A 59,267-nucleotide genomic window follows, 5' to 3' on the forward strand; every position below is an offset into this window, starting at 1 on the left:
AGAGGATCAGGAGGCTAAAAGCGGTTTCTAATTCATCAGCTAAAGTGTCACCGCTACTGACTTTCGACCTGGTTCCAGATTTTGGAACCGGAACTAGGATATTGCGCTCCTGATTTTGTTGCTGATGCACTAAGTTGTCCAAAAAACAACGATTATTTATTACATGAATTAAAACTCACATCACAAATTATAATTTACAGCTTTTAATATTATTAACTATTAACATAATCCCTTTTTTATGCGATAAAATCTATAAAAAACCCATAAAATAAAGTCAACGGGAACCTGGCGGTGTGTCTTTAAAGATACATTCAAAATTGAAAGTAAATTATTACGTATCTGACAATGTGCATTTCGAGATACATTCGGACAATCCGCATCGTACAGAATAATTATACAAGTTTTGGGTTGAAAAAACAGCACTATCATCAAGAAGCATTTATTTACTATCCATATTACTAGATATAATCACCAATATTCTTTAAAAAAACACCGAAAATAATTAAAATTATCAGCCGGTGCTTAGACGCCTGTCAACGGTCTGACATTTTGAATATTACTGTTAAATCTGTGCAGCCTGTAGCGATTCTATACTGTGTAACACAATCTGTAGTATTTGGGCTAATGTTATATTTAAAAAACATTTGAAAAAAGTATTTGGTTTCTCCTCCATATTTTTGTTTTGGTCAACGTATCTTTAAATGCACAATGCCAAGAAAAGGGTTAAATAAATAAAAGAGAACAAAGCTGGTTGTTAGAAAAGCGCATAGTTCAGGCAGGAGTAGAAAAGAACCACTCTTCTTATGAATGTCGTACAAAGTAGAAGGGAAAGGGAGAAATAAGTATGTATGTGTATATCTGGCCTCCACAACCCAACACGTCTGTCCAACGTGGATAGTGTAGTAGGCAACAATCCTCCATTTGCCTCTGGCAAAATAGGGAGCGTCGTGCTTCTTCAGTGGATACTTAATGACCTGATGATGATTACGAATAGTTAAGTCACTTAACTACACTTAACTTAAGTGAATGAAACAAAAGAGAATATTGAGGCGGATCTCGAGTTACATTAGGAATGGGCGACGCGCTTGCAGTTTAGTAAAACTTGTCGCCACTTTGGAAATGCTTGCTTGGCTTTACCCGAAAAGCAGAATTGAAGTCGACAACAAACCTACACAGTGTCAGCCCACTACACTCCGCTACAAAAGTGGCGTTGTCTTGTCAGTAGCCTTAATCCTGCGTGCAGTTGATTGGGCACGCAGGGCACGACATCATGTGCTTTATCGACTGGGGAACAAAACCACACTTGGACTCCAAGTTTGAGCCATCCAAGAATAGGTTTTGATTTTATTTAACAGGAACCCAGTATAGGTTTCATTACTGATTATTTGAAGGTTCTATTCTCTAGAGAGACAAATGTATCAGACATTACCACTACTTTCGTTAGCACAAACACTGCTGGTTTGAAAGTTTCAAAGGCCTGAAAATGTTTTTCAGAGGGTGTAATATGTTTACGCCATCGATTCTATTGAGCATTAAGCCACCTTAATTACTAGTCTTTTCAAGTTCGTGGTCTAAAAGACACCGATAGGCCGCAATGGGTTAATGAAATTTATCAAACAGGCTTTTTTAAACATTAACGAAATGTTATGACATTAACGCAATATTTATTTACAGATAAAATATATTTTTATAATTATGTGAAAGTGTGATAAAAACAGTTACGCAATGGCAAAAGATAAAAATAAAAGCTCTACCACTAAAGATAATAATACATTTGGTATAAAATTTTCATACGAATTCAAGTAGGTAATATAATTTGATATGTTGTAATAGGTACGTTATGTGAAAAAAGGGTAAGAGGTAGGTATAGTCATAGTGGATTAAAATTTCATTTTCAAGATTTTTAAGCTACGAGTGAAAAAGGGCTTCATCAAAGCTCTCATCTTTACTTTTCAGACGACATATAGCCTATATTACAAAATAATAATGTGCTGTAATATTATTTTCGTAACGTAAGTAATTTATAAACTGTATGCATACTCCAATATCTTTATTTCATTCATAAAATAACTCTACATATTCTTTTATCTTGTTTATGTGCTTCAGCATTGATTTATTTAGGTATTCTGTGAACTACACTCGGTGTCAAAAAATCGCACCTCACGCGACAAGCACTTTCAAGCGTATGCATCCCCACTTCCCACCGATATTGGTTCCATTTGAAAGCCTTGTTCCAAACTTCCTTTCATTAAAGGAAAGGTTTTTACACCAAAAATGTGTCTTTAGAAGGATCCAGTGTCTCGTCTTATAGCGAAAGGAGCACCATGAGTGTGTCAAAAGAAAATGTTATTGTCGTGGGATGGGAGGTGCGATTTCTTAGACGCCGCGGGGTGTGTATTTTCATTATGTTCAGAGATAAAATTAATGATCTTAGGATTTAAAAAAAAATCTGGAGTGTGGGCAGCACTTTCTGACTTCACAGCATAGGGCCATATAGTAAAGAAATCTTTACTCATGTCGCCATAGGAATAGGACGATAGCGCTTAGTGGTTTTTTGGACTTTAATAGAATGTGAGTCTCCAAAACTTCTGATACATTTGTTTTAGAGGTTCATTTAGTTTTTTTATTTAAGTTTTGCGCACGTGACATTGACTGAGATAGAAAATACATTGCCATAAGGCAGAAGAAGAAGTAGTTTTGTTGATATGGCTGAGTCAACTAGAATCCCGCGTTGGCAACTGGTTGTTTAGCGATGAGTGCACACGCACCGGCCGGTGCACATGCACTCATGCGAGTGCAAGGGTCTAAGCGCGCACGTAATACTCATCTCGTGGACATGCGCCATGCGCCCTAGCGAATAGGGGTACCTAGATACAGTAGGCTCAAAGATGCACGAGTGCGATGGTGAGGGACCTCCTCGTGGTGCACCCTGGGCAACGTCCGCGTGGTCTGTTCACGCGGGCGGCTAACTTCTCACCTGCGCGGCAGGTCTCGTCAACTCGGCGGAGCTGCGGACGAATGTCCAACTAGGACAATAACTCGCGGCTCCGTTTCTTTGGGTTCTGGTGGAAACCGTCGGGTTTTAGTGGGTAGGCGGGGAGAGTCCCACATAGCCCACTGGCGGTCCCCTCGACCAGTAAGTATGCGCAAAGCATTTCCCGACGTTTAAAAAAAAAAGTATTATTGTTGCAAAATAGCATAGCACCTATTTTAAGTAGGTACATACGATGCCACAGTCATAGCTTGATGTGCTCTCCGTCTCTCAACTTTTGCGCTGATTACACCTTGCAGTAGGAGCAAGCCTACTTGTTAGCTCTTGACTGTGGTGTCAGTTCATTCATCGTTTTTCATGACCTCTGTGGTGGCAGATATGAGAAATCTGCTTATTTGTCACAACTTGGCTTAGATTTTAGATTAAGGTAGGTTTATAATAATGATCCAATACATAATATCAGACATCAGAACTATGATTCCTGTTAGTTTTAACAGGTTTAGGGATCATCTGTTAAAACTTGTCTAAAAAGCTAAATTAGCGTTAAAAGCTCTATCACTCTTTTTTGACGCTATTCCTTTTCACTATTACAAAATTAAACCCACAACCTATATAACTACGACTCTACATTTTACTGAAAATAAAAGTAATCTAACATGGAAATCAATGAATATAAAGAAAATTAAGCAATAAATGATTATGATTATGATTATAAGTTCCACTATAATAGCTAAGTCCACTACGAACTGTCCTTAGCAGCGCAGCGTACGCAACTAAGCACGCAAAATGCGCGTACGCAGTCACAGATGCAAACATGACGTGGCACACTCCGCTACACGCGACCTAGCCTAAGGGCAAGGGAGACCGATGACCTAAGCCTAGGAAATCATTATCAGATAAGAAATATGCAGAAAATTCAAACACTAAATTGAGTAATTTATCGAAAACCATATTAATTATCATCACCGTCATTAGAGTTTTTAAATATCGCTTCCTTAACCGTTAAATTGGTATTTTGCTAGTCAGTGACGTAATTGAGTCTTATGGGATTTTTAACAACCTTAGATAACTTTTGGCCTTGGCAATAGATTTGTTATAACGGTTTTACCATACGTTTAAGGTAGAGACAATGACAGAAGGGTTTCCTTTGGTATTTTATGATTTTACTCGAATGGAACTCGATTCTATGAATTTTCGTTTGATACATTAGTGTTTCTGTAGAGACATTGGTTCTCTTTTAGGAACGAATAATACTGAATGAATACTGAATGTTTGACGTTGTAAGTCAAGATCATTCAACGATTTTATGATACTCAAATAAGTAACTCTTTTGTTTCCTATTAAGTAAAATATTAAGACGTCTGAAAGATTGTTCAGTAGATAGGGATATTGAGTTTAGTTAGGTCATCAGCTCATCACATAATGATCTTACGCAGAGGAAAAACGATACATGGAATATTTCTGACAATGGCTGAATGAAACAGGTCATTGGTAATCACTGCACAACAAAACAGGGCACTGACGTGTGCTGCTATGATGTAGTAGATACAGTCCTCTCAACTTAAGCTGAGAATTGCATTTGTGTGAGTGCACACCGATAGTTTAGAGTGGCAATCGGCTTGAAGCGCGGCGCGTCCCGCGCATGGTTTATTATAGCAAGCGGCCTGAAGCGCGGCGCGTCCGCCACGCACCGCTTCCTTGTCGCTCACATACTTCACTTCACCCCCGGTACTGGTAGCAGATACGTGTAATTTTATGTAATTGTGTTCCAAATATTAGTGAAATGGCTCCTACTGTAAGTGAATTTCCTGTACGAAATCCATTAAGCAGCCAAGTGAAAGAAATTTTATGCAAATTGAATACGTATTTTAAAGGTGTGAACGAAAAGTTTTTAGTCTGTTTTTATTTTGTAATTTTATAAAGTTTGTCTTTTTGTTGTATTTTGTAAGGCTGGCTGGACGCCCTCTCTATAAACGGTGCTCGCAGAATATCAGCGTCGAGGTACTTCGTGCCTTGGCATATGCTGAGCGAGGACCTGTTTTTATTTATTTATTTATTTAAAAGGATGTGTCAAGTGTCGTTACATCGGCCCAATTGGTAGCAAGTGTTTTATAGACTTCCTTTTAATAAAACATTAATTTTATTTGTATGTGTTTTACTAACGGTACTTTTGGCGATCACTCACACAAATGCAATTCTCAGCTTAAGTTGATAGGACTGTAATAGCCATTAAATTGATTGTAGTTATGGAACTTTCGCTGGGATGAACGCAGATAAGGTAAACGGCTACTGGTTCGTGATAGTACGTAAGTTCGTAAGTTTTTTTTCTAGCTCAAATAATAAGCAAATGGAATATTATTTATAAAAATTCTTCATTACTACAAAAACTCTATTATTTAAGCTATCTAAAAAACCAAGTACCAACATTGTGGCGCCAAAAATGAGAGCAATATGAAGCTTCAAACTCTCAGAGAGCCAAAAACATTCTTGCGGCTTGCAAAGGTTGCTCTCACCGTAAGGTTAGCGCTCCAACTTCTTAAGCTTATAAAAAGGCGAAGGAACGTCCATTTAAATAAAACTTGTAATAGTGGTTTCATGTGTTCCTTGACAATTGATTTGGCTTAGAAAAAAGTTATATGAAAACGTAGAATTCCTTTAAAATTGCGATTAATTGACTCACGAAATAGCGTACATATTATTTTTCGGGTGTCCCCTATTTCGTGACACTACCGATTCAAGGATATTATGGATAACATTTTGATGCTTGGTTTTTAAATAATTATTTATGATAATTTAAATGTAAGTTATGAAACAAATAATGCATTTATTTAAGTTTCTCATGACCTAAATTCGGTATATGTTTCGTTCACTAGAATTTATATGACACGAGTCTGAAGTTCACATAAATGACCAATTTTAAGATAAATTAGCATAAGTAGTACCAGCATAATTTTGGTTTTATTTCGATTTATTTTATTTATCTTTGTTTATTTGTATTGTATATGGGATAGATAATAGTTAATTGACACATTTTGACAATAATCCATGAATTTTACTTGGGAAATTTGGAATAATCAGTATCACCAAACAAGGAACCGTATTATTGTTACTTTTTTCCAAGTTCGTGATATATAAATGTATGGTGCTAGGTACTTTTATGACACATACCATCAAAGAAATCGACATATTTTTTAGTATTTAATACTTACCTACCTAAGAAATTAATTAATTACTTACTTTTTATTATGAGTCATTGGCGTATCTGGGGTTATTTTCAGGGGGGGGGGGGGGCTACCCTCACTTGAAACAGCTCCAGGGGAGGGATTATGGGGAGAAGGGGGGGGGGATTAGTCCCCCCCTCCCCATAATCCCACCCCTGGAATCTAATGGCAATCATTATAAATATTTTCACATACTTATCGTTACAAATAACAAATCAAAATTTCACGGGTACGAAGAGGGGGGGGGGGGTTTAAGTCCCCCCACATTTCTAATGGTTAAATAAATATTTACACATATCGCTAGAAATAAAAAATCTAAATTTTATGGGTACGAAGGGGGGAGGGGTTAAGTTTCCCCCCCCCCCCCCTCCCCTACATTTCTAAATAATATAAATATTTTCACATATTGTTAGAATTAACAAATCAAAATATTATACGTAGGTACGTACCTACCTAGCTAGACTCACATTATTTCTTATGAATATTTCAGGTGAGTAATATCGATTTATTTTATTCTAAATTTATATTATCGTTTTTAAATTTATTAAACCCTTAATCATTATTAAAATATCCTAACTGGATGCATAAAACCTTATCCCGAAATAGGGGACATGAGTTCACGAACTTAGAAACAGAGCAAAATTTTGTCACGAAACAGGATCCAAACAAGAGGTCTGCAGAACAATTAATATAAAAAAAAGTTCAAACTATACAACTATAAATTATGTATTAACTTACTGTCAAAAGACCAAAGTTTAGCATAAAAAAGGTTTCATACTGATATCATGCTTGGTTATTTTTAAATAAAATGTTAAAGTCGTAAGAGCCTTAATATACCGAAGTAGGGGGCACTTACCTTAATTATCTTATTATTAAATTATAATTTACGCGTTCAGTTACAATTGCGGCATTGTTTTGTAAATAATGTAGAGCAATAAAGATATTGACATAGCGCGTGGGCTATGACTTGCCCATTGGGTTTCTACTGATTTATTCATTGTGCTTATTTATCAAGTTATCATAATTTATCTTAATAGACATAATATCTAGAAGCTTACTTATGTTGTATCAGATATTTTTAACAACTTTAGAGTCGGCCCGGCTTGATACAATATCATAGTGATATTTGTACCAGAAATATAATATCTTTTTAGTTAACGCTCTGGCTTCGGGACTACTATTACCATCTTTCGTTCCCACCGCTGCAACTCCTGTGTAGCCAGAATCTACAGCTTGACCGCCAATAAAATCCCAACTAATTGAGGTAAAGTTTGTCCTGGGGACAAGTTAAACTGTCATTGACCCGTAACGAAATTAATCTGAAGAACATAGCGTAGTTAGAAGTTAGGGTTCGGCAAGCGCATGACAGGTGACAAAACAAAGGTAAATCTTTAACGCTCCAGCTTGCTAAAACCACCAGATTTAAATCGCTGATAGATCAGATACGTTTAGATAGAAGATTTGAGTCTGCGTATCTCTGAATCCCCTAATACCAAGTAGCTTTATTCAGTAATAGTAGTTCAAAATACCTGATTTTGTCATTCCGCCTTTTATGACCAAAATATGATATACTACGGTAGTAGTATTACTACCTAATAGAAACATTATGGCAAACTACAATCAGACCATTAATAAAGCGTTTAATAAACAGAGTTTAATATCATTACAATCAACATTATTTTACACTTCAATACGACTGTCACAATTACACAAAAACAACGGAACAACGATTAACTGAAGCCACACACCGTTAATTAGTTTTAAATTGTTTACAAAACGCAATAAAAATAATATTTACAAAAACCGGCCCTCATGTGCAGTAAAAACAGGAGATAACATTTATATTTTGAGTGCAATCTTTTTGTGATAGCTTGTTTTATTTTTTAAAGATTTTATATTTTTGTTGAGTTATCGCGACTTTTGTTTAGTCAGAAGAGCACTAAAAGATTCAAAATACATTATTTAAACACTTATTAGTATAAAAAACCTCGTTAAGTTACGTGAGTTTACCTAATTACAACTCAAGTCGTGTGACCATCTCTACATATTGAACTTGAGACGACGAGGCCTTGATGCGCTTCTCCGAGTTCATGCATGTACGATCTAAAACACAAGACATTGACGTTTGAGCAAGTTTATTCATCAAGATCAAGACTAATGGCGCATAATTTTGATTTTGAATAACCACATTACGTCAAAACGTTTGGGGAATTTTTGGTGGCCTTGCTAATTCGCCATTTTCAATCAACTCAAAAATGCGTAGGATTAGTGGCTATTACGCATTACACATTAATATCAAGCGTATTACGAAACGGAGCGGAAACGAAAACAATTTTTAAGGAAAATCCATGGAAAATCCTAATAGGTACAATATTTTAAAAGGGTCTGAAAAAAGCATAGAGACGAAAAAAGGTTTATGATTGTGCTCACAAACCTCAAATAAGTACTCAATACTCAATTCTTATTAAGTACAGTCAAACATGATTATTTCACTACTCCGACATGATCGTGTTCTACAGCTGGGTTTCTGAAACTCAAGCCCGCCTTGTCACGCTCTGTTCACAATCACCGGCGACTGGCGACCAATGGGATTCATGTGCCCCAGTTTCAAGTCCTGTTCCAGCGTGTAAAAAAGGTAAGGGACAGTAGGTGGCGTACAATCTCCGGGTTGAGGGAAGGTATCAGCTGATCTTTGGGTACGCCCATACCGCGCCAACTGTCATAGGTCGCGTGACCTGTCATTGGCCTTTGATCGCACCGGCGATGGCGATCTGCACGCGTTGGTGTAGTCGAAGCTAATGCTAATACTAATATGTAAGTAAGAGTTATTCTCACCACACTCAGCCGTCACCTGGCGTCCTTGGGCGGGCCGCATAGCAGCAGCTGGTCGAACCTCTTCATCTGGCGAGCGGCCACTTCCACCTCCACGTCCGTCAGGTAGAACGCCTCGAAGTTGGCCAGCGGCCGCAGCATCGAGTACAGCCGCTCGGCGTACTTTCTGCGTAAATAAATACGTTGGTTGAATGAGGAGATCCGCAGGAGAACCAAAGTGACCGACATAGCTCGCAGAATTGCTAAAATCAAGTGGCAGTGGGCGGGGCACATAGCTCGTAGAGACGATCGCAGTTGGGGCACAGAATAATAATAAGTACCACGTACAGAAGATTTTCTTCGCGAAGGTATTTAAAAAAATGTATGCTCAATGTCGTTAACAATTTGGTGTAATTTAGCTTGTCTCAAGAATCGAGCACCATTTTGTTGACAAACGTCAGATATCGGTACTACGCCGAAGCGATAGGGCTGACTTCGGTAAAGTGGTAAAATGATGTGTGACGTGAGGTGCCAAACTGCGGAAAATGGCGGAGGAAATACATGAATAAGCATGAATTATATTTTGTGTTTCTATTATTATTCAGGCAGTTAAAAAATACTGCACAGTATTAATTACACCGCCGTTTTTACATATAGTTTATTGTCTTTACAATGCAAATGGGTGACGAATACACGTGCGTGCGTCAATACTCGCTCGTGATTGTCCTGTCGAATAAGTGTCTCACGTCGTCGTTTGTTTTCGATGCAAACTCGCGGAGATGAACAGGCCTGGTTGGGGCAGAAAAGTTCTCGAGTGGCGACCACGGGCTGGAAGACGTAGCGTGGGCAGGCCTCCTATTAAGTGGACCGACGATCTGGTAAAGGTCGCGGGAAGAGCCTGGATGCGGGCAGCGCAGGACCGTCCTTTGCTTTGGGGGAGGCCTTTGTCCAGCAGTGGACATCATTTGGGTGAAACGAAATACGTTGAAAGAAAGAACAAAATAGTTCAAAACGAAACCAGACGGCCAGATGAGCCCGGAATAAACACGTTGAAATAAAGAACAAAACAGTTTTAACGTTGTTGTAAATCTGAGGGCGCGGCAAACGTGCCTGATTTTCTTCTTTTTTTTGGAAGGCTTTTTTTATGTTATTTTTATGGCTTTCGGAAACCACGATATCATCAAACCGTAGCAACAATTAGTGTGACACTGTGATGTACCTACTTAATATTAATGATGGAGGGTAGTTGACACAAAAGTATTTTTTTAAAAGGACAATCTCGTTGAATCGGCACGCAGTGATTCCGCCAATGTCAGGTGACGCAAATAGCTATAGTCAATTGACATCCTTTTAAAATCTGTCAGCGGTTCTCCCATATACTTTGTACCTATAAAAGGACGTTTAGTGCGTATTTGAATATTTATTGTCCTTGGCATTCGGATCTTATAGCACTTTATTGCCTCTGTAGATACTCCGAAAGCGTATGCATTTTTATGCACAAAGTGATAGAAACATTTGTAAGTACCTACGTAAAAATCTTACGCTTAATCTTAATCTTTCAATTCATTCGTCGGCCGTTTGGTGTAGTGGTTCAGAACGGACTACTATGCCGAGAGGTCCCGGGTTCGATTCCCGGCCGGGCAGAAATTGAAATGATGAATTTTAATTTCTGTGACGGGTCTGGGTGTGACTATGTATAATATTTATGTATTTAAAAAAAAAAAGTATATAAGTAGTATATCCGTTAAGCTAGCACCCATAACACAAGCATTAAGTTGCTTACTTTGGGGCTAGCTGGCGCTGTGTGAAATTGTCCAAAGATTAAAGATTATTTATTGTATGAAATTGAATGACACGCTGTTGCTCTGGACTGTAGGTGAACGTATTAAAGATTAACCAATAAGTGACTGTAGTAGTTTATTTATCAGTTTGCAGTACTTATTCATGATTATTTAACAGCCAGTTATCTGACACTTAGGTTTTATGAATGTAAACGCATGAAAAATGTATTTCACGACCGTGGACATGAAGAAACACGCGCTTGTATCTAAACATTGATAGCGTGAATCATGAATGTTAAATGTGCTACAGGTGAACTTTCATTAGGTACCTACATAATGTTAAATTATGTATTAGCAAAAGGCGCGTAATTAAGTTTGCTGTAACAACAGATAGATAGGTTGTTATCTCTTCTAGATGAAAGCCTTCGTATTATGAACTGAATTTTCATAGTAGGTACACCAATAAATTGTACGACCTAATAATCTAAATCTAACCTACTTAGCATATAGTTATAATAAATTGCTATTGACTTCTTTCACGTTCTGTTAAAAGTTGCCCAATGCCCACACAACCTTATAGGCTTGTGGCGTCACACTTTCACAGTCTATTGAAGACCGACTGGCTGATGACATTCTATCCAATGAGGGCTATCGTTTTAGCGCTCACCAGTTAGCGCCACTGTAGAGTAAGGTCCTGTCACTTGTTAGTAGCGAAGACAGTGACACCAACTGGTGAGCGCTAGAGTGGTAGGAGGACTATCGCATTTGCACTCATAAAGATGGCGCCACTGTAGAGTAAGGTCCTGTCAATCGCCAGGGGTGCCAACTGTTAAGTATAAAAACGATAGCCCTCATTACTTATTAAAAATAAAAATAATAACAGCTAGGGAGTGGAATTCGCTGCCTGCTGCTGTTTTCAAGGCGAAAGTGAATAGGTTTTTAAATGGCAGATATGTACCATCCTAGACTGCATCCCACACAGATATTGGCATCCCACTTAACACACCTGCCTTGTTATATATATAAAAAAAAACAAATTTGGAACTAATGAACGTCATAATAAAAAGGTTTGATACCTGGTATCAGTGCTCTTGTCCTCTAGAAGAGCGGCGAGCGCCCTCAGCGCATGCCTCCGTGCGCAAACCGCGCTAGGGGGCCGCGTGCGCAGCAAGTCTCTTCCACCACCCGCCAGGGCGCAGCACACGACTAGCAGGCGAGCGGCCGCGCATCTAACCAACGGGCTTTTGTGGCTGCGAAGGGAATGAGGGTGTTCGCGATTGAAAAATCCGCCAGATGGCGGGACGTGGATGTGGGTCTGACTGCTGCGTGATTGGTGGATTTTGACATATCTGTCAATGTCATGTCAAAAATAACCAATCATGCAGCATTTGGACCTCGCGTCTACGTATTGCCATCTGGCGGATTTTTCAATCGCGAAAACCCTCATTGCTAGATTGAGAGTAAGAGCTGAGAGAGTGGTGAGACGTTTGAGTGAAAGAAAGTGGTGCGCAGCGCATCAAGTATCGCCCCCCGCCCCATAGGGCGCAGCACACGACTAGGTCCAGGAGACGAGCGGCCGCACATCTAACCAAGGGGCTTTTGTGGCTGCAGAACAAATTACTAGATTGAGAGTGAGAGATGAGAGAGCGGTGAGAGGGTTGAGTGAAAGAAAGTGGTGCGCAGCGCATCAAGTATCGCCCCCGCCCGCTAGGGCGCAGCACACGACTAGGTCCAGGAGACGAGCGGCTGGACATCGCACCAGCGGGCTTTTGTGGCTGCGAAGGGAATTGCTAGATTGAGAGTGAGAGCTAAGAGAGCGGTAAGAGGTATGATGAGTGAAAGAGAGTGGCGTGCTGCGCAGCAAGTCTCTTCCACCACCCGCTAGGGCGCAGCACACGACTAGGAGACGAGCGGCCGAACATCGCACCAGCGGGCTTTTGTGGCTACGAATGGAATTGCTAGATTGAGTGTGAGAGCTGAGAGAGCGGTGAGAGGTTTGAGTGAAAGAAAGTGGTGCGCAGCGCATCAAGTATCGCCCCCGCCCGCTAGGGCGCAGCACACGACTAGGAGACGAGCGGCTGAACATCGCACCAGCGGGCTTTTGTGGCTGCGAATGGAATTGCTAGATTGAGAGTGAGAGCTGAGGGAGCGGTGAGAGGTTTGAGTGAAAGAGAGTGGTGCGCAGCGCAGCAAGTATCGCCCACCACCCGCTAGGGCGCAGCACACGACTAGGAGGCGAGCGGCCGCACATCTAACCAATGGGCTTTTGTGGCTGCGAATGGAATTGCTAGATTGAGAGTGAGAGCTGAAAGAACGGTAAGAGATTTGAGTGAAAGAGAGTGGCATGCTGCGCAGCAAATCTCTTCCACCACCCGCTAGGGCGCAGCACACGACTAGGAGACGAGCGGCAGCACACCGTACCAGTGCCACAGTGGGCTTTTGTTTTGTGGCTGTGAATGGAATTACTAGATTGATGGTCTTACATAATAGCAGAATATTCAGGTCTTGGGTCTATCCCAGGTGAGAGCAGTAAAGGGTTTTAGTAATAGAGGAGTCGCAGATGGCAAGGGGCGCAAAATTGTCGCACGCTATCAAAAACTCGTAGACTTCTAGTAGGTAGAACCCAAAAACGGTTGAAGGTACGGAACCAGAAGTTATCTTAACCATAAACAATGTAAAAAGGTAGAAGTACATCGAACCTTCATGTAAAAGATAAGATACTACCCTAGATAAGATGTCATGAGATGATAATGTTGTTTAAATAACCACACCTACAAGAGCAAACTGACGTAGTTATTTGATACGTTATCAAACTTCAAGAATATCAAGTTATTTACCAAGTTTGCAAATATAGATACAAGCCGAATCTGTTATCAAAACCAAGTGAAGACTGCTTTCATAATCAAATGTAACCCACTCAGAGTATTTGTCATCAGGGTTCGAAAATATCCGATATTTATGATATATATCCGATATATATCGGATATATATCATAAATATCCGATATTTATGATATTTATCAGATATATATCGGATATATATCATAAGGATATTTTCGAACCCTGTTTGTCATATTATGATCACCTCACGTCGCCTGATAAGCAATGTTTATTAGCCATGAACTTTTCTTTCAGATGTTTTGGGTTCCGAATCTGTCTATCGATGGGCTGTGGACTAGTCCGGAATTTTAGGCATGTTGTGGCTACCACACACAGAGCTTCAAGACGATTACCAAATCGGTACTTCTTGATACATTAACCTCCTATGAGTAGTCGGTCAAAACCGCTAGTCTTATCTATAGGTACATGATACACTAAATTTACTTTCTCCCGACATAAAATATGTATAAGCTGATAAGCCGTTGTAAAAAGATTTGTCATTCAGATTAGTATTATCATTATTAATACTGCATTCTTTAGAAAGGCGCCAGTTATCATCATCATCCACATGACATTAAACTTATATCCAGATTCAAACTAGATGATGTAATCTAAGATTACGAAAGTAATACGGTCATGGACATGAGAGAGTTATGAAACAACTAGGTTCCTTCATATAGGGTTAGGTAGATTTCTCATACACTTAAGAGCACGATATTTACCTCAGATCATAGAAAGAGATATCTACCGACCGTGGTCGTTGGGGCGTTGGGGCAGAAAAGTTCTCGGATAGCAACCACGGACCTGACAACGAACATCAAGTAGGTATGCCTCTCACTCCGAGGTCCGACGGTCTGGTAAAGCATCTGAATGCGGATAGCGCAGGACCGGTCTTTGTGGAACGTGGTTGGACGTTTGGTAACGCAGGACCGTTCTTTGTGGAACGTGGTGGACGTTTGGTTGAAACAAACGAGAATTCATTATGCATTACCCGACTCCATGTATGCAGAGCGCCGTAACTGCATGCGTCAGCTCCACGCCGCACACTATACCGTCGAGGGCTACGTTAGCAGCGCGCCGCACCGGCCGGCTGAAGCTGCCTGTCTTCACGAGCAACGTCGTCACAGCTTCATAGAAATCCTGTCCAACGGTGATCAGGTTAAAACCAGAGAGGAGTGTCTTACTTATTAAAACTGTTGTTTCCACTTACTGGTTTTTTAGTATAATTAGTATTTTTCAAAACTGACGCCAAAGTATGACATGCCGAGCGGGCAACTTGCGTTCGTGGAGATTCAACATGACCGCTCACCTGCGATAAAGTGGATTTAAAGAGTTGCTTAAAGCTAGTGTATTGTCAAAAGCATAAAAAGCAGACAATAAACTAAAAAATACGAACTTGTCTGATCAGATCAGCGATGCGGTGTTCTGGTATGATTCCCCAGAACTTCTCCATGACTCTTGGAATTTCTTCTAATGTGTCCGCTATTTCAAACCTGGTTATATTAAATTTCGTGTTACTGTCAGTCACTGAAAACCAGCTCGCACTCTTGCATAGAGAGGAGCGGAGGATCTGGCCAGCGGATAACTGGGGAACTAAAATAATGGTTTCAGGATGACACATGAGATAACTACAGACACCATGTGCAGAACGGGTTAGCACAAAGTGAAAGAGCTCCATACAGAATTAAATTTGAAACCCCAAAAGTTAAAGATTAAGAACAGCATGATCCCACCGCTCGCCAATTCAGTATAATTGCAGTACCAAGAAGCTGATCGCAGTCTCCGTAGCAATTCCACGCAGAGTGCGTCGCAGCCCCTTTCAGCGATGTCTCCCAGTCGGCTCTCGTCTGGTGACACGCTGCCTGGAGATGCACTTCTGCTTGTCTTGCTTTCTGATGTCCTGAGAGGGTGGATTTTATAATCGGGTTTGTTGTTTCTTCAAGTTATGACTCAGCTTCATTACAAGCTTTTTCTATTGACAACTTACTTATCACTTTGATATTCTTAACCCAGCTTAATATCACCCTTACCAAGACACATAAATCACAATACTTACGTAACATTATGCTTTCCCGATGGCCAATGCCTCAAACTGTTATTGCTCATCTTGAGCTCCGTGATTTTATCTTTTATACTTATGGATTCGTTAACTCTTGCTAGAAAAGTTTCAGGCTTTTTCAAACACTGAGGACCTTTAACCTCGGATGTGTTTGTAGTCTGAGGGATATTCTGTTTAGGATGGCCTTCCGCGTGTATGGGGGGTAGCTGCAGAGCGTCGGGTTTTCTTGCTGGATCTACAATAATATTCCTTTTTTAGACAAGACATACTTAAAAGGTTAAAAGACATCTGCCATTTTACTTACCACTTCTTCCACTAATGAGGGGACTTTCGCCTGCAGCCAAATCTTTCGTTCCTATCTCCCACCTGTCCCCTACACCCCATTCTCTAGGTTTATGTGAATTTGACCGTTGCGTGTTTCCAGAAAACAAGAAATTCAAGTGAGGGCTTGTAGGACAAGACTGATTGCTTTTTATAGGAGGCAATTTGAAATTTTCTCGATCATTTCTGGTTTCTTCGTTAGGCAAAGCCTTCACCTTGATACCAGTGCTGTTTGTGAAGAGTAAGTATTTATCATCATCTTTCAAATCAGATATATTGCTGCAGTCTGGTGTTATATCCAGAATACTTTCTTTCTTTGTTGGAACTCTTTCTGACTCTTCGGTCAAAGGAGACAACGTGTTAAAGCGAGGACCTAAATCCTGTTCGCAAGTTCTCTCAACGTTTATACACATTTTCTCAGACAGCTTTTTGTACAGATCTTCAACATCACTATCAATCGACTTTGGTACTTCACTCGTATCACTAGTGTTATCTCCTTTGTAGTTTTTGTTGCCTTCAATATACTCGTTGCACAAAAGAGAATCTTCATCAATATCTGTATCAGATTTTTCAAATGGGCTACTATCTCCATACTCCTCTTTATTTTCACTGTAATCGCTTTCTTTCACGTCTTTATCGTCGACAATTTTGATGACCTCATCGTTATTAGAGCTGTTACTATTGTCGCTCTTGGTATCATCAGTTCGATCGTTCTCCGATTCAGAAATGGGAAATTTAGAAGATCCATCATCTAAAGAGTTACTGATAATTTGATTACGTGAGATGCTGCATACATTGTTGGCATTATTTACGTGATTATCTACATGTCTCGCGAATTCAGCATGTGCTTCTGTAACGTGTATCCTGTATTCGACTGTTTTGTTTTCCGATATGGATATAAACGACGTTTGGGTTTCTAATGTTTTGTTGTCTATAGCTTTTCTTATAGCACCCTCTGTTTCGGCTAGTTCAATGATAGTTTTGCTGGTTTGTGTAAATATTTCTTGGGCTATGGAGCAAGTGTGGAAGGTAGCTGAAGTGGCTTTGCTGATTTTGTTTATCGTTTCATACTGGATGTTCATGTTTGAGGGTGTTCTTTGCTTGCTCACGTCTCTCAGGTTGATGACGCTCTGGTTTCCGTGGAGGTGGAAGGTGGTTTCGCTGTCGTCGCTTTCGTCAAGCTCGATGACGTAGGTCTCCTTGCTGGAGGAGTTGTTTTTATCGGAGCTACTGTCGGTGAAGTCCAGGGAGTACACGTTCGAAGTGGCTACACTTTTTTGTGAATCTGTATATTTTACGTCGCCTACTAGATCTTCGATTTCTTCGTCCTACAACAGGAAAGTTCTATCGGTCACATTTCTCACACAAATACAAGTTCAGTCGACTGAACATAAATCTATAGAAACGATACAAAAAATGAAAGTACTTACCATTGCAAGACAATTTAGAACAAAAAATAATACAAATTACAACATGAACCGCAGTGTAACCACCGAAACGCGTACTTTACGTATTTAAAAATATTTCAGTGCAATTCTGACAGGCCATGACAACTTTGAACTGAGAAATTGTCTTTTGACTTTAGTTTTTAATTGTCATTTAGGTAGAAATTATAAGTTTATGGTTAAAAAAGTTTTATAGAGCGAAAAAGTGTTGTTCTTTACATTTTAGGCCGATATTTCAAGTTGCAAAGAAACAATGAGCGTTTATTATTTAGAATGAATATAATCTGAACAAGGTTTTGTAAATAAAACAAAGTTGTACATTAAAATATGACAAACTATTTAATCCACGTCTAGTGAAATCTCCACCCGCAGCTAGAGCCGGTATAGGTGTACAAATATCACAACAATAGATACCCATATCAGTTCCGATGTCCATAACACATAAACCACGTACAATAATACATACAAACTTACAACACGAACGAAGGCAGTTGGCACTCGGCAAACTCAATTAACTTTGAACCTTAAACTAAAGTTATAAAGTCGGATATATTGGGGAAAATCGACAGGTTTTTTTTATGCATAAAAAGGCACGATCGCACCTGATGTTAAGTAGGATGCAGTCTAGGATGGTATATATTTGCCCTGTAGGGTTGAGTTCAAGTGGTGTTCATCCAACCCTCACTGGTCACAGCTTAAAACCTTCACTGGTTGGATTTCAATCGAGACCAAGCTGTAGATCCTGGCTATACAGGAGTGGCAGTGGTGGGAAAGTGTGGTGGGATAAGTCCCGTAAGAGGTGGTTTGCATTTGCCGTCGTGGCAATGTACGACGCTCGGTAAGAAAGAAAGAATTCGTTTTTATAAGCGAGAAAAACATGGATATTTTGTGTTGAGGCAAGCGATTCAGAACATTACAATACGATCATCTCGATCGATATGATAATTAAATCTGAGTTAGCTAAAGCAAGATTGGGTATGAGTTGACTACGCCAACTGTTTTCCTTCGTATTGTTATGGGGCAAGGGCTCTATACTTCAGTTTTATGACGACATAAATTTGAAGGTTCCTGCAAATTAGCGTTTTTTAAGACCATGAACTTTTAAACATAATATAACATCGTTTTATCTCATAAATGCTTCGTCGCTTTTTGGCAAGTATTGATTTCACTAAGATAAAAAAACGCAAACGCGTTTAGTTAAAACAGTTTTAAGTCAGTTTTATGATTTATAAATAAACGGATTTTTATCGCTATCGTCATAAAACATGTATAGAATATAATAAATAGTCATTGCACACATCCACTGTAATTCTGCCCAAAATTATGTCTATAAAGACTTTATTGTCTCACATTTATGTATGAAAATCGCATTACTGAACTAGTTGGGCAAAAATACAATGCATGCAATTTTAAACAATAATATACTTAACATGTATAAATAGTAAATATAAATAGATTAATATAAAATACAACACGCTAGGAGCGCAAAAATTGTTCTGACATCAGGTAATGATAATGATTAACATTATAATAAAATTATAAAGCTGCAAAGTAGGATCTAAGTATAATTTACAATCTCTAAAACTAACATTTTGATCACAAGCAAACGCCTTTGAGTTACTACAATGATTATACAGGGTGACAGGTAAAGCGATACATTCCTTGAAAGGGGTTAAAGTAGAGCTTATTTGCAGTCATTTAAGTCATATGACACCATGTCCGAAACTTGTTCATTTCCAAGTTATTCAAGATTTAAGTATTTTTTAAAAAATCTCCAGTTTTTATGTTAAAATGTACCCTTGTAATGAAGAATACGGAATAATGTTAACTTTTTTGTTGTATTCGTATAGCTAAATAATAAGATTGACATTTTAAATTAAAATTTGCAAGAAAGAATCGTCATTACTCAAGTAAAAGCTAAAAAACCATGTATTATTTTGCAAAAAAAATATGTTTTAGGTAATTAAACGAAGAATTTCCAAGAAAAAATGTATGGAATGTTGTGTACAAATTACAGAATTTAGTTCCTTGATTCATTAGCTATTCAAAAAGGTACAGGTGTTTAACAAACACTACATAATTATTTTTTTATTTGAATTTAAACGTCTAGTAAGATACTTTCATAAAAAAAAAATAAATAAAAAAGTCACACTAACAACTGTTCTTGGGTCTCAATAAATGAAAAACTTAGTATTTTAATAATAATTGTATCACCTAATTTTATCTAGGTACATTATTTTAAGTCCTGCTCAAACTGTGAGCCCCGTCTTCTAATACAAGCTCGTAGTCTGTTTCTCACTTTTGTTTTTGTGACTCTTGTTGTCAAACTGCTGAATATCTTGAGCTGCCCTCTGAATGCGCTCACGAAGCTGTTGCTCGTTGTTTACGGGGGTTACATACAAGAGATACTTCATGTGACCCCATAAATAAAAATCGCAAGGGGTCAGATCCGGACTTCTGGCTGGCCAAGGAATGGGTCCACCGCGCCCAATCCAACGAAGTGGATATTGTTGATCCATCCATTGGCGTACACTGAGCCGAAAGTGTGCTGTGAGTGTGAAAGCTTCGTGAGCGCATTCAGAGGGCAGCTCAAGATATTCAGCAAAGTTTGACAACAAGAGTCACAAAAACAGAAGTGAGAAACAGACTACGAGCTTGTATTAGAAGACGGGGCTCACAGTTTGAGCAGGACTTAAAATAATGTACCTAGATAAAATTAGGTGATACAATTATTATTAAAATACTAAGTTTTTCATTTATTGAGACCCAAGAACAGTTGTTAGTGTGACTTTTTTATTTATTTATTTTTTTATGAAAGTATCTTACTAGACGTTTAAATTCAAATAAAAAAATAATTGTGTAGTGTTTGTTAAACACCTGTACCTTTTTGAATAGCTAATGAATCAAGGAACTAAATTCTGTAATTTGTACATAACATTCCATACATTTTTTCTTGGAAATTCTTCGTTTAATTACCTAAAACATATTTTTTTTGCAAAATAATACATGGTTTTTTAGCTTTTACTTGAGTAATGACGATTCTTTCTTGCAAATTTTAATTTAAAATGTCAATCTTATTATTTAGCTATACGAATACAACAAAAAAGTTAACATTATTCCGTATTCTTCATTACAAGGGTACATTTTAACATAAAAACTGGAGATTTTTTAAAAAATACTTAAATCTTGAATAACTTGGAAATGAACAAGTTTCGGACATGGTGTCATATGACTTAAATGACTGCAAATAAGCTCTACTTTAACCCCTTTCAAGGAATGTATCGCTTTACCTGTCACCCTGTATTTTATCTGTAGTTCGAATACTTACAAATAGGTTTATCGTATTTGTTCACCAGTTGGCGCCACTAGTAAGGAAGCTCCTGTCACTGTCAAGTGACAGGCGCCAATTGGTTCTGAGTTCAAATACAGTAGGTACACTTTTGAACATTTCAGTTGCGATACATTATTAAATATATCTGTAAATGATACATAGCCAATTTTAAATAGATTTCCGTCCATTACCGTTGTTCCATTACTGTTGAAAAAGACATTACAGCGATAGTATTAGAGATTGTAAAATCAGTTTCATACCTACTTTATGTAGGTGAAGAGACTAGCAATAGACATCATAGAAACCAATGAGTTTTTAAAACAACAATAATAAATACAAGCAAATTAATTTACTTAGTAAATAAATACATAGTTTATAATTCTGACGGCAGTTATGGTTGTATTCTACGACTACCATAAAACAGTCCACGAATAAAATAATTGTTTAAACATATTTGTGTGCAATGGATATTTTTGTGTGAGCTACATGTTGTGCGGCAGTAGAAAATAAATGATTGAAGTAAAATAATGACAATTAACTCAGCAGCATAAATGGCAATGCCAGATTTTGTATGGAAGGTGGTGTCTTTTTTTTTGGCGCGGCTATCGACCAAACCTTGTTTTTTGTAAAATCATCAAACTTCTAATGCTCGTAGTTTAGAAGTATACATGTTATAGTAAGTTAGGTTTATTACACTATTTTGTAACCAAAAAACAAGGTTTGGTCGATGGCCGCGCGAAAAAAAAAGAGCCAGAAAAAAAGAAGACCAATATCTAAAGGCGAGTAGAGACTAGAGCATATCCATGTAATGTAACGTTCTTGTCTATACAGGTAAAATGTACGACGCAAGGTTTGTGAGATGGTGACACTTTCAAGTGACACCAGAAAATTTCATGGAGCGGCTCGTTGTTCTGTTACAAGTAAATGCTCTAGCTAGTCTATGCTCACCTTTATAGTTGACATTGGCAAAATGAAAATCATTGGCAGTTTTTTTTATTGAAAGTGCTTTATGTATAAAAATTAGTATTCTATGAAGAATGGACTCTACATACCTATTTTGAGCTAGTAGAAATGACATAAATGATTTGTCAGTTGGCACTTTAAAATAAAAACAACTTAATAGCGGAATGCTAAGATTTGGAGCAAGTATTGGCAATTTTTAATGTAACCAGTCAAATGTACTTCCATTTTTAGATATGTTTATCCTTTGTCACATTATTAAACTAAACACATCAAGTAAAAACATAGAACGCATAAACTATGTGTAGAAAATGCACACAAATATGTATAGGGAAATGCTAAGATTTCTCAACAGATGGCGTGACAACGTCAACAAGGTCACGTGACAGTTTCATAGTGGCGCCATCTGCGCCGAGTCAGGAGTATAGTTCCCTATTACATCAACAATATTTAAAACTACATACGAATACGCTCTAATACATACATATGAATAATCTGAACATCCACATAATATTTATGCAATAAATACCCTTTAATATCCAATAATTTACCTAAACTTAACAATTAGAACATACTGAACCCTTCTATAATATGCTTAACACAGCAAATATAAATGTAAACCTTTTAGATAGTAGCCAATAAAATATAAAACAAAATATTTTTTATAGTCGAGAGCGTGTTACACGCCTTTTTACAAACCACACATAATTACGTAATTACTAAACAACGAAATTTTGCGATAAACAAAAAAAATATTTCAAGAATTTCCCTTCTGATATGTAGAACTCTATACATACGATATAGACAACAAGACATTTTGAAAACGAATAAAAATCTCATAAATACAACATATTTTCGTTATAGACATCAATACTTGAATACCCACTCGATTACACTTTATAATACTTTAACACTAAGAGTTCTTTTTGATTGGATAACAGCTACCTTTGATCAATAATATCAATTCGGTATAGTGCAGCTATTAGGCCAGAGGGGCTGCCCACTTCTGGCCTTTGTTTCTGGGCTAGAGGGGGGAGAGGGCAGCTTAGGCAAGGGTTGTCTTGACAGTCTGAGCCATGGGGGCAAAATTAAGGCAGGGTCCCCCACTCTTATACATTAAACTTTAAGAACATATTTAAGGTAGGTATGTAGATGTCTCCCTGCCCCCTTCTGTACGTAGCCGTAGGTAGTGCAAGATATGACGCTACAACACTACTACTATGTGCTTACCATGAGTTTACGTTAGGTGTGCTCGCTAGCGAATACGTCAAAAAAATCTATGAAGATTTAATTTCTTGAAAGTAGCCGCTAGAGGCGCTGCACAATATGTCATACATTTAATGTCATTTTTTTACGCAGTCGCTAGCGAGCACACCAAACGTAAACTCATGGTAAGCACACTAGTACTAGTACAACCAAGCCATACAATAATAGCTTCAGGTTGCCTACATCAAAGATATCACTGATCAAAGTTCATAGCATCTTTTGTTAACTACAAAAGTAGATTACATTTTTCATTCTTTCTGAGGGTTACACTTTACCTACTTTTAATGTTTGAATGAATGTAACCCTATCCGTTAATATACAATATACCAAAAGATACTAGCATGGTCCTAAAGAAGATAATTCGAGATAGTTAAGACACCACGAGGGTATACATTACAAATTACACTCAAATACAACACCGACAGTCGTTTATGTATACGTTAATATTGTATAGTCGACACCAGAAATCCGAAAAATATACATTGATTTAGATTCCAAAACATAATCAGCATGACGATGGCAGCTTACGAATGCATAAGTACAAAAGTTGTGTTATTTTTATACAAGCTGCTGTTTTTGTATAAAAATCGAAATTAATGAGGTTCTCAGAGCCCTAAATCAGCTATCCAAATAAAAAGTTTGTATATCCATTAGGTCACCGAAGCGAACCAGGAACGAAATGGAGGCGCTCTGTAGGGCTATTACGTAGTTTCGAGTCTGTTACCGTCTCTCATGCTAGCATCTCGCTTTGCGTGAGAGAGATGACAATATTCGAAACTTTGCGTAACGTTTTTCGGAGTAATCCCATTGAATTTTAAGCGAAATTAGGTGTGTTAAGCTATGCAATTCATTTCGTCAACCTAATCGGCTTCTTATTTTACATATAATAACACTTCCAAGTATTCTATAATGATAAAATGTATATGTTTTCACGACAACAATATTGGAAGTATGATCTGCAATATTTGCTCAGTTTAATTATAATGATATTATTCATATTTACATATGAAGTGTAAAATATATTTATTTAATATAATTTGATACATACAACAGTACGTAAATAAAGTATATTCCACCAGCACACAAGAGAAGGAAATGGTACACTGCGTGTTTAATAAAACGGTGTTGTAAAATATATGTCATTGTCAAATGATATGAATTTCACTTAGATGGTATCATTATCTTGAAAGGTAGACATACATCCAGACTCGATCAAATTAATAACAATTCTCTTCATAATTCTCTTTATATTGGAAAAATCTATGATTAGTTAAAATTAAATTTTACTTCCCTTCTCAGAACCAACTTCATAATACTTTTCTTAGCACCTCTAAGGTCTTATGTAAAGGTCTGAAAACTCTGTTACTCCCATGCAATATACAGGTTTTTTAAAAAGAATTTTTAAAATCTTGCAATTTTTAAAATACTACGATAGAAACCACCAGAGTAGAGAATCCCGACCTTTTCAATTTGGTAAAGTTTTTTCACATATACAAACATTCCAATTCTATTCACAATAAAGACATATAAAACCTATAAATAGACGATTACTGGGGCACATGGAGATTTATAAAACTCTAACAAGTACACACAAGTAACCTACTTCTATAATATACAGGGTGAACTAGTTACAAACAACACGAGAAATGTCCATCAATTTGGATATAACTAATTTAATCATCCTGTATACTACTCGAGTTGCGAGTATACTCAATACAAAATGACCTCCTTATTGATATTGTAGACTAAATAAACAAAACTAATTGTTATTATCTTGACAAATATTCAAGTATCAATAAATAAATGGTGTTACAAATAAATTGCCTTGTCCCTTTGCAGTTAATTAAGACTGAGTACACGTCCGTACCAGGGCAACTACGAAACGCCGTTTACGTAGTTTCGGGTCTGTCTGTCACCGTCGCTCATGCTGGTATCTCGCTTTGCGTGAGGGGGATGGAACATTCGAAACTTCGAATAGCGTTTTTCGGAGTAGCCCCGCTGTCCGTCCGAATGAATCACTCGCGTATAATTTAGGAGGTCATGGTACTCTTATACTACGTTGTCCGCAGCGTGGCTGTGGCTCGTCCGCGGCGGCCTAGCGAAATAAAACAGATTCTTTAGATTATTTATTTAACTATCAAGGATGTGTATGAAGTTGATAGGTAATGAAAAAAGCACGAAACCGTCACGTTGGCATATTTAAGACATACCTAGTTATCTAAAAAGAAAATAGAATTGAACGGCGGATTTACGGGGTGGTGCTACACGTCTGTTAAATTGGTTCGACTAAACGATTTAGTTACCTACTCGAATTTTTTTTTGTTCAGGTACGTTTATAGTATCTAAACGTTAAATAAATTGCTCGCCACTCGACTAAAATACTCAACCAGTGTGAACAAGGCTTAACGTAGTGCTGAGACCATTCCGTCACCGGGCCGGAAGACATAGTGTGGGCAGTCCCCACTAGGTGGACCGACGATCTGGTGAAGGTCGCGGGAGGTGCCTGGATGCGGGTAGCGCAGGACCGGTCGTTATAGAAATAATTGGGGGCGGGCTTTGTCCAGCAGTGGACGTCATTCGGCTGAAACGAACGACGAACGATACAACCACTCCGTCAATCGGCAATCGAAGTACTGTGGACACTCTGCAACTTCGTCGTTCATATTGTGTGTGGTTAACACCTGTGGTTATTCCAGGGTTCGAAATTATCAAGATAATTACGCTCCATGATAATTATCGGATAATTATCAACAGTATAAGAAACATTTGTCATATTTATTCATAAGACATTTTGATTTCGAATGTTGCTTTATGTTTTTGGTTGCTGATTGTTGTCAAGTTATCCATCGCTAGTCACATAAAGCTTGGAAAATAGATAAACATTTTGACGCTAGATAACTATTGATCATTGTGGAGCTAAATAGATAGGTTTTTGTCTAACTATGTTTATTAACGCCTACCACTAAACGCAAGTGCGGAAATACACATTCGAAAACTTCGAATACAGTTAATTTTCACGAGAGCATTTTTTTGTTATTATCAACCGATAATTATCCATCTGTTATTATCACGACAATTATCCATATAATTATCATTGATAATTATCCTTTCGAACCCTGGGTTACTCACCAACTCGCATCTATTTTACTTCTGTGGACGGATGTAATGCTATGCGGACCTCCTATGTTCTTCTGATTAATTTCGTTGCGGGTCCAATGACAGTTTAACTTTCCCCCGGGACAAACTTGACCTTCATTGGTTGGGTTTTTGTGGCGGTCAAGCTGTAGATCCTGGCTACACAGGAGTTGCAGTGGTGGGAACGAGAGGTGGGAATAGTCCCGTTCTGTGGTCGGAGGTGACGAGTACTCCGTCGTTGGTAGTGGTGTGCCTCACCTATTCCGGCGTGAGGTAGAGGCGGCGGCGGACGCGCGACAATCAGCGCGGCTGCGGCGGCGGGTCGGCGCGCTCGCCCGCGCCCGCCAGGTGCTCGCTGTGTATAGTAGTGGTGTGCCTCACCTATTCCGGCGTGAGGTAGAGGCGGCGGCGGACGCGCGACAATCAGCGCGGCTGCGGCGGCGGGTCGGCGCGCTCGCCCGCGCCCGCCAGGTGCTCGCTGTGTATAGTAGTGGTGTGCCTCACCTATTCCGGCGTGAGGTAGAGGCGGCGGCGGACGCGCGACAATCAGCGCGGCTGCGGCGGCGGGTCGGCGCGCTCGCCCGCGCCCGCCAGGTGCTCGCTGTGTATAGTAGTGGTGTGCCTCACCTATTCCGGCGTGAGGTAGAGGCGGCGGCGGACGCGCGACAATCAGCGCGGCTGCGGCGGCGGGTCGGCGCGCTCGCCCGCGCCCGCCAGGTGCTCGCTGTGTATAGTAGTGGTGTGCCTCACCTATTCCGGCGTGAGGTAGAGGCGGCGGCGGACGCGCGACAATCAGCGCGGCTGCGGCGGCGGGTCGGCGCGCTCGCCCGCGCCCGCCAAATGTTCGCTGTGCAAGCGAACGATCTCGCACACGATCGCCGACTCGATGTCCACGCCTGCGGATGGGTAAAAGTAACACTAGTTAGGCCCAATAGGCTAGTTTCCTAAAAAAATTTTTTTAGTCCGTCAATTTTAATATAAAAAAATATTGGACACGTATATTTTTCATTGTCAAACAAACAAATAATTACAAAGTTATAGTGCGTTGAAGTTCACGTCACAAAGTGCTGCACTTTTACGCACTCACTGACGTCACGGGCCTTTTCTTTAGAACTTTGGCAAGCTTTATCTCTTTAAGTTTTCATTAATTTTAAAAAGTGAAAAATACGTGTCGAGTAGTTTTTGATAAGCTAACTGACGGACTAATTAAAACCCTAGCTTTTTAACCCAGGAAACATCCCTATTCGACCAAACTTTTATCCGAGAATTACTCCTGGTATAACTGGCACATTGACTGTTTCAGTATGGGAAATATGTCAAAATTACAAGTTTATTCTGAGATTAATATTTACTCTTGTTTGGTCGAATCTACCCTTAGTGTTGTATAGATATACCTACTGTAGATACCTAAGACAAAATCAGATCAATATCATTGTACGATCATTAAGTAACATGACATGTGGCGAAAGAAATTAAGTCAGGTTTACACAAGTCCTGAGAGACGTGTGCATAGGAACTATCTAGCCTCACAGCATATACACATTAAGATATAAGAAAGAAAGAAAGAAACATTTATTGCCATTGACATCACAAAAGACAAAAGAGGTAGGTAAATAAAAAAATCAAAGAAGACAGAGGTAACACATAAAACATACAATTGAAGAGAAAATAAAGTGAACAGTGCCACCCTGTCGCACAGCGATGCCCATTGCAATGGGACCCCACTCAGCATATGCCGTGGCCCCCGGTGAGGAAGGCCACGACGCTGGTTTTCAGTGTGCCCCATGCCGAATGGGAGTCACGGACACTAACCTATACTGCATAAAATATACATACATAAATAATAATAATAGTGCGCGTATAGATTTTAATTTATTAGTCATTGATATTTCATAAGAGCGTTGAATACTCGGACAGCACCAAAATGTAACAATTGCTTGGCGTAAATAAATAAATAGCTCTTATTCCGCTTCAAATAAGGTCGGTCATAAGTTCAATAATTTACGTTTTATGTGCTGTTGTGTGTACTACATACGAGTAAAATTGAAAACATACCAGCGTGTACTTCTTCTCTAGTAAGAACAATTTCTTGGCTCGCCTCAGGCGACACTAGGATCACCCTGTGATGGCGCGTCTGTAGTAGGTTTGCTACGACCATCTGAAATAAAAGACAAGAGTTCTTCTAGAAGCAGTGGACATCAAAAAATGTTTGTCAACTCTTGTCCAAAACGTGTTAAATAGTTGGCAACTATTGTCCAAAACTTGTTAATTAGTGGGATACCATTGTCCAAAACGTGTTAATCGGACAGCAACTATTGTCCAAAACTTGTTAATCAGCCTGCAACCATTGTCCAAAACGTGTTAATCGGACAGCAACTATTGTCCAAAACTTGTTAATCGGCTTGCAACCATTGTCCAAAACGTGTTAATCGGTCAGCAACTATTGTCCAAAACTTGTTAATCGGTGGGCAACCATTGTCCAAAACGTGATAATCGGTCAGCAACCACTGTCCAAAACGTGTTAATCGGTCAGCAACTATTGTCCAAAGCGATAAACGTTAACGTTAACTGCATTAAAAAGGAGACACGATGTCTAGTCTCCTAGCAATATTTACCTTATGCTTATACTTGTCTAGGGCAGCTCTGGCCTTGGGTATGAGCAGGTTCTCATCAGTTTCCAGCTTGAAGGAGACCACGTACGCCGCGGGCACCCACAGGTTAACCAGAGGAGCCAACATCTTGGGCACCAGGTGCAGTTGGATGATAGGCGCGCCGCTGGCTGACTGCATCTTGTGGGTAGGCTGGAAAGAATATGAATTATTGTAGGCTTATCATAGTTTTTTCTGAAAAAGAGTCATTGGATGAAGTGACCTTAGTAGAAGGTAAGTATACCTTCGTTTGGTGTATGCCAATCATTTTGAGAATCAAAAACATGTTGTGTATTTTTTCCAAAATTAATGCTGTTTCGATTCTTTTTATAATTATCCTTTGATCACACTCACCACTCTATCCTTAGGCACGTAGAAGTCCGATACCGTGCCTAGATACAACACAGTCCTAGATCCTAAGTTGGCCAGGCACTCGCAAGCCGCGTACTACAGAATGGGCTCTAACACGTAATTATTAAAGTCTCTATTCCCACTCACAACTCTATCCTTAGGCACGTAGAGGTCCGATACCTCAGCGGCTAGATACAACACAGCTCTAGTTCCTAGGTTAGCCAGGCACTCGAAGGCAGCGCACAGTAAGATGGGCTCTAAAACGTAAGTATTAAAGTCTCAATTCCCACTCACCACTCTATCCTTAGGCACGTAGAAGTCCGATACTGCAGCGGCTAGATACAGCACAACCCTGGCAACTAGCACCCAAATTAAAGCCGCGCACAGCAAGATGGGTGCTAACACGTAAGTATTAAAGTCTCAATTCGACTCACCACTCTATCCTTAGGAACGTAGAAGCACGACACCGCAGCTGTTAGGTACAGCACGGCTCTAGCTCCCAGGTTGGCCAGGCACTCGCAAGCCGCGTACAGCAGAATGGACTCTAAGACTTAAGTATTAAAGTCTCAATTCCACTCACCACTCTATCCTTAGGCACGTAGAAGTCCGGTACTACAGCGGCTAGATACAACACAGCCCTAGCTCCTAAGTTGGACGGGCACTCGCAAGCCGCGTACAGCAGAATAGGCTCTAACACGTAATTATTAAAGTCTCTATTCCTACTCACCACTCTGTCCTTAGGCACGTAGAAGTCCGACACCGCAGCGGCTAGATACAGCACAACCCTGGCAACTGGCACCCAAATTAAAGCCGCGCACAGCAAGATGGGTGCTAACACGTAAGTATTAAAGTCTCAATTCGACTCACCACTCTATCCTTAGGAACGTAGAAGTCCGACACCGCAGCTGTTAGGTACAGCACGGCTCTAGCTCCCAGGTTGGCCAGGCACTCGCAAGCCGCGTACAGGAGAATGGGCTCTAACACGTAATTATTAAAGTCTCTATTCCCACTCACCACTCTATCCTTAGGCACGTAGAAGTCCGATACTGCAGCGGCTAGATAAAACACAGCCTTAACTCCTAAGTTGGCCAGGCACTCGCAAGCTGCATACAGCAGAATGGGCTCTAAGACGTAAGTATTAAAGTCTCAATTCCACTCACAACTCTGTCCTTAGGCACGTAGAAGTCCGACACCGCAGCTGCTAGGTACAGCACAGCCCTGGCTCCCAGGTTGGCCAGGCACTCGCAAGCAGCTCTCAGTAGCCAGAAGTATTCCGATACTGTGGTAAAAGCCACGTGCAAGATGGCACCTGCCGCGTGCGCTGCTTTGTATCGCAGTAGGATCGGAGCTAACACGTCTACGCTGTCTGGTTTCACTGGAAGAGACGAAAATACAATCTACAGGACAGTTCCATCTGGTGAAAGTCGCGGGAACCGCCTGGTAGAGGGCAGCACAGGACCGAACGTTGTGGCAAACTCTGACCTTAGTCCAGTAGTGGACCTCTTTTGGTTGAACATAGATTATAATATTATTGTAGCTCGTATCCTCCTCGTAAACCGCATACACAGCCATTTTAGTGCCGAAATGAAAGAGGAATGAAACACACATTTTTGTTTTGAAATACAAAAGTAGTAGTTTATAATTTCAGTTCATGAATAGCTTTTGTGACAATACAAATTAATAGATCAAGCTTTAGAATGACATTAGAAAACAGCGGATTTGCACGCAAGATTAGAAGCACTTTTCTTTCAAAAGAATCAAACCCACACTTTTTACCTGTAATGCTAGTATTGGGCCCTCTCTCCTGTATATCCAGCATATCAAGCAGCTTCTGCCCGCTGAAGTGCCGAGTGAAGGGCTCCAGCGACTTCTGCCGGTGCATGAAGATGACAGCGTATCCTTGCTCCAAGAAATACTCGGCAGAGGCCGATCCTCGCGTGCCCGCGCTGAAGTTGTCCACGAAGCGAACCGTGTTGTGCTCGAGCGGCACTGTGGTGCCTCCGGACTGGGGAATAAGGTTCAAAATAATCCTGCATTCTTCAACATTAAAATCAGTATACAGGGGTCCCAAAAAGTAGTGTCAGGCTGAAGCCCAGAGGTAGAGCATCACTAGGGCTATCCAAATCACCCCCATGTATGTTACGTGATTTTTGATAGTTTTTTTGAGTTATAATTGGCTTGACACTACTTTTTGGGACATCCTGTATATTCTACTCTGGAAATCCCTTTTACTCGCCTTGTGTATGGCATTTGAGAGAAACAGATAGAGACAATTTCTTTCACAAATTTTAAGTAATGTATGTCTCTTATTAGGGTAGTATGAGCTGGCCATATTATGTGACTGCCATAGATTTAAAAGAAAAATCGATGTCGTCACTAGTGCGCGAACACATTGACTACAAGCTATCTATTGATTTCAAAGGAAGTTAAAATTGTATTTTACATGAAATTGAATACTACCACTTTCTTGTTTTGATAATGCTAATGCTAATGATAAATAAATTAATACATATACATACGTACTTGAACAACTGATATAACATTTTTGTTTTCCAATTGGAATTAATTTGATAATTAAGACATCTTAATAATCCATATCATTATGAATTTTTTTTAGATATTATATGTAGGGATGTCCTACATCATTTCCCCATCCCCAAAAATCTCTACACACCTACTCATTCACAACTAAATCTGTATAATTAACTAAATATGAATATACTCACAGTAACAAGTGCAATTTTGTTCCCATACTGATCATGGCGTTCACAGAACTCCTTCAGCAGCGACCGGTTGTCTTCAAAGTCAGTCGGAGGGAGGTGCACAGCAAAGAACTCCTCCCACGAACCACTCGCCATGGTGAGCGATGAGAAGCCTGCTCAAGAGGTTACGGACAACTATCAACAAACTGATTTAAGTAAAAAGAAACAAAATTATCCATCTAGATAGGAGAAAAAATGTTATGATGCTTTGATAAAGGTAAGATTTCTAATATAATAACTATAAAAAATAAAAATGTTTAACACAAGGAGTGGCTATGCTTTATGAAGATAATTCTATTTTATCCAAATTTTTTAATCAAGGAGTTAGTATAATAATGTTGTAATGCGTAAAAATATAATCACTAGTGAAAGTGATACAAAAATGGTCATAAGTACAAGTTAGTTCCTGCTAAGAGGATTACCATTGAAACTCAATACACTCTGATTTGCATGGGAAGTCTTACCCAAACTTGTGGGCTTTCCCTCCACACGAAATATGTGGGGGTTGATAATGCTGCTGGCAATCTTACTTTAAATTGTCAGAAACCTACTTTCTGAAGAAATTGTGAAGTTCAATATCAATTTAAAACTGATATTACTTAATTATTTATTTTAAAATTAATAATAAATAATAATAAATCTTTAGACAATTCCACACATCGCCAGCTAGCCCCAAAGTAAGCAACTTAATGCTTGTGTTATGGGTGCTAGCTTAACGGTAATAATCACATCATTTAAATATAAAAAATGTCTTTAATTATAATTAATCCCACAATAGTGTACTTCTTAATAAGTTGTCAGATATTTACCAAATTGATTTGATAATGACTATAAATTCTGTAAACTAATACTAATTGAGTGTTATGGAGGCTAAGGAGTATATTTCATTGAGAAGATAATTTATAAACTTGATTCAAAACTATCTAGTTCACTTCAAATTATTAATTAGTATGACATGCGACTAAGAACACTTGTTGGGCATTATGCACTGTACACTTTTAGTTCTCTAACTTAGCAGTGCCTTAAAAATTGGGCAGCGACTTATGTGGGTCGTAGGGCATCGACAACCACCCACAACACGTAACGCCCGGCGTGATGTCCCAGAACCAATATTTACAGGCTTGGTTTATGAAAAAATCAATGAGGACGCAGCCACCTTGCAGTAGCGACTTTGAGGGTGAAATTAAACGAATCTACACACAACACTATACCTTAGGGTGAAGCAGATGAAATCCTTGTACCTTGCTCAGCGGAGGCTACGACCCTGACCCACAGAGATGCTTTTATTTCACATTTATTATTGGCCGAAGGAGAACACTAATCGTTATCAGAGGGCGACTGACGTTTGATAACTGATTGACATCAGCTGTCAACTTTGACGTCGAACATTGACATTATTGAAAGTGTTTACGAAGCTTGTTTTTGGCCTTGGCCAAAATAAAAGAAGAAGAAAAAGAAGCTTGTTTTCTAATTTATTGGACAAAATTAAAAAAAAAATTGTAAGAAATTCCTACTACCAGAATCTCATGGCAAATGGGGAAAATAAACTTTGTTGAGTGCAATACTGGGGAAATTGGATTAAACGATCTTGATACTGTTTAATTTTTATTTATGACTAATATTAATGAACATGAAGTACGAATGCCTACCTATACATTTTATTCATATTCATATTCATTTATTTGCTCACTAAGTGTAGGTACATAAGGTCTTATAACTAAATACAGTGCTTAAAACTTAGTAACCTAGTTCAGGTATTGCAAATTTTTTGGAGGGCTGCATGCATGCTATATAATTATTTATTTTGTAGGTAAGTATAATATTATATTTTAAGTATTTATTTACAGTCCAGAGCGCCATTAAAAGTTATTCAGTTTACGTTAGTGTATTAGTTGTATCACAAAATTAGTCCTGTATTATTATTTTATTTATTATTTAAATATTCATCTTGAATAATAAGTAAACCGTATATTACTGTAAATAAATTTATTAAGTATCATACTTATAACTTATCACTTCATTCAGAACTAGAAAACAATTCTAAGAACTCCACTTGCATTTCTTGTTCTTCAAATAGATGATCAAGTTAAAGAGGTACCTATTAATATAATATAAATCGCTTTTTCAGCATTTCAATTAATCAAACTTGCTTGATGAAATCTTTTTCAATTTTCTTTACATGGTCATAACATTTTCACCATTACTCTGCACCAATGAATGAAATACACCTGAAAACCCCGATAAAGCAGCTATTAGGTAAGAATAATATAAAAAGAAACATAACCCTTCTTCTGACGCAGTTTGGTAATAAACTAAATGTAGGTAAGTATCAAAACGTTTCATTCCAACTTGCTGTCAACTCAACGACACGCATTAAAATCAAAGATTGACTTTGAATTATGCCTTATTTTACAATACACTTTGAAAACAATATGATTTGCTTGAGTTTTTTCGTCTTTTTCACAAAAATAACAAATAGGCATGAAGAGATTACAAAATTTCTGCAACGGCTGACAGATCTCTTGATTTACTTTGACAGGTGACAATAAAGCCATAGACAATGGCCATATGAAAAACACACTTTTCCAATATTTTTGTTTGCCATGAGATTCTGGTACACCTATAGTCAGCGTTTTTAATAATTTTAATCCATACTTTTAAGTGTACTTTGCGCAAATGACTAGTATCTTATCATATTGGGATCTACTTAAGCTTTATTTTTCAGATTCAGGCCAGGAAATGTACAAAAAAGTGCATTATTTATTTTTATTTAATTTAATTTATTAATTAAAAACTATCGATGCTTCCATCTGCCACTTCTTCCTCCAATATTTCGTGCTGTGTTGTTCTGGTACGGCGGTCGTTAGGGAGAAATGATGCTATCACTGCTGAAACTGAAAAGTAATGAAAATCACATGACTTGTGTTTACGAATTTCGAATTTATAAACAGAAACATTTCAGTTAAAACGGCTTTTAAATAACGCTTTACATACTGATCCAATCCTTCTACTCTGATAAATAAATAGACTAGAACATTTATAATAACTTTCCTTAAAATAATTAAAGCAATATTATGAAAAATACGTACAAGCCAATGCAGACCCGTATACATAAAAGGCGATCTCGCAGTTGTTGGTGAGGAGGTAGTTAATCAACTGAATGGAGATGAAGTTGGCGATTCTACTTCCAGTCATTGTCAACGTTACTGCCAGTGCCCTAGAAAGAAAGTGATTCAAATTATCGTATATCGTAAATTATTATCATAATTATATATTAATACTAGCTTTCCGCCCGCGGCTTCGCCCGCGTGGAATTTTGTCTGTCACAGAAAAACTTTATCGCGCGCGTCCCTGTTTCAAAAACCGGGATAAAAACTATCCTATGTTCTTTCCCGGGACTCAAACTATCTCTATGCCAAATTTCATCAAAATCGGTTGCGAGGTTTAAGCGGGAAAGCGTAACAGACAGACAGACAGACAGACAGACAGACAGACAGAGTTACTTTCGCATTTATAATATTAGTTGGGATTAGTTGGGATGATTATCATATAGGGCAATAGGGTTTAGATTACTTTTAATACATTAAAAAATTAAATAGCAGACATGGCTAAACACAAGTTATTCACCAACTTCGACTAGCCTCGTAAATGGTTTTGTTCTTTTCATCCTTGGTCTGCTGAGCACGGTCTGAGGTTTACGGCCATGCAGAGGCTGAGCTTCTTTGAGTCTTTACCTCATGTACGTAGGGAAAAACGCGACGCACATAGCAGTGTAGAGCCCAAACACGACGATTCCCATGAGCTGCAGCACGAACAGAGCCGCGCTGGCGGCAGAGTACGGCACCAGGTTCACCAGAACGCCGCTAGTGCCGCACACCGCTGTGATCGCCATGGCCAAGTTTCGGCGGCCGACTCGGCTGACCAACTAAAAAAACCAGTAGGGGATTTAAAACATGTCTAGAATGGCATTGTCTGGAGAAACAAATTATCTTGGGACAAATGGAAGGCAGACGCGCTCGGGGCAGGGCACCGACGAGATGGTCGGACGCGGTGAGGAAGACGGTGGGCGGGAGTTTGCATCGTGCGGTCCACACAGCTTATGACCGCAGTCTGTGGAAGGACACTATCTGTGGTCGCGATCCTCATCAGTGAGGGACCGAGGAAAAAGAAGAAGAAGAAGAATGTTTTCAGTAGCGCAGTGGTTTAGTTATGATCGGTTAGCTTAAGGTTCAATTCCCATGTCGATGTATAATAAAGGAATGTTTTAAAAACTTTGGCGGAACGTCACTTGAAGCTAAGTCTCGGCACTTTGGTATAGCTACTTAGTTCGTACTAGTGGCTTCTGGAGGTCTTTGCTGGTGACTTATGATGTGATGAAAAATAAAATCATCAAGACAAATCCATGTTTGTTTCAGTAGAATTGAATCATGCATCTGTCTTATTCGTATTTGCTGTGGTAAATGTGAACGAAAGCCTCAAAAGTGGACCGAGGTTAGCTCAAAGTGAGTACTTCTATAATAACAATGCACTTACCAGACTGACCGCGGTGTTGGTGAGAGACAGTATGACACCCACCACGAGGACGATGATGAGAGCACTCGAGTTTAGAGCGCAAGTGCCACTTGACTGAAATAATATAAGTAGGTAATCACGTATGTAAGCAACAGTGTTAGCCACTCATGTGGCTTTACCACATATTATTAAGTGGTTAACACTGTTGCTTAATAGTACTATCATAATGAGCTACCGATTTTGCGAAGTTACAGGGGTACCTTTCTAAGTGTCTCGTTTTATCGCGGCTTAAACTCGTGTTGCGCATTAATACTAGCCAGGCCAGTAAACTAAGTAGGCATCGTTCAAATCACAATGAATATTATCTTATTTCGCGTAGACTAATTGAATTAGTACACAAATCGTCAAATGCCCTTCCAGCGCTTCGAGACAAACATTTGGCAAGTGCTGAGAAGAAGCACCGCAATAAATTCAGTCACTACTGACTGTAGGTACATAACTTCATAAGCACACATTGAATCATGTACCCAAGCCTAAATAACTATTATGAAATACCTACACAAAATGCCAGTCATTCCCTGGTTAATTTCACAAACATGTTTGTATTTTATGCTTAAGCTATCATATTCTTTAGTAGGAGGCTGATACTCACATCCTCTGAGTCCTTGACGCTGGTAGCTATGATGTCGCACAGGGTGAGATGAGTTCCATTTCCAGTGTGGGAAGTCTGCATGAAATGATTCGCTATTGTCGGAAGCCACACTTTGAAGGCTGAAAGTCTGAGAAGGTGGGTATTTTGTTAATAAAGTAAGAGCACTTTATAGTCACCTTCAGATATCCTATTTTAATGAGATAGGACAAGGCTGCTCAACCTTTTGAAGAGTCGGGCTAAATGGTGGATTCAGTCGTTAACGACCGACAGGCCACTTACATTTCTGACATTTAACTTTAGAGAGGTCATAAAGTTTGAATCGAGCTGTACCTACCTACTGTGCGCGTCGAGATTTTTGAATTTGGTGCATTTAATTTATACCATACTTGGGCGGGCCACTTTAAGTTCTAGTTAAGAACCAATCCTTGACAGACAACCTATTTCATAGCGAATTTTATTGCCTACATTTTTATGATGTAAACAAATGAAATTTACCCAACTGGTCTAATAGGAAGAGCAGGTTCATGATGATGGTGTACTTCAGCAGAGGTTTCCGAAACAGCGGTGTTATATGGTTGACTGTAGTAACCGCCCCTTCAGTGTGAGACCTTCGTCTAGTCAGACATTTTACCTATGAACAGTTGATTTGTTACACCCTATTACTATCGATAGTTATATCGGAAAGTCCTCTTAAATTATAGGAGCTTTTTCCAATTTGTATTTTGGATATTGCGAGCGAGCGAGTATTTGAGCCAAAGTAGCTACCTACTGAACAAATATTGGTGGACGACACATTAAAATTAAGCCACTGCACTGATTTCATATTTACGTCAAATTGTTTATTAATTTAAATAGAACTGATAACCTTCGTGCAATGAGAAAAATCGCAGTACGTTTACCCAGAGTCTGACATAAAATTATTAATTATTGCAAGTCACAATACTTTACAAGTGTTTGGCTAAGTGTCCATAACTAAGTACTTACTGGATATTCTTGAAGAGATCTTCTATTGTTTATTCCATGAATAATCTTCAAAATCTGCAACGCCTTCTGCTCTCTCCCCTTCGAATACACGAACTTGGGGCTCTCTTGCATGAAGTAGAGCCAGACGGCGGTTAGCACACTGGGCACGGAGTAGATGACTAGCAGGAGTCGCCAGGAGTTGAATTGGATGTCCAGATAAGGCAGGTAGAAGGAGAAGCTTAACGGTATTATTGGCATGGCTAAAACTAAACAAAACAAGAACCTGTAAATACTTACCTAGGTTTATTACAAAGCATTACCTTAGGATGGCCACTTATTTACTGGCCCATTTATTGTCCTGAAGCAGTGGTAGGGTTAATATTGGGACGTGTAAAAGTGCTTTTTTAAAGTCTATTTACAGAAATAAATTAGTTTTATGAGTTTTTTATGAGTTTTATGATGACAATAAAGATGATGAGAGTAATTTAGTTAACATATGAAGTTCATACCAGCCATGGTTCCCTGCGACAGAAGATAAATACTGGAGACCATCATCACGACGATGGTTCGGCGATCTATCGGCACACATTCACTTAGAAGAGTCATTGCCAGTGAGTACTGCCCTGCGATCCTAGAAAGGATAAAAAACAATTAGAGGAACAATATCGATATTGTATAGTTATATCCACTGCTAATATACCTAAAAAACTAAGCGTCCCGTTGAAACTTTCAGAGCGCCCTAGTTACGAGGGGTCTAATGCCCGTTTTCACCATCAATCCCTAATTTTTAAGTGACCCCTATTGTAAAACTTATCAAGAATTTTGTTTTCATAGGGGTCACTAAAAATTACGGATTGATGGTGAAAATGGGCATAATGCCCGTTTTCACCATCAGTTCCCAACTTTTAAGTGACCCCTATGGTGACACATAACAGGAATTTTGTTTTCAAAGGAGTCACTTAAAAATTAGGGATTGATGGTGAAAACAGGCATAAGTCTAGCAAAGTTTACAGCTCCTCATTTCTTTGCCCTTATATTGAACGTGTGAACGGTGTCTATTTAAAAGCTACACCACTTACATCAAAGAAGCAATAAACTGCAACACCAGCAGCATCACCCAGTCCACCGACAAGCTGGATACCATGTTGATTGCTGCTCCCAAGAGCAATGACAAGATGAGGGTGCGTCTCCGGCCGTGCTGGTCCGCCCAGTAGCCCCATACGATGGCACCCAGTATGGCCCCTATAATATTTACCATAGGATTAATTGGTCATGGATTACAAATTGTGAACATAAAAGGCACATTAAGGCGGTTATCACACTGCGTCGCGCTCCGCCGCGGAGCGCGTGATTTCATATAAAAAAACCCGCGCGCGGATGCGTTGTCAGTGTGTTGTGTGCCGCGCGTGTTTTCTATACAAACTGAGGTACTTGCATACAATGATTAAATCTGTCGTCCCGCGCTCCGCGGCGGAGCGCGGCGCAGTGTGATAACCGCCTAAATACTTTTAACAACGAATTTTAGACGACTCTAGAGATGGAGGTAGACCTACACAAATCTATATTTGATGGTCCCAATATCGTGGAGGGAATACCTTTTACAAAAAAATAAATAATTATAGGGTATTTTCAGGATCTCTACACGTGAACAAGACTGTGTTCCGTTCCATTTAAAAAATAATAGAGTGCCCGGTTTTTGGTAAACAAAGCAGAGACACCTAAGTACTCTCAAACAAACAAGTACATAGGCTTTTTAAAAAGCACTTTTACACGTCCCAGTATTAACCCTACCACTGCTTCAGGACATTAAATGGGCCAGTGCTGAAAAGAAGCGCAAGAAACTCAGTCACTATAGTCAGCCTCTTTTTTAAGGGTTTACAGACTTTAAAATACACATAACGTAGTGGCACCAATGACCGACAAGAACCAATGACCGACACTTTATTTTTTGATTCAATAAAATAAGAGTATAAAATCGATTTCTTATTATGTCAACACTGTACCATAGAAAGCACACTTTTGACTGCCTCCCATTGACATTTAAGCAAAATCCGCCAATTTATTTTGATAATGGCAGTATAACAACTGATTGCGGCTGGAGTACCGGTGAAAATAACAGCATTTCTTAGTAAAATCCCTAAGGAAGCGAGTACATTTTTTGTTAATTACACTACTGTATTGTAACTTATTTGAATTTTATCTTTTTCACGGGTTACTTTAAGAACTATAGAATCCATTTTTGTTATAACGAATTTAAAATGTTATTTTGATATTAGTAAAATGTTGGTGTCGATCACTGGTTTTCACAAACTGACTTTTCCAATAATCGACACGTGTCGATAGTAATTTTTTGGAACATTTTTCATTTGACAACCGAATATAGTTCTTATGACTTTGCGCATTTAGTAGATATTTGAAGTAAACTATTCATAGTCGAGCTACCAGTAATCGACAAGTGTCGATTATTGGGGAATAATATATGTCGATGATTGGTTCGAGAAAAAATTATTCTCCCGAGCAGTTAGAAAAAGCTGTAGAAGCTGTTAAAATTGCGAAAAGATTGCAGTTGCTGCTAAACGTTTCGGAGTACCTAGGTAGGATTACGCTCCATGATAAAATTTCGGGAAAAACAACAATGGGTTACACTATATTATACAGGGTGGAAACGATAAGTGATCTCACTCCATTATTTCTTAACTATACAAGATATCCAAAAACTGATTACTGATCCTGAAAGTGCTTTACGAGCTCTATCTAACGGTACCAATAATAGGTTACCAAATAAACTGGATCTATCCGAAAATTCAATGTTTCCGGCTTCCATACATTTAGTAAAACCACATAATATTAAAAACTATTCAAGATATCCAAAAACTGGTTACTGATCCTGAAAGTGCTTCACGAGCTCTATCCAACGGTACCAATAATAGGTTACAAAATAAACTTGATCTATCCGAAAATTCAATGTTACCAGCTTCCATACATTTAGTACTGCCAGTCATAGCACTCATGTCTTGATAATATTATAGTAAGTAAAGCCTAAAACCAATGTTTTCTAAATAAGAATGCAATTTGGAGTTCAATTTAAGTGTTTATTATTGAATAAAAAAAAATTAACACTTCTAATATTGTGTGGCTTGCATACATTTAGTATGAAGCCTGAAAACATTGAATTTTCGGATAGATCCAGTTAATTCTGTAACCTATTACTGATACCGTTTGAAAGAGCTCGTGAAGCACTTTCAGGATCAATAACCAGTTTTTCGATATCTTGTATAGATAGTTTAGAAATAATCGAGTGAGATCACTTTTCGTTTCCACCCTGTATAATGGGGCCGAGCACAGTTTTAACTAAAATCGGGACTAAGTATTCCCACCTCTCGTTCCCACCACTGCAACTCCTGTGTAGCCAGGATCTACGGCTTGACCGTCACAAAAACCCAACCAATGAAGGTCAAGTTTGTCCCGGGGGAAAGTTAAACTGTCATTGGACCCGCAACAAAATTATTCAGAAGAACATAGGAGGAGTTCGAAATTAAGGTTCGACTTCCCTCCATTGCAAAGCGGATGACAGGTGACAAACAAAGGTTTAAAACCTTTAAGAAAAGATTATGCACCACGGAAAATAAATATCAATTAAGGGGGCTTATCTTATGAGCAATTAGCAACTACCTGCCAATAATATTTTTCACAAAATCGCTTAAAAGTACGGAAATTTTTCCTTGTCGCGACAAGATCGGTGTAATAAATTGCGGAAACAGATGTAGGTAAGTATGTTGTATTGAATTAAGCATTAAATTACGTTCATGTTTCCAAAGATCACACTCCCACAAGATAATATGATGGGCAGACTGCTCATGACTGACATCATTAGTGGAACACTCGCAAAAAGGAGACGGAACTAGTTTGAATTAGTGAAGTTTATGTTTAAAGTTGCCATGCCCCGTGAGGAACTGCGACGAGCAATGGTCGATTTCTAACCATCGCCTAGTTAGACGTTCGCGTACATTCGGGAAGAAATTATATAAGTGACGCCCTTTGACTGACGTATTCCATCTTTTTTGCCATTCATTAAGTAGGTAATTCCTCTTCAACGACTTCTCGAGAATCAAATAATCGGCTTATTTTAGAACGATCGCGGCTATTTAAGAAATCGGAGGTTAGGTATATTTTCCCTTGATGCGAAGTAGGGTAATTGCGCCGGTTTTCCGTCCAGCTCCTGTTTTCGTCCATTTGACCGACTTGCCACAAACAAATACGGAAAATTAGAATACAAACCTAACTTTCCGTGCAAGTTTGGACTTGTTACAATCTATAATATCTAAGTAACAGTTCTGCCTGCATGAAAATGTAATTTGACAAGTAATAACTCCAAAAAAATCTACGGAAGTTGCTGCTGCACACAGGTGAATGGAAAGCGTCGTCAAGTTAGAAAAAAAACGTGCAGGTCGGGAATTTTCATGGTATGTTTAATTACTGTTTTAGCTACTTTACGTAATGTTTCTTGTACGTATGTCTAATTATTAGCATAATAAACACTATTTTAAGGGTTTATTAAAGTTTTTGTATCGAAATCTTAGATAATTAAGTGGACTAATATTAGCATAACAATTTTGCAAGATTTTGGTTTTCGTCCACGTGGACGGAAACCCTGACACCTAGTTAATATTTTTAATAATCATTTTACTTCAATGAACCTACAAAATACAATGTTTTTTCTTCCAATATGATCTTTATTGCTATTACATTAAACATTTTAGTTTACGTCCACTTTTTAAGAGTAATAAACCCATAAAAACCGTTAAAAAGATGTGGACGAAAACAAAAAACAGCTTTAAACGTTGTTATGTTTTCGTCCATGACGTCATGAGCAAGCACTGGGGTAGACGAAAACCAAAATTAGCTATTCCTGTAGATTAGTTTTCGTCCATTTATCCTTCGACCTATTGCAATATTTTCCTAAATTTAGGTAAGAAACTTATTTAAATCTTTTTGATATCATTTGAAAGCTAACAAAATTACCTTTCAAATGATATACCACAATCCATAGTTACTGTATTGTAGAATTGGTTTTAAGTTAATAATTCAACAGCACCCTTTTTTCTACACAGTGGTCGAAAACTAGCGTAAACTAGGACGAAAACTGATTTTTTTGGACGAAAACTAGTGAAATCGCCTCTTTTGCATAAAATATTTTTTATAAAAAAACCCGTGGTATTTACTTATTGTCATATAATATTAACGTAAAGTAGACTATATAAGGACTAAAATGACATATGATACATATGAGTAAGGGTATTTTAAGATATTCATTTCGCATCACAAAGTTGGCAACTCCGATAATTGGACGAAAACTAGCGCACTTACCCTACATAGCCGCACGCTTCTGTACCTCTAAGTCGACCGGCAGTACACCAGCCAGGACTGGCAGAGCTTCCGTCCTAAACCTGGTCGAGTACTTGCCAAAAAAGGAGATCGTCGATAACTGGGTGTCGGTAAGTGGCAGCTGTCGATGACGGGGTGTTGACTACTGGAGATTCGGTGTCGATGATTGGAGATTTATATGCTTTTTCATTTTTTGGGATTTTTTTCTAGTCCGTGTATAGTTAATAAAAATAATACATCCTATTCTTATCTCAAGAATATACCTTATCATGCTCAATCGTTACTTTTGGTTTAAAGATGACTAAATGACCTTTAATCTTAATAAGAAGCCCAATATCTCCTTAAAGTGTCGATCATTGGTGCCACTACGCGTAGTGGCACCAATGACCGACAAGAACCAATGACCGACACTTTATTTTTTGATTCAATAAAATAAGAGTATAAAATCGATTTCTTATTATGTCAACACTGTACCATAGAAAGCACACTTTTGACTGCCTCCCATTGACATTTAAGCAAAATCCGCCAATTTATTTTGATAATGGCAGTATAACAACTGATTGCGGCTGGAGTACCGGTGAAAATAACAGCATTTCTTAGTAAAATCCCTAAGGAAGCGAGTACATTTTTTGTTAATTACACTACTGTATTGTAACTTATTTGAATTTTATCTTTTTCACGGGTTACTTTAAGAACTATAGAATCCATTTTTGTTATAACGAATTTAAAATGTTATTTTGATATTAGTAAAATGTTGGTGTCGATCACTGGTTTTCACAAACTGACTTTTCCAATAATCGACACGTGTCGATAGTAATTTTTTGGAACATTTTTCATTTGACAACCGAATATAGTTCTTATGACTTTGCGCATTTAGTAGATATTTGAAGTAAACTATTCATAGTCGAGCTACCAGTAATCGACAAGTGTCGATTATTGGGGAATAATATATGTCGATGATTGGTTCGAGAAAAAATTATTCTCCCGAGCAGTTAGAAAAAGCTGTAGAAGCTGTTAAAATTGCGAAAAGATTGCAGTTGCTGCTAAACGTTTCGGAGTACCTAGGTAGGATTACGCTCCATGATAAAATTTCGGGAAAAACAACAATGGGTTACACTATATTATACAGGGTGGAAACGATAAGTGATCTCACTCCATTATTTCTTAACTATACAAGATATCCAAAAACTGATTACTGATCCTGAAAGTGCTTTACGAGCTCTATCTAACGGTACCAATAATAGGTTACCAAATAAACTGGATCTATCCGAAAATTCAATGTTTCCGGCTTCCATACATTTAGTAAAACCACATAATATTAAAAACTATTCAAGATATCCAAAAACTGGTTACTGATCCTGAAAGTGCTTCACGAGCTCTATCCAACGGTACCAATAATAGGTTACAAAATAAACTTGATCTATCCGAAAATTCAATGTTACCAGCTTCCATACATTTAGTACTGCCAGTCATAGCACTCATGTCTTGATAATATTATAGTAAGTAAAGCCTAAAACCAATGTTTTCTAAATAAGAATGCAATTTGGAGTTCAATTTAAGTGTTTATTATTGAATAAAAAAAAATTAACACTTCTAATATTGTGTGGCTTGCATACATTTAGTATGAAGCCTGAAAACATTGAATTTTCGGATAGATCCAGTTAATTCTGTAACCTATTACTGATACCGTTTGAAAGAGCTCGTGAAGCACTTTCAGGATCAATAACCAGTTTTTCGATATCTTGTATAGATAGTTTAGAAATAATCGAGTGAGATCACTTTTCGTTTCCACCCTGTATAATGGGGCCGAGCACAGTTTTAACTAAAATCGGGACTAAGTATTCCCACCTCTCGTTCCCACCACTGCAACTCCTGTGTAGCCAGGATCTACGGCTTGACCGTCACAAAAACCCAACCAATGAAGGTCAAGTTTGTCCCGGGGGAAAGTTAAACTGTCATTGGACCCGCAACAAAATTATTCAGAAGAACATAGGAGGAGTTCGAAATTAAGGTTCGACTTCCCTCCATTGCAAAGCGGATGACAGGTGACAAACAAAGGTTTAAAACCTTTAAGAAAAGATTATGCACCACGGAAAATAAATATCAATTAAGGGGGCTTATCTTATGAGCAATTAGCAACTACCTGCCAATAATATTTTTCACAAAATCGCTTAAAAGTACGGAAATTTTTCCTTGTCGCGACAAGATCGGTGTAATAAATTGCGGAAACAGATGTAGGTAAGTATGTTGTATTGAATTAAGCATTAAATTACGTTCATGTTTCCAAAGATCACACTCCCACAAGATAATATGATGGGCAGACTGCTCATGACTGACATCATTAGTGGAACACTCGCAAAAAGGAGACGGAACTAGTTTGAATTAGTGAAGTTTATGTTTAAAGTTGCCATGCCCCGTGAGGAACTGCGACGAGCAATGGTCGATTTCTAACCATCGCCTAGTTAGACGTTCGCGTACATTCGGGAAGAAATTATATAAGTGACGCCCTTTGACTGACGTATTCCATCTTTTTTGCCATTCATTAAGTAGGTAATTCCTCTTCAACGACTTCTCGAGAATCAAATAATCGGCTTATTTTAGAACGATCGCGGCTATTTAAGAAATCGGAGGTTAGGTATATTTTCCCTTGATGCGAAGTAGGGTAATTGCGCCGGTTTTCCGTCCAGCTCCTGTTTTCGTCCATTTGACCGACTTGCCACAAACAAATACGGAAAATTAGAATACAAACCTAACTTTCCGTGCAAGTTTGGACTTGTTACAATCTATAATATCTAAGTAACAGTTCTGCCTGCATGAAAATGTAATTTGACAAGTAATAACTCCAAAAAAATCTACGGAAGTTGCTGCTGCACACAGGTGAATGGAAAGCGTCGTCAAGTTAGAAAAAAAACGTGCAGGTCGGGAATTTTCATGGTATGTTTAATTACTGTTTTAGCTACTTTACGTAATGTTTCTTGTACGTATGTCTAATTATTAGCATAATAAACACTATTTTAAGGGTTTATTAAAGTTTTTGTATCGAAATCTTAGATAATTAAGTGGACTAATATTAGCATAACAATTTTGCAAGATTTTGGTTTTCGTCCACGTGGACGGAAACCCTGACACCTAGTTAATATTTTTAATAATCATTTTACTTCAATGAACCTACAAAATACAATGTTTTTTCTTCCAATATGATCTTTATTGCTATTACATTAAACATTTTAGTTTACGTCCACTTTTTAAGAGTAATAAACCCATAAAAACCGTTAAAAAGATGTGGACGAAAACAAAAAACAGCTTTAAACGTTGTTATGTTTTCGTCCATGACGTCATGAGCAAGCACTGGGGTAGACGAAAACCAAAATTAGCTATTCCTGTAGATTAGTTTTCGTCCATTTATCCTTCGACCTATTGCAATATTTTCCTAAATTTAGGTAAGAAACTTATTTAAATCTTTTTGATATCATTTGAAAGCTAACAAAATTACCTTTCAAATGATATACCACAATCCATAGTTACTGTATTGTAGAATTGGTTTTAAGTTAATAATTCAACAGCACCCTTTTTTCTACACAGTGGTCGAAAACTAGCGTAAACTAGGACGAAAACTGATTTTTTTGGACGAAAACTAGTGAAATCGCCTCTTTTGCATAAAATATTTTTTATAAAAAAACCCGTGGTATTTACTTATTGTCATATAATATTAACGTAAAGTAGACTATATAAGGACTAAAATGACATATGATACATATGAGTAAGGGTATTTTAAGATATTCATTTCGCATCACAAAGTTGGCAACTCCGATAATTGGACGAAAACTAGCGCACTTACCCTACATAGCCGCACGCTTCTGTACCTCTAAGTCGACCGGCAGTACACCAGCCAGGACTGGCAGAGCTTCCGTCCTAAACCTGGTCGAGTACTTGCCAAAAAAGGAGATCGTCGATAACTGGGTGTCGGTAAGTGGCAGCTGTCGATGACGGGGTGTTGACTACTGGAGATTCGGTGTCGATGATTGGAGATTTATATGCTTTTTCATTTTTTGGGATTTTTTTCTAGTCCGTGTATAGTTAATAAAAATAATACATCCTATTCTTATCTCAAGAATATACCTTATCATGCTCAATCGTTACTTTTGGTTTAAAGATGACTAAATGACCTTTAATCTTAATAAGAAGCCCAATATCTCCTTAAAGTGTCGATCATTGGTGCCACTACGCTAGTTATAAATATTTATGCGAGTTAGGCAGTACACGCACCAACAATAGGCCCAGCCACCAGCATGCCCTGCTGAGCGCTAGTGGTCTGAAGGTCGCAGGCGCTGACGGGCGCAATGATGGTGCTGCTGAAGAAGATACACGCTAACGATATTATCGCCACTCCAGCCAGGCATGTTAACATGTAGCTGTATGCGCCGAATCCTAAAAAGAAAGAAAGAAAAGAAAGAAAAAAAAAACATTTATTTGGTACCAAAAAATAAAAACAACAAGTGCCGACCGCCGCCGCGCCGCTATAAATAAGTGACAAATAGATCCCCACTCTGAAGTTTGACCACTATGTATTTAATAAGGTTGGGATTTGACTTGTTAGTGGTAGAGCTTGTTCGATAGAGACACTTTTCCAAAGAATTTAATCATACTCGCATACAAAATAAAAATTTCATAAAAAATATTGACAGATTTTTTTAAAACACTTAGGCTGAGTTGCACCACCTAACTTTGACCGTATCTATAACGATACCGGTGTTTTTTGTATGGAGTTTGAAGTTAAAGTAAGATAGTGCAACCCAGCCTTAGATATCCTAAATCCAGCCATTTAATTTGAGTTTGACTACTAACTTTACTCTGAATTTATCTGTAATTATGTAGGCTAACCTCTGGAAATCATTGAGGGAGACCTATAATTAATTGGACGTACTGTAGCTGAAATGGTGATGAATGTATTTTAAATATCCTACCTGTTTTACTGAGGGCTTCTTCAAATGTAACTTTTTCGGCATCCCCAATTTTGTCATCTTGCATACTGATTAACTGATTATTTTAACTTTAAGAGACACAAAACAAAATACACAACACATTCACTATTAAATTAGTAGCAGTTTTTAAATAATTTGCTATCGCTGTTGTTCTTAATTGGACGCTCTTATAAACTTTATGAGTAGTCTAGACAAATACACCGATTAATATGCATAATTATTTTATCAAGCGTAGTTACTTTGATGCTGAGTAGTTACTTGTCATTGGCTTTTTAATCAGCTTTCAATGGTCTGACACGTGCCTTCTAATGCTATTGTGGTTAAAGTGGTCTTACAGAGTTACCTACTCTCTCTACCTGATGACAGGTTCGATTTCCAGCACGTCACCTAAAAATAACTAATTATGTAGTTATTCCTAGTTATGCTTCATCCATATAGTTTCATTTATTTTTTCATTTACTTTTATTTAAAGTCATCCGTGAGTGGTAGCGCTTTAAAAGTCATAAGTGCATTAGAATTTAAGGGTTCCAATTACATTCACGCATGGGAGTTATTGGAGAATAGGTTTCATAACGAGCGACTTTTGGTGCATAATCATGTGAAGGCATTATTTTATGTTCCGTCTGTCACTAAGGAATGTCCACAACAGATTCGATTGTTGATTGATAGCATATTACGTGTAGGTAGGTAACTTACGCGCCTTAAAATCTTTAAATGAACCTACAGACAACTGGGATGGGATACATTAATAATTTACAAGCTAGACGTATCAACTGAACGGGAATGGGAAAATCACAAAGGTTCAATTATTGGATCTAACACGCAGACAAAAATAACCTTAGACGAATTATTGCAATTTTTACGTAACCGAGCAGATACGTTAGAAATGATTCATTTGAATCGTCATAAAGGCACTGATTACTTCCGTTCGAAACACTTATGACTCAAAATGGCAACAATCACAAACCACTCATAGTTATGTCACTACGAATAAACCTAAAAAAAACGCATACGTCACTGTTTAATGTGTAAAGATAATCACGCACTTTATGCCTGCACAGTTTTCTTAAATTTACCCATAATATAAAGTAGATTAACATTCGTAGATGAACATAAACTTTGCCGTAACTGTTTGCGTGCCGGTCATTCAATTACTGACTGCTAATTCGGTCCCTGTAAACAGTGTCAGTGGAAACACAACAGTTTATTACATTCAGATATATAAATAAACTTGACGGTCAATCGAAATTAATAAATAAAAATTTGAACGGTAGTAGCACATCGACCGCCTTGCTGGGCCTTGCATTCCTCAACCGTTAACTCGAGTACGCCCAACATACTGCGCGGTACACAAATTGTGTTTCCATCCACTGCGTTGATAGAAGTTGCGGACGATAAAAACGAATTTCATACCGTCCGAGCTCTTCTTGACAACGGAAGTGAACATTGCATTATTACAGAAAACTTATGTAAACGTTTAAACGCATCTTTATTACAGTCCACTATACGTATTTCAGGAGTAGGACAATCTGTCTCACACTAATAAATCGTGTAATATTCATATACGTTCTAAGTTGAGTTATTATAATGAGAATATTACTTGCTTAGCTTTGTTAGGATTGGGCTGGTGAAATTCTACTGATGAATTATATTTTGCGTCTAAAATCGACATGAAAGAAAATACAGTACTTACTAAAATTCGTATGTTAGCCATTATAGCTCAAATTTATGACCCGCTAGGTTTATTAGCTCCAGCTATTATCATTGCCAAGATATTAATTCAAAAGCTGTGGCTTCTAAAAATAGATTGGGATGCGACCGTACCTACCCGATGACGTCACACATACTTGGTTTAACTGGTTTAACTTCATAGATTCTTTGCAATGTCTCAATGATTTACGTATCCCTCGATTCGTAAGGAGTGTTCACACCTCAGATCATATCTATGATCTGAGGTTCACACTCAACACACCGAGTTACATATTTTCACAGACGCATCTCAAGATGCTTATGGGGCGTGTGCATACGTGCGTACATTAGACGGTTCAGATGTAATTTAATTGTAAAATTTCTTTGCGCAAAAAGTAAAGTAGCACACCTCAAAGTTATAACTATACCTAAACTTGAGCTTTGTGGTGCTCATATAGGGGCAAAACTTTATGAAAAAATTATTGGATCACTTTAATTAAAATTCTATAAAGTATATTTTTGGTCAGACTCCACCATTGTTTTGGGCTGGCTTCGTATGTCTCCTCATTTACTTAAAACGTTTGTACAAAACCGAGTTACTGAAATAAACGAGTTAACTGGTGGCATGCCGTGGTTGCATGTAAATGGCAAAGATTCTAAACTTTGGTGGAACGGACCCGATTTTTTGAGTAAATATGATTTCATAAATTCAAATATTTCCGATTATAATGATAATTTAATAAATAATATTAGCCTGCCTGAACTTAATTTAAAGAAATTAAGTTTTTTTTCTAATAAAATGCCACATTTAATAGATTTCAATCGATTTCCATCACTTACTAAATTAATTCGCATCGTTGCTTATGTACCTACTCCGCTTTATAAACAAGATGCGCTTGCGACTGACTGGCTTACGGAAATAACTTTTTGTCATAGGTTCTTAATAAGTACAAGGTTATTATGTTTAAATTCAAAATAATTTATTTCATATTCCTGTTAAAAACCAACAAAAGTTAGTCTTTACTTAATTAAAGCCTATTTACATAAATATTTACATTGCGTTTAGTACCTACTGACCTTAAACAAATTACATTAATACTAACAGCCCAATTGACTCACTAAAGTCCTAGAGGTAGATAGGACAAGTCGACACATAAGTACTTATTATAATGGCAGTAAGAAATATAAGTACATAGGTACAAAGTAGGTTTCTTCATAGAGATATTTTTTAGGTAAATAGGGAATTAGGAATGATGACTGGGTAATGAAATCGAAATTCTATTTAGTCCGTCAGACAGATTAATTAGAAAATATTAGACTCGTCGTCAGTACCAAATCTCTACCCAAGTAACATTTTACTCCATTTAAGAGTTCACATTTAGTTCCAATGTGTACTTAAAGCATTAGTACAGTTCACTCGTGATGTATAACGGCCATTCTCAGATTAGCTAGTTTTTGCGTGTCCGGGCTGTTAAATCGTTAAAAATGACAAATTAGAGACATGCAAGTATTTTTATATGTTACTTAACACGTTGAGTGCGAAACCAGGTCTATAGACCTTGTGTACGTCTCGCTTACCGTGCGGCTAAGAAAATTATAGTCTTCCTTGTCGTGCGAAAGGCATAACTTCAATTGGGTCCGGTGTAGGAAAGTGATGAATATATATCTATGATGTATTCTTAAAATAGAATCCAATGATGTATCTACCTTAATACCAGGTTTTTAGACCTGGTACCGCACGGAAGTAATAAAATGTCTTCACAATGCGAAACCAGGTCGAAGCACCTTGTACCCTGCGCACCTGGTACCGCACCCCACGCTAGCTTCGTGCAGCCAGTGTTGCCTCGCATTCGTAAGAAACGCACATGTCAACATGGCGTCAAGAGAAACAAACAAAATCAAAACTGCAAATTGATTATAATTTAATTTGCTACACGATTTATTGCTAATTTAAATAATGTTTTTCGTGACAAACATTTGAAGTTGTAACTAAATGTTATTAAATAATATGTTTTCTTTAAATATAGCTTATTTAAGTATTTATGCACGTATGTCTTATTTGTAAAATATTTTGACTAAATTATTAAAACATCTTTGTTTGTTACTTTTTTAAATTTTTATTAAAACTTAATTTAAACTATCGATATTTGTATTTCACATCCCTAGAATACCCACCAGACTTCCCTACTTCAGTGCGGCACAGGGTGCATAAGCCTTGTATTTTGAATATAGCTATAATTTTTATACTAAACAAGTTATTCACGAACGCCTTCAGGTGTATGTCAATAAATGCATTATTATTAATATTCAAAGAAAAAAAACACAATATCTATTAACATGAAGCCAAAAATAAAATTAATATATCTTAAATATTACAAGGTCTTTAAGCCTTGTGCCGCCACAATGTAAGTTTTAATACAAGGTTTATTGACCTGGTACCGAAGGAATGGAAAGTATTAGAAAGTAACTGCCGCAGCAAAGGTGTTAACAACCCTATCCAGTTGTGCATTAAATCATAGGCCTTTATTTTAAGTATTTGTGTCTAAATTAATTTCATGAACCTCTGTTCTCTAATTACCGTTACGCGTCCGCACACCGACTTAATGTTAAAAGTTGGCTGTAATTTTTATGTCGTAAAGATTTGGTTTACTCCATTCAACATTTTAAAGAGCATAAAAGATACTCTTATGCATAGCAAAATATCTATTCAACAGAACCATTCTGTAAATAATTAGAATTAAAAAACTGCTTGTCCGAGCGAAAATCCTAATTCCCGTGACGTTTTTTGTTTTTGGGCACACAAGCCTAAATAATAATATTTGACACATCATTTACGCACGCGGCGCGAGCCCTTAGTTAGTTCTATGACCTGTAAGCAAGTAGACGTCTATTGCTTTGGCGTACCGTCGATGAATTGCGTAAGAGTATAATTACCATATCTTTGGTTTTCAATTTTTCTATTTACCGTGTCCTTATTTTTAAACTAGATTTTTGAAGGTAGATCCACGTTGTTGATTTAAATAGAATCAGTACTTTGGCCTCCATACGTTATAGTAAGACAGTATTTGCATACCCTGCAGATTTTGGAAATTTTGAAGAAAAACTATCGTTTTCTAATTTCCATGTACTAATTACCATATATTTATAATCACCGTTGTATGAAGTTATTACCTACAAACTGCACTCACGATTGAATAAGTATGATTATAAAATAGCTAAACTTTCGCATAACAACTTTACGGACTTTTCTTCCAATCTGACATCAAAATATTGAAAAGCTTTCGTTAGAGTTACCTCAAAATAGATTCGATTTCATGACGAATGTTCAGCTTCAGTTGCTGCATGCATGGTTGTTGGATTTTAGAGTATATTTTAACCCCTAAGGTAACCCCACAAAAAGAAGTTAGCTGGAGTAAAATCGGGGCTTCCTGATGGCCAGGGGATGTCACCCCTGTGTGAAACATGTCTCGTACCAGATATTTATTTTTACTATTAATATAATTGATATTAACATGTTAAATCATTAATTTGCGCTGGCATCCCTAGCTGTCAGACGCGTAATTTTAACGGGACAAATTTTTAATGTTATTTTACTATAATTTCGTGTAATATTGTGATAAATTATACTGAAATCAAGTGTATATCGTATAAATAATGTATACGAATGTTATACGACGAAACTACATAATATTTAAGACAAAAAAGTGAAGACAAAATTTCGTCAGCTGTCAACGAAAAATCATCATAAATTCAAATTTACGGAACAAAATAACAGGGGAGTATTGTTTTTATCCATTAATTAAGTAATATCTATGGGTAAATTACATGTATTTTTCATTATACACTGAAATTATAACAGTACATTCCCAACGTTGAGGTTATATTTTCATGTAAATAGTCTTATTTTTGCCTTAGAATTCCTCAATTTTAAACTTTATTCTGTAAAATAATACAATAGGTACGTGTAAAAGATCCTTTATTATAAGTGAAAATAAGTAGACAAATTATTTACCCGTTATTTTAACAAAAAATTCCTACCCACACAACTTAGCTTTACTTTATAAATTGGTTATTTTCTGTACTAAGACTCTTAAATGCTAATAAGATAGTATTAAAATACAGATCCCTAATAGTCTATCACCTACTGTTATTGCCAAGATCACTAAAACCCTTTTTTTAATTTTTTTTTCTCGGTTCTTCGATCGGGATCGCTACACAAAATCCTATTTCCATTGGTAAACTTCACTGCAACAAGCTTCAGGGATGTTGACCCGTAAGGCCACCATGAAGGACATGGAAGTTAAGTTGAGGCAGGCTCTCCTGGACCTCAAAGCTTCACGAGAGGTCAGCGACCAGCTGCTCCGGGAACGTGAAGACAGTGAACAGGAGATCCAAAAAGTTGTAAACAGGAACTCACAACTGAAGAATGAGCTTGCCGAGCTTCATGGCAAATATCTAGACTTAGCGGAGCAATGTTTGAAGTTGCAACAAACAGTGAATTCGTTCAGTGAATGCAACAACACTCATGAGCAGGCTTTGGATCGCATCCATGACCTTGAAAAGAGCCTATGTGAGTCACATAAAACCATAAAATCTATGGAGGAGGAAAAACAGGTTCAAGAATTGAACTCAACCGTGAGCCTGTATAATGAATTGATTAACAGTGATCACGAATTGAAGAATCCAACTATACCTATAATAGACTTGATATGTGATGTGTCTTGTTCCGGTCCAGCAGTAAAGTATCAATTTAATAGTAATAATAAACTTAAAAAATATATTAAAATCAAGAAATTTATCAAGAAAACCAAAAAATTAATTAAATTTCAACGTAGTATACCTAAACAGTCAATTCTAATGAAAGAGAAAAATCTTTTAAAAGAAAAGCTTAAATCATACAACTTAATAATAGAACAAAACAAAAAGTTGTATGATGACAATACTTTAATCTTACATGAGAAAATCGATGACTTGGAAGTTTATCTTAAACAGATCCAATCTCGGTATGAAATGGCACAGAAACAAATCAATGAACATGTACTGGCCACTTCCGAACTTGTTGACCTATGTAATTATAAAACTGAGCGTTTTGAGTCCTTATCAAATAAACATTCTTGTAACTGTATTAATGGCCTTCAGCCCACTATAATACCAAAGTCTACTCAATCTGAGTCGGGGCAGGACACATTCACTAAATCCCAAACTAATGTAACTGATTTGCCTAAAAAAATTAGTGCTACCTGTAATGAAAGGAAAACTTTTATTTATTCTGATCAACTTGGTCAAGGGTTAGGTTCTATGCTCAGGGAGCACTTGAATACACAAGTATTGAACTATTGCTACCCGGGTAGGTTTCTTACAGAGATAATTTACGAAATTAGTAAAAACCAAAAACTGGATGAGAACTCCAATGTTATCATAATGTATGGTAATAGTTACTTAGTAGATAAAAAGAGTATAATTCAGAATATTGACCAACTCTTGGATTTGCAAAATAGATTAAAATTTAAGATAATTTTGTGTGCTTTACCCTATGTAAATTCAGGGTATAATTTCAATAAGATCAACAAGAAAATATTTGATTTAAATATACTAATGTATAACCTGACTTATCGTCATAGCGACGCACTTTTACTTTTTGACATAAATAAATTTATTTCTAGCTTTAAGTTGACTGCAGATACAATGTATCTCTCTAAAAAATTAAAGAATAAATTAGCCTCTTTGATTGCATTCAATATTAAATGTAATCATATTCATAAAAATAATCATAATCAGGGTACTAATAATTTGATTTCTCACTATGTAAATAGTAATAATATTAAGACTGTACCTACTACTAGTTGTTTAAACTGAGGCACTCGACAAAGGCCAAGTCTGGAACATTCAAGATTGTTCATCAAAATATTCAAGGCTTGACCAGCAAAGTTTTAGAATTAGAGCTTTTCTTAAAAAGTTTTGACATTAATGTAATGTGTATTACTGAACACTGGCTTAAGAAATATGAAAGCTCTCTTTACATAGATAATTATCAGTTATGTAGCGCGTTTTACAGGAAGTCTGCCATTCACGGAGGCTCCTTAATATTTGTCAATAATAATATTAAATGTAAAGAACGCAAAGATGTAGTAGGGCTATCAGTTGAGCGTGTTATCGAAATTTCCTGTGTCGAGCTTGAGAGTTACATCATTGTATGTGTGTATAGACCCCCTTCTGGGGACTTTGGTATTTTTGAAGCGGCTATTGAGGATGCTCTTAATAAAACTTGTAACAGCAACAAAAAGGTCTTAGTTTGTGGAGATTTTAACGTCAATTTACTAGATAGCTCATCATCATATTCTGTAAGACTACTTTCCCTTTTTAAGTCATTTAATTTGTTTAGTCAATTTAAGGAGCCAACTAGAATTACGGAAACCACAGCTACTTGTCTAGATAATATTTTCTCTAGCTGTGTCCCTGACAAAAAAGCTGTCATACACAATCTTACGTCAGATCACTGTGGTATTAAAGTAGAATTTATTTTTAATAATTCTAATAATACAAGTAACAAAAATGCCGTATGTAGACCTGTAACCATTAGTCGTCTAGAACGTTTTAAGAATAATCTTGGAAATAAATTGCATTTAGTGCCGTACGTGCAGGGAGACCCAGATGCTCTTTACAATAACCTTTTCGAATGTATTAAAACCGAACATGACAAAGTTTTTACTGTAAAGCCATTAAAACCAAATACCAAATCTAAGTTTAGTGACTGGGCTACTAAGGGAATATACAAAAGTCGAAATACGTTATATGAACTTTATGGCATGAAAAAGTATAATAATAGTATATCTTTTCTTGAGCATGTGAAAAAGTATTCAAAAATTTTTAAGAAAGTTTGCTTCATGGCTAAGTCTTTTTATATTCGGGACAAGATAGGAAACGCCAGTAATAAAATAAAAGAAACTTGGAATGTTATCAACCGAGAGACTGGTAAACTAAAACCAAGAGATAATGACTTTTCTCTCAAAGTTCACGATAATTTGATATCTGCAGATAAAGATGTAGCGGAAGTTTTTAACAATTTTTTTGTTAATATAGCTTCAGCAACAACTGCCAACTTAAAGTCATCTCCCTCCGAGGCTGAAGAAATATTGAAAACCCACGTGACACCCTGTGACTCTCACTTCTCTTTTAAACATATTACTCCATTAGATATCACTAAAACTTTTAATCTTTTAAATGTAAAGAGTACAACTGATATCTGGGGCATCTCTGTCAAGATAGTCAAACACATTATTGATATAATTTCCCCACAGTTAGCGATAATATTCAATAATTGCATAGAGAAGGGAATCTTCCCCGACCTCATGAAACACAGTAGACTAATGCCATTATTTAAGTCTGGTAGCAAAACCGACCCTGGCAATTATAGACCCATTTCTATCTTGCCCGCTTTGAGCAAGATTTTTGAAAAAATCATACAGGAGCAACTTATGATTCACTTTGGCTCTAATAAACTATTTCATAGTGAACAATATGGTTTTACCAAGGGTCGTTCCACCACCGATGCCGGGGTTGCACTACTTAAACATATCTTCGAGGCTTGGGAAAATTCTCAAAATGCACTAGGGGTCTTCTGTGATCTCTCAAAAGCTTTTGACTGCGTAGAACATCAAACGCTAATTCGCAAACTGCACTATTATGGGGTAAAGGACTCGGCTTTGGATTTAATACAATCCTATTTAAACTTTAGAGTTCAAAAAGTCGACATAAATGGTGTTTTGTCTTCTGGGTCACCTGTGAAAATGGGAGTTCCGCAGGGGTCCATTCTGGGTCCATTCTTGTTTCTTATATACATTAATGATCTACCATATTTTGTTAAAGACTCTTGCGAAATCGTGTTATTTGCTGATGACACATCTTTGATTTTTAATATTGATAGAAGTAAAAATAACTTTGACGATGTAAATAATGCACTAACTAGAGTTTTAAGTTGGTTCACTACAAATAATCTACAACTGAATGCAAAGAAAACAAAATGTATAAAATTCTCTTTGCCTAACGTAAAAACAGTTAGTACCCAAATAGAACTTAATAATAATGCAATCGATCTGGTAGAATCTACTGTATTTCTGGGAATTACCCTGGATTCAAAACTCCAGTGGGGCTCCCATATAGAAACTCTGGCGGGAAAGCTCAGCTCAGCGGCTTTTGCAATAAAAAGGATACGGTCATTAACCGATGTTTCAACAGCTCGCTTAGTCTACTTTAGCTACTTTCATAGCCTAATGTCATATGGAATCATGCTATGGGGCAAAGCTGCAGATTTTGAAACAATATTTATTCTGCAAAAACGTGCCATAAGATACTTGTATAAAATGAAAGCAAGAGCGTCCCTTAGAGAATTGTTTAAAGAAATTGGCATTCTCACGGCCGCTTCACAATACATCTTAAACTGTATTCTATTTATTCAACAAAATATTAATGAATTCAAAAAGAAAAGTGATATTCACCAAATCAATACTAGAAATAAAAATAAATTGGCTATACCCGCTTTTAGACTTAATAAAGTGTTTGCCACCTTTATGGGACAAGGTATCCATTTTTATAACAAAGTCCCTGATAAATATAAAGAGCTACAGTACAATAAATTTAAAGGTATAGTTAAAGATCACATGCTTAAAAAAGCCTATTATACAACTCGAGATTTTCTTAATGATAAGTCATCCTGGGAGTAGGATTATGGTCCTCTCATGCTCGCACTAAAAAGAATTAAAATCGTGCTATGAAAAGTAATGTATAAACTAATCTAATTTTCTAAAATGTTATAGTGTCATGCTTCTCAATCTGGACTGTTACTTAACTTTATTATTGGTTTTTTTTTTTCTCTAAGAGATAACTTGGTATTGTCATTCTCACTAAAATGTCTCTGGGGTGGTGGCGTAGTGAGGCGGGTCGTTACATTCCCTCTAATATGGTCGAGTGAAGCGATGGCTGGTTCACTCGTCATGTCTGTGAACAGGCGCTGCTTTCGGGGACTGGTCAATCCAAGTTATTCCAACTTATGTATGCGAGTCATTTCTACTAGTATTTGGGTATGTAATCTGTAAGTCTAGATATTAGCACGTCACTACCTTGTT

The 59,267-nt window shown here is 37.7% G+C and overlaps 4 protein-coding genes and 1 long non-coding RNA gene across 6 annotated transcripts; all 5 read right to left on the reverse strand.

The window, feature by feature from the left end:
- Nucleotides 1-7,836: 7,836 nt before the first annotated feature.
- LOC135077025 (uncharacterized) lies at nt 7,837-17,612 on the reverse strand. Its single transcript, XM_063971616.1, has 10 exons — nt 17,495-17,612; nt 16,048-17,392; nt 15,741-15,978; nt 15,447-15,584; nt 15,081-15,177; nt 14,895-14,993; nt 14,676-14,824; nt 11,882-12,055; nt 9,049-9,211; nt 7,837-8,316 (listed from the first exon to the last, which is right to left on the reverse strand). Exons 1-9 carry the CDS (start codon nt 17,495-17,497, stop codon nt 9,061-9,063), a joined length of 2,394 nt encoding a protein of 797 aa, XP_063827686.1. The 5' UTR covers nt 17,498-17,612; the 3' UTR covers nt 7,837-8,316; nt 9,049-9,060.
- Nucleotides 17,613-17,822: 210 nt separating this feature from the next.
- Nucleotides 17,823-26,686, reverse strand: LOC135077023 (uncharacterized). Its single transcript, XR_010258368.1, has 2 exons — nt 26,460-26,686; nt 17,823-25,161 (listed from the first exon to the last, which is right to left on the reverse strand). It is a non-coding gene; the product is annotated as an uncharacterized LOC135077023 (long non-coding RNA).
- Nucleotides 26,687-26,943: 257 nt separating this feature from the next.
- Nucleotides 26,944-33,291, reverse strand: LOC135077024 (phosphopantothenate--cysteine ligase). The gene is made up of 7 exons (XM_063971615.1): nt 33,174-33,291; nt 31,927-32,075; nt 30,977-31,205; nt 30,361-30,575; nt 28,817-29,002; nt 28,257-28,359; nt 26,944-27,097 (listed from the first exon to the last, which is right to left on the reverse strand). The coding sequence occupies exons 2-7, from the start codon at nt 32,056-32,058 to the stop codon at nt 26,994-26,996; spliced, it is 969 nt and encodes a 322-aa protein (XP_063827685.1). The 5' UTR covers nt 32,059-32,075; nt 33,174-33,291; the 3' UTR covers nt 26,944-26,993.
- A 1,429-nt stretch (nt 33,292-34,720) lies between these two features.
- On the reverse strand, nt 34,721-36,582 carry LOC135077028 (uncharacterized). Its single transcript, XM_063971619.1, has 4 exons — nt 36,496-36,582; nt 35,697-35,887; nt 35,052-35,179; nt 34,721-34,856 (listed from the first exon to the last, which is right to left on the reverse strand). Exons 2-4 carry the CDS (start codon nt 35,852-35,854, stop codon nt 34,750-34,752), a joined length of 393 nt encoding a protein of 130 aa, XP_063827689.1. The 5' UTR covers nt 35,855-35,887; nt 36,496-36,582; the 3' UTR covers nt 34,721-34,749.
- Nucleotides 36,583-37,047: 465 nt separating this feature from the next.
- LOC135077027 (synaptic vesicle glycoprotein 2C-like) lies at nt 37,048-49,021 on the reverse strand. 2 transcript variants are annotated; one of them, XM_063971617.1, is made up of 7 exons: nt 48,439-49,021; nt 47,741-47,902; nt 39,169-39,331; nt 38,599-38,720; nt 38,111-38,355; nt 37,627-37,757; nt 37,048-37,253 (listed from the first exon to the last, which is right to left on the reverse strand). In XM_063971617.1, exons 1-7 carry the CDS (start codon nt 48,500-48,502, stop codon nt 37,088-37,090), a joined length of 1,053 nt encoding a protein of 350 aa, XP_063827687.1. In that variant the 5' UTR covers nt 48,503-49,021; the 3' UTR covers nt 37,048-37,087. The 2 variants fall into 2 exon arrangements, with proteins under 2 accessions (XP_063827687.1, XP_063827688.1); XM_063971618.1 differs by having other exon boundaries at nt 37,122-37,253; nt 37,622-37,757.
- Nucleotides 49,022-59,267: the final 10,246 nt, after the last annotated feature.

Source organism: Ostrinia nubilalis, chromosome 12, assembly GCF_963855985.1.
Source record: "Ostrinia nubilalis chromosome 12, ilOstNubi1.1, whole genome shotgun sequence".
In the NCBI taxonomy this organism is placed as follows: Eukaryota; Metazoa; Arthropoda; class Insecta; order Lepidoptera; family Crambidae; genus Ostrinia; species Ostrinia nubilalis.

Coding starts and splice junctions, on each gene's coding strand:
- LOC135077025 (XM_063971616.1), bottom strand. Junction 15,585..15,740: donor TCGGGAAAGCATAATGTTAC/GTAAGTATTGTG, acceptor CCACCCTCTCAG/GACATCAGAAAGCAAGACAA. Junction 14,825..14,894: donor CTAATTATACTAAAAAACCA/GTAAGTGGAAAC, acceptor ACCGTTGGACAG/GATTTCTATGAAGCTGTGAC.
- LOC135077024 (XM_063971615.1), bottom strand. CDS start 32,058: ATGGCGAGTGGTTCGTGGGAGGAGTTCTTTGCTGTGCACCTCCCTCCG. Junction 31,206..31,926: donor ACAAAATTGCACTTGTTACT/GTGAGTATATTC, acceptor CTTATTCCCCAG/TCCGGAGGCACCACAGTGCC. Junction 30,576..30,976: donor GCCCAATACTAGCATTACAG/GTAAAAAGTGTG, acceptor CGTCTCTTCCAG/TGAAACCAGACAGCGTAGAC.
- LOC135077028 (XM_063971619.1), bottom strand. CDS start 35,854: ATGGCGATCACAGCGGTGTGCGGCACTAGCGGCGTTCTGGTGAACCTG. Junction 35,180..35,696: donor TTTTTCCCTACGTACATGAG/GTAAAGACTCAA, acceptor CTTTCTTTCTAG/GGCACTGGCAGTAACGTTGA. Junction 34,857..35,051: donor ATACGGGTCTGCATTGGCTT/GTACGTATTTTT, acceptor ATTACTTTTCAG/TTTCAGCAGTGATAGCATCA.
- LOC135077027 (XM_063971617.1), bottom strand. CDS start 48,502: ATGCAAGATGACAAAATTGGGGATGCCGAAAAAGTTACATTTGAAGAA. Junction 39,332..47,740: donor GGTGGCTGGGCCTATTGTTG/GTGCGTGTACTG, acceptor TAAATATTATAG/GGGCCATACTGGGTGCCATC. Junction 38,356..38,598: donor GTCGCAGGGAACCATGGCTG/GTATGAACTTCA, acceptor TGTTTTGTTTAG/TTTTAGCCATGCCAATAATA.